The sequence below is a fragment of the Dipteris shenzhenensis genome, chromosome 17 (genome assembly GCF_047967505.1).
Source record: "Dipteris shenzhenensis isolate YYH24624 ecotype China chromosome 17, Dip_SZ_1.0, whole genome shotgun sequence".
NCBI classification, from domain to species: Eukaryota; Viridiplantae; Streptophyta; class Polypodiopsida; order Gleicheniales; family Dipteridaceae; genus Dipteris; species Dipteris shenzhenensis.
The window spans coordinates 8,049,620-8,121,708 of NC_141612.1; the positions used below are offsets into that span (position 1 = coordinate 8,049,620).

The 72,089-nt window shown below is 42.8% G+C and overlaps 2 protein-coding genes across 3 annotated transcripts; both read left to right on the forward strand.

Annotated features, from left to right (window-relative positions):
• Positions 1–16,672: 16,672 nt before the first annotated feature.
• On the forward strand, positions 16,673–50,951 carry LOC147891624 (NADH-ubiquinone oxidoreductase B8 subunit). 2 transcript variants are annotated; one of them, XM_087388823.1, is made up of 3 exons: positions 16,673–16,879; positions 17,259–17,365; positions 50,583–50,951. In XM_087388823.1, exons 1-3 carry the CDS (start codon positions 16,782–16,784, stop codon positions 50,693–50,695), a joined length of 318 nt encoding a protein of 105 aa, XP_087244949.1. In that variant the 5' UTR covers positions 16,673–16,781; the 3' UTR covers positions 50,696–50,951. The 2 variants fall into 2 exon arrangements, with proteins under 2 accessions (XP_087244949.1, XP_087244950.1); XM_087388824.1 differs by having other exon boundaries at positions 16,683–16,867.
• A 10,403-nt stretch (positions 50,952–61,354) lies between these two features.
• LOC147891625 (pentatricopeptide repeat-containing protein At2g13600-like) lies at positions 61,355–63,833 on the forward strand. The gene is made up of 3 exons (XM_087388009.1): positions 61,355–61,496; positions 61,732–62,525; positions 62,610–63,833. The coding sequence occupies exons 1-3, from the start codon at positions 61,355–61,357 to the stop codon at positions 63,831–63,833; spliced, it is 2,160 nt and encodes a 719-aa protein (XP_087244135.1).
• Positions 63,834–72,089: the final 8,256 nt, after the last annotated feature.

Genomic DNA, 72,089 nt, shown 5'->3' on the forward strand with positions numbered 1-72,089 from the left:
AGGTATACATAGAACAACCACCAGGTTTTGAGATCCCCGGTTCAAAAGGTAAAGTCTGCAAACTGAAGAAGGCATTTTACGGGCTGAAACAGGCCCCACGAGCATGGTACCAGTGAATTGATGCCTACTTTCTGCAAAACGGGTTCAAGAGGAGCCCATCTGATGCAAATTTGTATATCTTCAGAGACGGAGGCAGGTGTATGATCATGGTCCTTTATGTGGATGACCTTGTCATAATAGGGAACCATGAAGAGAAGATCTCGCAAACGAAGCATTTGCTAGGAAGAGAGTTTGAAATGATAGTAGACCTCGAACTGATGCATTTTTGTTTGGGGATTGAAGTTTGGTAGGAGCCGAAATAGATCTTCATTTCATAGTAGTTGAAGTATGCTGGAGAGATACTGAAGGCATTTGGCATGGCTGAGTGCAAAACAGTTGGTACCCCTATGGAGGTTGACATGAAGCTCTCAAACGAGGATTCATCACCACTGGTGGACGAAGCAAAGTACAGAAGACTTGTGGGCAGCTTGATCTACTTGTGCAACACACGGCTGGACATCAGCTTTGCGACTGGTGTACTAAGCAGGTTTTCCAATAAGCCCCGAGAGAACCATTGAAGGGCAAGGATGCAGGTACTGAAATACATCAAAGGCACACTTGATTATGGCATCACCTATACCAAGGGCAACATCTTGATCGGATTCTGTGACTCGGATTGGACAGGAGACGTGGACAGCAGGAGAAAGCATTGTCCATGGACATTGCTTTTTAGTCCAACCAAACATGCATGCACCCATTGTCTTGGTCTGGTTTAATAGCAGTGGGTGTGGAACATGCTCTGTTAAGTCTACCACAAAGGATTCTTTTGATATGTCACAAACAAATAGTAGACTTTGGCTTGAACTACTATGTTGTGAACACTTCAAGGGGTTGTCCAATATGTGCACTTCTATGTAGTCTAACTACTTACTACGAAGTTGTTTGAACTTGAGAACATGATGGTAGGATCTGGATTCCAAATAAGTCGATGATGGAGCCCATAAGCACTAATAATGCTCGACATTTGCACAACTAAGGCATCCCGTGCCATGCATGGCTGTGTTTAGTAAGCCTCTTTACTTGAGAGTTATAAGTACACGTGTAATTAATTTTTTGCATTTACTTATGGGTACACAAAAAAGTAAGACTTCAATGCATTCTTGCAAATCAAGAATCTCATTGATCTATTTGAAGACAATCAATTTAAAAAGGAGAGAAGACGAAGATTGGTAAAGGAGTTCTTGGGCCAACAATTCCCAAGTTGTACCCTTGACTTGAAAAGAATCCAGAAATGGAGTGGTAAGTAGTTCCAATTTTGACACGATAGACAACTTTGCTTCCACTCTCTTCTTATTGGTTTATACTTCAAGGTAGTATTCTGACCCACTCCTAGTTGAGGGGCAGAATACTGCCCTCACTAGGAGTGTGTTGGACCTACAGGACTATGGTCAGAGGTACACACACACATGCACGTCGCCTTAAATAGCGATGCCATACCTTGCTTTGGTTTAACAGTAGTGGATGTGTTGTATACTTATCCTTGGGAAGGATTTGGCATGTTTGGAATGGTGACTTTACATTGGTTAACACCCAGTGTAGGGCCTTCTTAATATGAATGGACACTTACTTATATGTACATGTGGATACTTTCTCTGTGTGTGTGTAGATATGTATTTTTATAGTTCAAAATGAGTTCAAAACTTATACACTCTTGATTTAAAGACAGTGAAAATTTTATATTGACACTATTGGTAATAGACACTTTGTTATGTGGACACTCTTTGAACTATGGGAAGGGTAGTACTTAATACCCCTATAACGTCCCTATACCATTAAAGCCTACACTTCTTTATATCAGTATAGACATGTACATGTATGTTTATGCATGAATTCTATATATGTGGATAAGAAGCACTTGTGGATACCCCTTGTCATGACATTAACACATTCCTCTACGTGCATAAATTTTTATAGATATGTATGTATGTATATAAATATATTTATGAATACATATGTATAGTTATACATACATGCATGCATGCATGCATGCATATATATATATATATATGCATGTGTGTGTGTGTGTGTGTGTGTGTGTGTGTGTGTGTGTGTGTGTGAGAGAGAGAGAGAGAGAGAGAGAGATTATTAATGCACATATTGAGAGATGCTGGGCAGTTTGATTAATGATAAGAGATGATTTTATGAGGGAATTTCCATCTGTTATGATTTCCAAAAACCACTTTGAGTTAGGAGTATTATTTGCACTCTTATTTATGTGTTCCTTAGAGCCTTTACGTACATAAGTATAATTATATATAAGTGTTTTTATTCAGACATTTACATGATGTAGTTATGCATATATGAAGCTCTATAATGTCATGACTAATGACAATGAGACAACTTGGCAAGGGGTGTTTCGCTTACTTGAGCCCCCAAAAAATTCAAGACAACACGAAGAAGAGAATATTTATGCTTCTTAGCATTTGCGGGCTATGCAATGTGGGGGTGCATGATTAAATGCGTAATGGCTACTTGATTTGATACTAGGACTACCATGCGTTACTAGGATATAGTGAATAGTCCGACGGGTAAAAAAGGAACACTATAGATATTCTGAATAGGGAATCCACAAGGTCATTTAATATGCCACCTTAGGGGGTGATGTGTGTACTAGTTGGACAGCAACTTCAACTGCTAATTTGAGATGATTTTCAAACCGATGAGATAACCCAATGTAAGTTCACGAGCCCCCAAAGATGTTGCAAAACCTAAGAAGCTCTGGATCCCTATTTTGCCAGCTCAAACCTTCACTCTTATTGCAAATGGCTTTGACACAATTTCTAAGTGGGTGAATGCGACAGGCAAGGAGCAACTATAAACTTTGAGGTAGAGGTCTTCACATTTCCCATGCCGCCCCGGCTGTTATGGAGCAAAACTAGGTAAGACCAAGATTAGAGTGGGGATATAATTTGTAGATCAACAAATCTTTGAAGAGGTAGTGCTCCTTTACCCAGGGCCATTCAAACCCTCAAACCATCTTGACTCTTTAGATCCTCATGGCCATTGATGTTTTTTGAGGCTAGAATGTTTGGTTGAGTACCCTTATGGGGCACATTGATGCCTTTCGCCCCTTCGTCTAGAACTTTTGAGCCATTTGCCACTATGCACCAAACCTTCCCTAGCTCACACAGTTCCCATAGCCTTGCTCCCCTCTTTGCATGGGCACCCAGGACCCCTCGAAGCATGTGTTAAATCCCTTGGTGTGGCTTAGGGTAGTGCACTAGGACATGGCTAACTCAAAATGTACTTCTCTTTACTAGCACTTAGGGAAGACAAACAATGTCACGTTGTGAATAGTTTTGAGCATCTTTTTCTTTACTTACATTGTAAATAAATCTAGTCATGCATCTTACTCTACATGAAGAGCATGCTATTATAGAGTTTTGTTGATAGGAGGACGTGTATGCACGATGCCCGTGTGATTCCAAGATAGTTTACTTACTCAGTTGGAATCTCTATGTGAGACAAAGAGATCCTTTTGCCTAAGCAACTTGTTGGCTAATCATCTTAGTGGGGTTTGCTGATGCCACACAAACTATCTCTATTGCAACACGCTTTGCCAAGTCTACCACCATAATGGATTCCTTTGCTATATTAGAGAGAAACAATTGACTTTGGCCCAAGCTGCTATGTTGTGAACGCTTCATGGGATTGTCCATGTGCACTTCTATGTAGTCTAAGTGCTTACTACCTATGAAGTCATTTGAACTTCAGAACACAATGGTAGCCTTCAGATTCCAAATAAGCCAATGATGGAGCCCAAAAGTGCTAATAATGTTTAGCATTGCTAAGGCCTCCCTCAAAAAGTGCATCATGCTTGGTTGTGTTTAACAGTGTATACATGCTTGGTTGTGTTTCACAATGTATCCTCATGTGGAAAGACTGTTCTGTGAATAGTCTATGTCAGTGGAGGGCTATTTGAGAGTAATTGCTCTATCGCCCTATTTCCCTACATAACTTCTTGTAGCTTTTGCTCAAAAATAGGCTCGTTGCTCATTATCTACCATGCAACATTGATATTTAGATACCGAGATGGTAGGAGCTAGTTGAGGAGAGAACTTTTACATGGAGTCACTCACACTTGCACACCAGGAGCCTGCAAGATCAACCCTTAGCCATGCATGCATAAAGAATGCATTCAAAGGCATTGCTCAAAACCTTGTATTTGAAGCTACAACATGGATGTTGTATCTCAACACACACCGCAATGGGTTTGAGGCATCTTTGAGTGCAATAGATAGGGATGACAAACAAACAATTTTCGGGTTTGGTGCCTTGTTGAGTCTCGCAAGTGAGTTGCACTTTAGGGCCTAGCATGCACAGGTGGCCCATTTTGTGTGATACATTTGTAGCCCATGATAGACATAGAACAAATGCTATGTTGTTTCCTTTAGACACATACAAAGGTAAAAAAGTCTCCCCCTAGCCAAACCTTTGCACTTGGTTTTAACCTTTTGTAAAAACTATTTTGCTCCTATGGTCATTGTCTATTATATAGTGTAAGTGCTGACAAATCAATTATTGAATTCTCACTAAAGTTGTAGACATGGTATTGGAGGATTCATTTCCCTAGAACCCCATCCCTTGCTACTAGAAAGAAGAATGAATTAGAGAAATTATTTGAACAAAAGTTTGGTTACAAAACCCTATACAAAAAAGTACTGCTTTAGCCTAGTTGAAATAACAAAAGTGAATGTGGGAACTTTTAGCAATAAGTTGCTCAATCAAAAGCATTGTACATGGGGAGTTCAATAGTAAGAGCTGTGTTACCTAAATTGGTTTTTATGATTTGTAGAGTAGACCCTGTTAAAAAAGGGTAAACAAGGTGTAGATAGTTTAATAATGAAGGGATTTCTTGTATGTTGTTATTAAAGCTTCTAATTCCAAGATTTGTTATTATTAGGGGACATGAATTTCTCTTTGGTACAATTGTAGTTTGTTTCCACATTTATAAACAATTCTCCCATGGTGTTACCACTTATTGATGAGTAGTTCAAGCACTTACACATTACAAAATTCTTGCTGATTTGATAATAAATAATAGTACTTGACTAGAGATTCATTATTTGGGCATCCCCTATTCATATTACTAAATTTTTATTAAAATAAGGTTATGGTATAGAATAATTTTAAAGCTCAAAGGGACTAGTTTGCATGGTTTATATTAATTGTTAAGAAATGATAAGGGCCAATTTTCTTGGTCATTTGAAGTGATAGAGGGATCTTGCACATGCCTTTGTCTCACTGGGGAGATGATTCCATGCTTCAAAAAAAATGATTAGACTCATCCTACTACACACAACCAATGTGTCTATTGCACCCAACCAATGCGCATTTTCTACCTTGACATGAATCCTTCTTGATTTAACCATGGTATTCCAAAGAAGAGGATGGTGCTCAAAATTTCCACAATGCTAAGGGCTCACTCAAATGAGTCCCCCAGATAGACAATGTCAAACCCTATCATATGCACTACTTAACAATATTAATGTGTTCTTGATGAATTGGTGTTTGAGATGATCCATTGATGAGACTACTGCCACTAGCATCTTGGTAGGGATTGTTTTTGAGAAGCCCTTTCTGAAGAGAAAAAGCTTCCAAGGCTCTAGTCCTAGAATGAGACACGCAATATTAGCTTTTCCAATAGGGATTTGCTCTATAACTTTGGATCTATGATGCCAATTCACCATGTGCCAAGCCACCTTAGTTCTAGTGTTCCTGGTGCCATCCAAAGTTGCCCATAAGAAGTTCACCAAGTTCACCAAGTGCCTAAGCTATCCCATGCAACCCCTGTGAAAATGCTAGCACAACAACTTGGTTGGCCACAATTGCTCCATTAAGATGTCAATGAGCACCTGACAACATAAGTACCTTGCTATTTGACCTCACAAGATTCAATAGAAGCCAAGATTGGCCACTAGTCTAGTATCTGTTGAATCTCTTCAGTTACCATGTGGAAGATGATTTGCACTAGATGCTTGATAGTACGCGCTAAGGGCACCTAAATCTTCCTCTAGATTCTCTATGGTTCCCTTGACAAAAAGGGCCTTATCATCCACAATCTTTGAGTCTAGTAGCTCCTCCTCCTATCCAATTGGGAGTTGCATCCCTATGAGACTAGCCACTTGAAAGCATAAAAAATATCCCAATACCTCTGCCGCAAAGAGGAAAAGAAATGGACCTAGAGTGGCCCTAACAAACTGAGTAGGAAAGAGAGCTTGTCCACCAATAAGCATCTAACTGGCACTCTTTTTATATAAGGCAAAGACCCCTTGAATACAATGCTTTAACAAGCTCATCCTCTACATGGTGCTCTCAAAAATAGGCCATGCCATCCTATCATATGCCTTCTCAAAATCCAAGAGGTCATTTGTAATATGTTGAGGCTCCTCCTATGCCCAATCCACTACCTCCCAAAAGGTGAAGATGTAGTCCAAGGGCCCCTAAAAAAGATCTCTCTGAGTTTCATGAAAAGTGACAACAAGATGGGGGTGGCTCAAGATCTTAGCTAAGGTCTTGGAAGCAATGTCTAGAAGGGTGATCGGGTGCCATTGTTAGATATTTAATTGGTCTTCGCCCATGAATAAGCACGTAGGGGAGCAATCTAAAGTCAAAACTATTTTGGGAAGGCCAACCACAAGGGAGCATGAATGTACTCCCAAAAGCACTTGAACACTGATAGAGTTAGGCCATTCTTGCCAAAGTACTTCTATGATGGGAGGTCCATGAGGGCCTCCAAGAGATCCTAATTTGTGAATGGGGATAAAACTATCTACAACCTACTCATGAGTGGGGTAGTAAACTAGATCAACTTTATCAAAATATATCCTCATGGATGAAGTGACGGTGCACGTCAATGTGCCTAGTACATGGATGGAAAATAAGATTTTGAGCTAGATTGCTATCATCTAAGTAAATGGAAACTGGTTGACTTGTTTCCTACTTCAGAGATAGACTTGGAGGCTTCCCAAACCTCTTGCAATTTAAGAGGGGGAAAGTTGGATAAGATGTATAAGTTAGGTAAGTTGTTATCCATACATATGTTTGGGGTTTTTGAAACATTTCTATTTTGTGTTGCAAATCCAAATCCTAGATTTTGTTTGTTATGCAAACTTGGATCCTAGATTTCTACATTTTCCTCATCTTATCTTGTCTTGGACTTCTCCATCCAAATCTTGGATTTTAATTTTCCTAAAATTTTATCTAGATCTCTTAGTTTTGCATGTCTAGATCCTTCTCCATATTTTTCTATTTTCTATTTCTTTTTTTTTGGGGCAAAAAAATAGAGTGACTTTATTACTTTATAACATTTTGTACATCATAAGAGTTCAAATATACTAGCAGTGCTAATTACATCAGCTGTTACATCTTGGAATCATAGTAACAAAAAGATAACATCCTCAAAAAGACTAAGAAGTGCTTCTCAAAGGTGGAAGGAGAAGTTGGAGGTTTCCTCTTTGGAGTTACTATAAAGGGAGTCTGAAGCAACAACACAATAATAGTAGTATCAGTAGAATGATTAGGTTTAGTAGCAACACTGTCGATGGACATAGCATCCAAGTCTTGCCGTGAGATAGGTAAAACCACAACATGACCCTAAGTTTGATGAGAAAATGCTATGTACGTATTCTATTTTTTGCTCTCACAAATGCTATGTACTTATTCATATTCCACCTATCCTCTGAGTGTGATTTAAGAGGGGGTGTTGAGAATATAAATCACACTCTTGTGAGTGTCATACTAGGGTAGCACAAGGGAAAAACCCTAACCCTCTAGTAGATATTGTATATTCGCAAGTCTCCCTCTCTCATTTTGTGTTCTGTTCACCTCCATGTATGCATGCTTCATCATGGTTAGTCTACTCCTTCCCTCCACTTATGCATAGATTAGTCTCCACCTCCACTTATGCATGCTTCATCTCAAGATTAGTTTACTCCTTCCCTCAACATTAACACGATTGTCCTTCTAAATTAGCACACATAGTAGCCTTCACAAGTACTGACTATATGTAAGAGGCACTTACTAACCTACTAATATTGGATCTAGAATATCACCCATCTCTTTGCATCTGCCTTGAATGCTTTCATCATAGTTTCTTGAATTGTCCATTCAACTTTGGAATATCTTTCAAATACTTAGCCAAGCTAATTTTTCTTCTAATAAAGTTTATGGATCTATAGTATCTTTGTACTTTATAGGTATTTTGATCTCTACAACTTTTTTTCTCCATTTTCATTATGTTCCTCATTTCTTAGCTAGGGCATCACTAACATCATGAAATAGATTTTTGCCATTAAAGAAGTTAATCATAGTGAAGTTCCCCTAAACTACAATCCATCATAACTGGCTTGGTGATGATTCAATCTCAACCCTTGTGAATTCTTGCTTAGTGAAGATGATCTATTCTATAACAATTTTAGCTTTCATGGTAGAAAGATATAGGCACACCTTTGAACTAGATAATTTCCTAAGTGGTATGTCCTTAACCAGGAAAGAAACCCAGATAATTTCCTAGATAAGTGGTATGTCCATTTAGGCACACCTTTGAACTAGGGAATTTCCTAAGTGGTATGTCCATAATCAAATAAGAAACCCAGTAGTACAACTAGAGAGATATAGTATCATATGTCAACCCTCTCCTGTAGGGGTCCATAGGGTATGTATGAGGTACCAATAATTCTTTAGTAATTTCATGATCTTGATTATGGATCCTTTGTGGGCTAGACCAATGAATAAAAGATCCTCCCCCTTCGTAGTGGCATATAGTCATCAAGGATAGTCATGAACATGTTCAAACCTAAAATTCATATCAATAAGTTGGGTGAGGAAGGGCCAAGATTAGAACGTTAATACCCATATTTATGCTCCTTCCTTTTGAAAAATGGAAATTTTTGTTGGCACTATATCTCTTTCCTCAACCTCTGGTAAGAAATACATCCTAGTAGGAATTGCATACTTTTAAAAATGATCAACTTAGTCACCCATTTTATGAACAAATTGATCAAAAAATTAGTTGAGATACTATCAATTGTCCACAAACTAGTGAAATTGTTTAATTCTAAGGCCAATGAGTAGGTAGAGAGTACTATCAATCATTTACAGGCCAATAAACAATTGAAATCCTATCAATTGTTCATAAACTAGTGGGCTTTCAGTCCTAAGGCCAATAAGTAGGTAGAACTTATTAAGGTGCTTGTATGAATTCTATGCAAGCTTCTTCTTCTTTGGTAATCGTGCACTAGCAATGGCCAAGTACAACCAAATTCAATCAACATGAGACCAAAATGTGTGTCAAGTACTAGCATAGCTTTGCTTGTAAACAAGAGCTTACTAGCATCAGTAAAGCAAAGGATATAGAAAAACACTTTCTAGAAATCATTTGTGCACAACATCTGAGGTAAAAGCAAAGGATATAGCAATAAGACATCATCTCTAGATTTTAGGCAAATATGTTTATTAGAGAGACCATCCTTGTCTGTGTAATCCTTACTAGATGCAATCCTTGCTAGGTGCCCACTTTACTAGGTGCATGAGAGAGAGATTGTGTTCTAAGGGAGAAAATCCTTGGTGGCTACAATCCTTGCTTGGTGCCATGAGCGAGAAAATCCTTGCTTGGTGCCAAGAGATAGCATTCTATAAGAGGGAGTGTAGTCATGCTCATGTAGAGATACTCTATAATAGAAAGTAGCCCACACTCTTTGGATGGTCTGTTTGACACTCTCAATCTTTTGTACCTGTGCAATAGTGTCCATGCTCATTCACCACTATCAAAGTGCAATAGCCTGTTCAAACTCTACAACTCTTGCAATCTACCCTCAATCCTTGGTATTCTTCCTCCCTATCTTGAAATAGCCTGTCTCATACCCACTCCTTCTCCCCTTCTCCCCTTCCTATCAATTCCAAACCCATTTCATCTTTTTAAGCAATTTTCTACCAATTGTTGCAATAAGTTTAAACCATAGAAATGTTCCCCTCCTTTCCCCCTCCCTCCACCCCCCTTTCCATGCACCCCCCATGGTCCCACTAAGGGGAACATCTACTATAACCTATGCTCTTTGAGTAGGATTAGAATGAGGGCAACCGCTCGAATAGACAAGCGTCGTATCACCTGAGTCGAAGCAAGTGCTCAGCTAAACCACATATGGTTAAAAAATGATTGTGTCAACCTCCAAGGCTTTGGCCTAGTGGTGTGGACATTGGGCTTCCAATCCCCAAGTCACGGCTCAAATCTTGGAGGCTTGGACGTGGTGTTATAGCATGTGGTTGGGGGTGTGGGCGTCGACCACAGTTGTGGAACCTGCTATATGTCAAATTCAATTATGTCCCACCTGGCGACCCCCCAATTGTGGGCATGTGGAACGTGTGGACTCTGCTGCATCTAACCCATAAAAAGTTTACTTCACGATCCTAGTGTTCCACATGTGTGAGGGGGGTGTGGGGTAGGTGTGTGAAAAATGAAAAACAAGGTGGGGAACCCACAGGGGCCTTGCACTGTCCGGCCCTAAATTTTCTTGATCGTTTTGTTTAGCCATAGCGTACCACGCTATATTGTATGTATGCATAAACAAGGGAGTGGTCTGTCCAGTAGGCATGGGAGATCCGAACAAGCATATTTTCTTTTGGCGAGTCCGCCCAAATGTAATACAATTGGGAGCCGTATATTGTTGTCGATTGATGTGATTGTAGTCGCATTCCCAAGCCATTCATTTTTTTTTCCAAGTTGGTTGAGGCTAGTGATGCTTTTTCCATGTCTATATTGAAGTCACCCAACACTATTGTGGAGGCTTTGGAGCTTCTTTTTCCTACTATCATTTTTTCCAAGCAAGCGAGGAACATGTTGCATTTTTGTGATGGGGGCTTGTAAATGTTGAATATGTCGAAGCTTCTATTTAGAATTGTTGTGCTGATGCTTGTTATCTCGACTCCTTGTTTTGCATATTTGTCAACCGCTTTTATTGGCAAGTGATCTTGTAGTAGGGTGCACTAGCCTGTGCGAGAGCATTTCTTAATGATGTTAAACCCCTGCGGCATAATCTTGTTTTCGGCATTTGGCCTTGTTTCTTGAAGGCAAATAATGCTGGATTCCATAAATTTGCTCATTCCTTTGATGTCCAAGATGTATTTTGATAGCGATCTTGTGTTTACCGATGTTATCAATATTTCTTTGTTTTGTTGTTGTTGACTTTGCAATGTTTCTATGGTGACCCATCCTGTGCTCCCATGTAGTCTACTTATTTCACAACGTCCACATTGTCGTAGGCATCATTGTTGTTTCGTCTGGTTCTTGCCCTAGTCTCTTTGGAAGGGAACAATATCCACACTACTTCCTTCCCATTAGCCACTGATGCTGACATGAAAACTCTGTCTGCCCCATTAACCAGACCGTCCTGTTGGTCGATGTTCCCCGAGCAAAGCTCCACTAGCATACCTTCTTTTATTTCTAAAATGTTGTGCAGGCCGGGTGTCTTTTGCAGGTCATCCAAGATGCTAGTTCATGCTAAATGGGAGAAGTGATCCTTCACACGAAAAACGTGTTGTCTTCCCATGCATAACTGTAACACCATGTCGTTGTGTTTTTTTGTTTGCAAGTTTGTGTAATACAAGTGTGGGAAAGTGTGATCAAGCGGGAAGGGCTGCAAGCATATGTTGTTGATGTACTCCAAATCTTTATGTGTGTGGGTACAGTCCCGAAATGAGTTGAGCATGTTAATGAATGTGTTGTCGCTCTGGTGCATGGTTGACTTTAGCTCAAAGCATGTAGGCTTTGTGTGCCAATATGTCTTTGTAAGGCACTCGAGCTCATTATGTGGTAGTTTAAAAACCCAAGAATCTTTTACGGGCTTTGCTAGATAGAAGTCTCCACATGTGATCACGTCCACATTGCCGAAGAAGTGAGTGTGGTTTCTTTTTAAAGTATGCATTCTTAAATCGATGAAATTTAATGTTCTTCTTCCCACTAACGATATCTCATCAAACACAATGAGTTGAAACTGTGAGTATAGGGTCGTCAGTGCATCTAACCTTTCTTTCGACAATGATGTCAAGTTATTAGTGTGTGTTGGAAGGTGCAATGCTGAGTGGATAGTGTTTTTCGGTGTATGCGAGCATGAGGACCTTTGGCAAGTTGCAATCCACATCTGGTAATTGCCTGTTATAATGTCTTAGCAATCCCTGCACTATTAGAAGTTGAAGGTATTTTTTCCCACTGCCGCCCCTCCTGTTAGGAATATATGTATCTTCTCTTCGAGATGTAGATGTATTCGGAGCGTAATGTCATCAAATAGCTCTCGTTGCTCCTTGTTGAGAGATCTAATTTTATGAAAGTACTTGTCGTTGTCCATTAGTATGTGCTCTTTCACTGCAATTGTAAATTGGTCGTTCTTTATAGCTTTAGATATTCTAGGCATATCCAATGATATGTTGTAATTATTTTCATTTTGCTACCCGATGTCATAAGGTGGGCTATCATTGTTGCTTCGGAAAGCTTTGTTATTCTCGTATAGGTTATGTAGGTCATCTTGGTGGTCGAGCTCATAGTTGTATTTTTTTTAATTCACTTCTATAACGGCTTCTCTTGCAAGGTATGCGTATATCCAAGTTTCGTGTTTTTTCAATTCCTCTTCCTCATCCCCTTTGAAGGGGTAATACAAAAGGATTTGCTCATGATAGAAATTGTCACGGTCTTTAAATTTGTTGAACCTTACGAACCTCAAAATTTTATTTTTTTTCCTTTTCTTGTAGGAGTTGTTGTAGTGGTTGTATTTGGCAGTGAACGTCGTGAGGCAAATGTCGTCCAGCCCTCTTTTGGCATTGTATTTGTCGATAATTATCTGACAAGAGATTTCAGTGGAGTCATTGGTTTGCATCTGCTCCTTTCGTTTCAGAATGAATGCTCTCTTGCTAGCTTCATTTGTGTTGATGAATTGGAATTCTCTGGTGGACCTGTGCAAGGGAAGAGATAAAGTGATAAACGCTGCAAGTTATGCACTCATTTGTTGTGCATGTAGGAAAGCATTCCCCATTTTTCTTAATATCTCTTGCGTGGGATTGTTTTCTTGTATGCATGTGGCCAATGTATCTCTCATCGACTGCGTGATCGTGCTATCCATTTTCGTGATGTAGGATGTGCAGTAAGATGCTGCAGCATATGGGTCCATGATGAACTGTATATCCATATTTGATTGCCACAAGAAGCTAATCTTCCTATTGAATGCATTTGTGAAGATGTCTTTTGGCTCATACTTCAAGAATAATGTCGTCTTTGTTATTGAAGCTCTCAATGAAAGGATGTATGATTCCACCCTTATATGGAAAGAGTCCAACCACTGCAAGAACGATGTGCTTCCTCTTGGGTCAATATTTTCTATTTGTTGGCAAATACGAAGGTAACTCCCTTTGTATTTGTCTCTCTCAATATGTTCCAGCAGATTGAGTATCATCCTTGCATGCAATGGAGGCTTTGGATAGTGGAACCTGCAAGACCTTCTGTGTCCCTTTGTACACATTCTTGTGTGCTTGTGTGTTTGTATCTCCTTCATGTTTTCATTTAACAAATTCTTATTGCATGTGATGTGTTCATCTACAAATGGTATAACCTCATTTTGATTGTCTGAATGATACTTCGGTGCCTCTTCAACCCACAAGATCCCATGCTCATGCTGGCTACCTCTGTTTTGGAATTTTGCGATGAAGAAGTAATCAACAACACCACCAAGTATAGAGTTGTCATTGCAAAGTAACCGTATCATATTCCGGTGTGTAGTATTTTGCACATAAAGTAGGATTCTCTCTAACCAACTGCATGGTGCCAGTTGTTTCATCGTTTAATTTTCTCCGAGCACCCCTTTGCTGTATGTTGTTTTCAGGGCATGGACCAAAGGCTCCCACATTCTCTCGGCACACGAAAAGGTGATAAAGAAGCATGGTTGCCCTAATTGATGCATCATTGCAAATGCCTCTTTTCATAGATTTTCCTTATGATCGGGGAAAGTGCGGAGGCTTCCAGAGTCCCTATATCCTATTCCTAAGTTCAGTACTTGCTCGATGTTCGTGTTTTTTTTGACGTCTCGTGCACATAGTAACCTGTTCTTAAGCATATCCTTTCTTAGGCGAACCCATATAGATTGCATCACTTGATGGATCAAAACTTTTATTGCTTTGAAAAAAAAATTTGCAATATTGTGACCAAATTTTAGTGGCTTGTGTGTTATTTCCCACTTTATTATATCCGAATATGTTAGTTTGCTATTGTGGATAGCTCTTGGAAACCCAAAGTAAAGAGAAGGAAAATTTAGCTCCTCGCTATGCTTGTCTTTGAAGATGCCTAATGGTTTCTGATTTTCTGAGGGTGCTACATAAATGGCTTGTCTCAAGATCTATAACTTGTTCTGCAGCAACCAAGTTATGTATCAACATGTCTGTTTGCACATCATCTTCCTCTATTGGGTCATCATGATTTTCGCATGTAATTGTGGCAAAATTATTTTGTGATGATGTTGCCACAAGGACCTCTTTGTACCAATTGTTGTTTATGGTAACGTTGTTTGATTTATACAACAGTGTTTCAATAAGTATTGTCAATGCTTTCATAAGAGCGTATGGCCGAACTTTGCCCATTGCAAAGGTTGTTTTGTATTCCATTTTTCTTTTGATTCCAACAACGACGGCATGATCCTCATCCAAGAAACATGGCAAGACCCGTTGTATCTTATTTGTGTCGGCAAGCACATTCACGATACCTCTAGTAATGCCCAACTGACCATTGAAACTAATTTCTCTAATTTGGGCGAAAGTAAGTCTTGGTGCAACTAAGCATTCCTCCACATCATTCAACATGCAGACAGCATGCAATGGTGCATTTATTGATATGTTGGAGGGGGTGAAGAATTTGGGGACAACATTTGCTTTTATTGCTTTCTTGCACTCGTGGCATACTTTGTAATGCTTTTTGATAAATTCTATGTTGATATTTTCTCTTTTTGCTTGTACCCATTCAAACGCTGCCTTGTTAAGATATATTATTTGTTTTTTGAAAAACAATCTCTCGCAAGAAAAGCAATCATACAATGGTGTGTCATTGATGTTTTTTATATATGTATGTACATAATGCGAGCAATACCCAAACATCTACAAGAACTTGTCTGAGGAAATATCATTGTCAATACAAATCCTTTCCCTTTGCTTCTTTCGAACAAGCGACATCAAAGAAGAAGATGATGGTTTAGTGGCTTGTAATTCCTGAGTCTTTTCACTATCCATTCCTTCTTTCGATCGTTTTATTTTCAAGACCTTGTGTCTGATAGTGGACATTGAAATGTTGTGGGAGGGGAAAACCTATTGCATATACTCTCTAATCTTTGTATATTTCGTGTGGCCTTCTTCAAGCACGAACTTCTTCAAGAATTCATCCATATTTTGAGACCATCGTCTTCTTCTAGGTACATGGTCGACAGATTTATATGGATAAATGGTCATAGTTGAGTTTTTCATTAGTATTTGCATGGTTGAGCTCGCATTAGGAGAGTTTTAGTATTCACCAATTTTTTCAATCTTGTTATTGTTCTCAAGAAATAACTCAACTTTAAATGCATATGTTGCTACCAATGCAAACAATGCAAATGAATCAAAAGGATTAAGCGTGAAGCCTTCATCTTCTATGCAATGTAGATAACTTTCAAAATCTTTAACTCCTGCATAGATACTCTCAAAAAGTGGATTGTGAAACCGGCTCTTCCACTCAATAAAGCTTAATGTTGTTGATGCTATGAAATCCTTCACTTTCTCACATATGGAAGCTTTTAAAGACTGAGGTGATATGTGAAAGTGAAGGAGAGATGATATGCACAATAAAGCACATGTATTGTCCGGGTAGTTCTGCATGAATTCTGCATCGATGGACTCATTTATTTGAATTCTCTTATTAACCTTTTCAAGGCATCCACCCTTGCACTCCCCAAAGCCAGCCCTATGCAACGAAGAAAGGCAGAAAACAACAAACTACGATCTCAACACAAAAAGCCATAGATCAGAAACACCTAGCGATCCCACTACAGACATAAGCAAAGCTCCTATCATCACAGCTACAGGCATACGCGCACAGACAAAGACCGCATCAGACCTTCTGAATCAGCCATCTCGGTGTCTAAATCCTCACAGCACAAAGCACACAAAGCATACACAACCATATTGCGAACAAGCAATCCACAAGCATGCATTTATACAAACATAGATGCAATCTATATGGTGTCAGCACAGATATAAATCTGCCTGACACGATCTCCCCCTCCATCTCTGCTCGATTCCGTGACGAAGTACAGGCCAAGAATGGCCTCACTTGTGCACAAATTGAGACCTATCTACAACGATTAGCTCGCTTCCATTGCCATGCTCGCACGCAGGGTGAAAATATCGCGAATTCCACTCCTTCAAAGCCACGCTCACAGAGAGCATTCAAAACCTGCACCACCAAATATCTAATCTACCCTAATCCCATGTTGTTTATAAAACTTCTAACCTAACAAAGCTGCTATTTTGACTCGGATGTAGCGTTAAAGGCGGAAGGCCAAAAGCCTCCACAAGCATGACAATGGACCCTTCGCAGGGCCAAAAAGAAGAAAAAGAAAGATAGTGTTTAACTATATGTGCGATGCGAAGCTCCTGCTTAAACTTATTGAGAAACGAAAATGTCGTGGAGAGCCAAGCTTTCTCCAGCCATTCGAGAGTTGCGCATCCATCTCTGCCAGACCTCCAGCTCCAGTGCTTCTACTCGGTCATCCACCATGTCCTCTCCTGCCTTTTGTTTTAATTTTTGTTCGTCTCTTACCAAACGATTTGGGGTATCACGAGAATTGTTGCTTCGTGGTCATCGAGAGAGACTTCGATCTTGCTTCCGGTTTGTTGTATCGCGGTATTTCTCGGATGTCGTGGTCGATCTGTTGTGGTTTCAAACCCGAATTCCTGATCGCCTCTTTCCACGATATATGGCTTTCTTGTATCGTTCTTGGGGCGTCAACTTGGCTTTCATTTTAATCATTTGTTTGATTATCGTTCCTTGTTATTGCTCTTTCGTGTTCGAAATATTGAGTCGTAGCAGCTATTCGAAATTGCCCATTCCTCGTTTTATGGTTTTCATTATCCCATGGGTTGGCATTGTAATGCAGCGAGTTTATACAACGCAATTATAAGGATTTGAAAATGTTGAACCCGCGTCTTCCAATTCTAATACGGGAATGCAGCGGTGTTCAGCCTCGACTGTGGGCACGCTATCGTAAGTGGATGTTTTGCTCTTCTCTAGCATTTGTGGGGCTTGGTACTGTTGTGTATCTGCTTCTTGATATATCGACACTTTTTCTAGTCCAACCTCCTCCTATAGATCTAATTTTCATTTTGAAAGTGTGATGTGGTCAGGGCGGCGTAGCATTGAATTATACTATAATACGACAAGCTTTGTGCATTTTCTGCTTTACAGATTCTATGACAGCTGTAGTTCAGGATTGGCATAAATGCTGGCAATAAAGAAGCTCAATTTGCTTTAGGGTCAAGGTTTCTTTAAGAAATGATAAGACCTGTACTACTAGGCTCACTCCTGAGCCTAGAGGTTGCTTTGGATCAAGAATGATCTATTTATATTGCTCGCTAGGATGGTGCTTTCACTTCATCAAAATGCCTTGACTTAAAAGCAGAGCAATGTCATGTATTTTATGAAGAAAAAAATAAAATTGAGTGCTTTGAAGACTTCAAAAGCGTTTCTAGAAGGCAATCATCGAAAACTTTATGTGTGATAAAGGGTGGTAATTACCCGTTGGGAGAATTTAGAAACTTTTTCAAGAAGCATGCTTTAAGACGACAGTTTCCTTCTCCTCTTACTCCTCAATATATGTTGGAAAACACACCTACACTTGCCTGTAAGAAAGCATAGCTAACACAACGTGTAGAGAGATAAATGTCCTTGCAATCACCTGAAAAAGCAAGACATTTAGTGCAGAAGATATGCCGTGGTACAACATTCAAGACTTGTGCAGATACAAGAAGTTATAGAGAGCAGTTTCAGATCAGAGAGAGAATACGTACTGTGCAGATGTACAGCTAAAATAGATCTCATCAATAGATATAGACATCTGTACGAAAGAAGCTCTGTACCAACACCTGCAGCAAACATACGCTGAGGCAGGCACCAACATGAGCTCTGTTCGCTGCACCCTCTGAAGTAGAACCCCCCCTTCAGTAGCTTGCTCTAGGGTGAGCTCTGCATGCTGCTTCCTCCTGCTCACACATGTACTTTCTACTGCATCTAGGTATGTACCAATAGAGCCCAGTACAGGTCGAGGACTGCAGGTAAACTGAACTTAGGACTGCCCCCTCAATGGGGCCTTTATAGGGCTAGGAAGCCCTCTGTCTGGCCGACCAGACTTCTACAGATTGGCCGACCACATTCTGTCTGCCAGCCGACCAGTGCAGGGCCGACTGGCCCACCTGCAGATGCCCTCCACAGACTGCTGACTGCAGTGTGTGCTGCAGCCTCTTCTGCCTGTAAACAGGACCTTCATCTGGTGCCTTGTGCCAACTGTATGCGAGCCTGTCTGCACACCTGCCAACCTGCAGCCAGGGCCTGTAAGGGCCCTGCCATGTAGGCACCCTGTTGCTGGCTCTGTACCAGCCCTTCTGGGCCCATGGCTGGGCATCTTTCAGCCCTAGTAGAGCCAGCCCTAAAGATGGGCATATTCACAGCCCTGATGGAGGAGCGTGCTACAACCAGGCATGTGGCTGGCCCAGGAAGATGTACAATTGCTGCCCACATGGCAGTCTTTCTAACGCCCCCTTGTGGCACAAATCTACACCCAATCCCCGTTAATCGCCTCATTTGAGGGCTCACATGTGGCAGGGCATTGACCCTTCATTTCCAACAATATAATCGGACAGCTGAAAGGAAAAATAGAACTGTGCTTGAGAAGGCAATGTATGTTGAAAGAAAATTAAGTGCCAAAAAGGTTTTGGGTAGAGACTATACAAGTAGAGCAGCAATAGGAGTCCTACAAAGGCAGTAAGAACTAGGACACCATAGGAAGCTTGGAAGAAGCTTTATGGCAAAACAATGAAGCATATGTTTGTTGGATATAGCGATCAGTTCAAAGATTATATGTTATACGGGGAAAAGAAGAAAATGTTGGTAAGCAAAGATGTGATATTTGCTTACAATAATAGTCCTTTTGGGCAGGTAAGCAATGATGTCCCACCTGATATTTGCTTACAATGAAGTGTATGTTTGTTGGATATAGCGATCAGTCCAAAGATTTTAGGTTATATGACGTGGAAAAGAAGAAAATGTTGGTAAGCAAAGATGTGATATTTGCTTACAATAATATTCCTTTTGGGCAGGTAAGCAATGATGTCCCACCTAATGTTTGCTTACAATGAAGTATATGTTTGTTGGATATAGCGATCAGTTCAAAGATTTTAGGTTATATGACGTGGAAAAGAAGAAAATGTTGGTAAGCAAAGATGTGATATTTGCTTACAATAATAGCCCTTTTGGGCATGATGTCCCACCTGATATTCTTAGGACCATAGAGACAAGGGATGAGCAGCAAAAAAATGGGCCATATGTGATGCCAAAAACACAGCCAGAAAGTAGTGATGAATGGGAAAAGGTACTTGAACAAGCAGCGGATGAGGATGCTATATCAAAAAAGCTTGAATAGCTTAGCTTGGATGACAATAAGGAGTCTGTTTTGGATAGACAGCAAGCACAGGTGGTATGTGAAACCACTTGAAGACTCTGCAAAGTCCACCAGAAAGCAGCTAAAAAGAACCAGGCCAGGCAAAAAAGGGGGTGTAGTGAATACAAAGCCCTTGTTATACGAGCTTGGATAAGATAAGACTGAGCATTCGTCTTTTAAAAAAGCAGAAAATTTAGAAAAATTGATGAATGCCATGCAAGCTAAATAAGATGCCATTGTACAGAATAAGCCTCAGAATAGAAGCTGGTCTTTGTAGGATACAACTCTTTTCCAATAGGTTACAGGTTGCATGACCCCGTCAAAAGAAAGATTGTGGTTTCCGGTTTCCACGAGTGAGGAGCCACAGATTCTTGGAGAGCCTGGTGATCATAAGGACCGAGCTATTGTTCCTGCCCCTGAGCCAGAGCAGGTACCAGAAGATGGTCCAGAAGTTGATAATGAGACCCCACAGTAAGAGGAGGCTCAGGGTTCTCATCCTGTTCATGAATGGTTGATAGAGACACTTTGAGATTCTGGAGTGATGGATATCTCTCTAGAATGGCTCACGGAGGAGGGACCACGTAGATTGCATCGAGGTAAAGACAAAGCCCTAGAGGATGCACCTCTGCAGGTTAATTATGCTTTGATGTCTTGGATCCTTTGAGACAAGGAGCCTTCCTCGGTCCAAGAAGCTCTCTCTAAGAAGACTTGGAGGACAGCCATGCAGGTGGAGCTTAAGGCCATTGAGAAGAACAGGACCTGGGAGCTGGTACCAAGGCCCTTGCGACGACCAGTGATAGGTGTCAAGTGGGTATACAGGAAAGTACATGTCGGATAGTGCTGTGGACAAACACAAAGCTAGACTTGTGGCTAATTGGTATGTTCTATGATCATGCTAAGTTTGGCTGTCCTAGTATCCCACATTTTGCATACCTCCCAATGTTTGAGAGTCCATTTCTCGCCACATTTAAAGCAGAGATCTGCCCTCTTTTTGCTATCCATGATGGCTCTAGTAGGCTGTTTAATGCCTGATTTTTCTGCCACAGCATTAGGCTTCCTTCCTAGCTTTGCATCAGGATGCCTATAAGGCCTTGCATATGGCATTTTGCTGCTCGATATTGTGGGGAACTTGGGAAATGGGGCTGCTAGAGCCTTCCATCATGCCACTCAAGCATCTTGGGTTTCTTCTCAGTCTCCAATGTAGTCACATGTGTGCTTCCCGTAGCCTGCTTGTACCTGTTAGCACACTTGCGCTCAAATACCTCCATGAGCTTTGCAGCTCACTCAATTGTTTGGGGCTCATGAGCCCTCACATTGGAGGCCAAGGAGGGATGCAAGCCCTGAATAAAATGCAGCAACTTGCCCCCTCTCAGATATGGCATGTACAAAAAGGGAAAGCCTCCAGAATCTCTGCAAATACTTCTGAACAGTGCCAATCTGTGATAGTGCATTAAAACCTGCCAAGTGCTGCTCTAGTAGTGTAAACCCCTGGCTGTGCAGTCCTGCCAAATCTATCTCGAAGCGGAAATGCATCTTGGAGTGGAGGTGGCATACTGAAAGACTGAGAGGAGGGTTGACCTCCATCCCAATGTTATGGTCGTGACTAACAAGTTTGATGTTACAAGAATCTGAAATTTAGAAGTTTGAAGTACTTTTGTCACCACAATGTAAATATCCTAAGTCAAAGTACAGTTGACCATTTATTTGATCATAATTAAAGAGTTTTATATGTGTTAATTACGGTCAAAGAGTTATTTTAATGGTCAAAGGATTGACTACGGTCAAAGATACTTGACTCTAGTCAAGTAAACTTGACTGCGGTCAGAGAGTGTTGACTTCGGTCAACAAGACTTGGCATGCGCCAAGAGGGTTAACCCCGGTTAACCAAGATGTGCCAACTCCGGTTGGAGAGACTTGGCTATAATTAAGGCGCCTTGACCCTTAGTCAAAGCTCTTTAATTATAATCAAGAGTGTTGACTCCGGTCAACCAGAGAAAATATATATATATTTATTTGTATATATATTTGTTTAGATGTGCACATGTGTTTAGTGGGGACGCCCACCGTGACTAGGATTAGTCCACAGTGTGTTATTTGCATGCAAAGCGCTAACAATTAATGGGTACCATGGTGGTGCGCTTTAATTAATTGTTGCAGGTACTAGGAAGGATTATTTTTCCTAAGCGAAATGGGAGCCTGACAAGCATCCAGGAAGCGGTTCGTGTGACCGAGAGCTTTGAAGACTTTAAAATGGCCCTTAGTGGCTTGTAATAGGTTTTAGTCTAGATTTTAGACAAGTGGCATGTTGCCAATTTGAATGGGGCTTGAAGCTCTTGTAAAAGAAGAATTCTTTTCATGTTTTACAGAGGGAGACTTACGAGACAGCTTGAAGCTGAACTTCTGTAATAGATTTTCTGAAATGAATAAAGACCTTCGGGGGGGTCCAGCCCGACAATTTGTCCTGGGCCCTAGTGTATGTTCAGAGAGAGAGAGTGAGGGAGAACCTTTGGAGAGTTAATTTCCGTCGTGGAAATAAAGTCAAAGCTGTTTCGTCAGTTTGGGTTGTATAAGCCATAGCTGTTGTATCACCCGTCGTCAATTACGGTTGTATTGGTATCAGAGCTGATTTGAATTGTCTTCTATGGCAATCACGATCAGAGAAAACAATTCCTGTGTGACGATCAAGTACGGGTTGTATGTAAAAAGAGAGTATTGCACAGGAAATTGTGACGCAGGTAGAGATTTGGGGGTGCGAATATGTGGTCAAGCCTCGAGAAGGTGTAGACACGCCCTCACTAGAGACTTACGCGTCTGATGAAGAGCTGGATGACGGAGATATCCACGCAGCAACACACCTCTCCGTGGAGTAAAGTCTTCACGTGACGCATACCTTTGCACGCATTTCCGGGTGGTCTCACGACGCTGAATGACCGAAAGGACCTGCAGAGACCTTTCAACGTTGTTTGGAATTTCTAGCAGCGTGGAGGTTTTGCGAAGTTAAATTCGGTATTAACGACCCCAAAGAAATATTCTCACGCGAGCAGTGACGGTTGCCCAGCGCGGGGTGTAGACTGGTGAACCGCAACAGAAGAGCTTCTGAGGTGTTCGTCATGAAATAGACGCGAGCAACAAAAATTCTTCCATGGCTGTTTTTGTATTGGTCTCCTGCTTGCAACGCTCCAGTGAGACAAAGGATGAATGTTTGGGCGACGGTCACCAAGGCGCGACGCGCGACGGCGAACAGACAATGACCAAGGGTTGGGCAGGCTGACGTGGCGCGGGACACGTGGTGCAGGACACGTGGCAGAGGTCTTGCAAGGTGCTGACGTGGCAGCCAGCCTGGCAGACCAGTGGTTAAGTCAACCCGGGTACAGTTAAACCCTGGTTGGTTGACCCGTGGTTAGTGAAACCCTGGTTAAGTTAACCGCAGTCAATTAACTCTGGTTAGTTGAACCAGTATATAGTTAGTTCAACTTTGGTCCAGTTAATCTGGCCTAACCAGACCAGTTTGGTTGGTGTAACCAGTCCAGTTAGTCTAGTTGCAGACTAACTAGACCAGAACCAGACAGTCGGTTAGAGTAACCAGTAGTTACTCATCTGGTTACTGTTTTCATTTAAAAAAAAAAAAAAAAAAAAGAGACAGTTGCAGAGACAGTTTTGGCTATCAATTTTCTCCTGCCTGTCAGACTTTTACTGTCAGAAAAGTAGCAGAAAACCAGAGAAAAGCAGAGAAAACAGAGCTTTGCAGAAAAAGGAGTATGCATGCCTTTGAGCAGTAAAAAGAGGGAAAAACAGATGCCTTTTGAAGCCATCTGCAGCAGTCAGAAAAGGGCAATATAGTTGATAATGCTTTGGCAACTGTGTGGGTATATGCCTTAAACTGGCAGCCAGTACTGGCATAGATTGTGAATGCAAAACACCTCTTGTTGAGGTACCTTTTCTGTTGGAAAAGCAAAGGTAGTGTGCATTAGTTACTTGCACAGTGTGAGAAAAATCTGCAGATCTCAGAATATGGATCAATCACCTATCCAGTGGGATTCTCAAGATAGGGATGTGCATCCAAGACAGAGGAATGTGCCACAAACTCAACAAGAATTTGAACAAATGGTACACACTCGTATACAAGAGCTGGAAAATCTTAAAAGGGATCCCAGGGCTCAGCATTTGTTTCCAGCAGAAGCTATGCCTAATCCAGTACATGACGTGCCAATGCCAGAGGCACACTCTCGTGTACAGTCTGAGAGAGAGAGATCTCATAGATCTCATAGGAGACGGTCCCATAGTAAAAAGAGATCGAGGCGTCATCACCGATCTCCTAGTCCATCACCGTCTACCTCGAGTTCGACTTCTGTGTCTTCTTCTTCCTTATCAGATAAACCATCCAGGAAAAGAAGGAAACACGAGAAGTCTGGGAAGAGAAAGTCTTCCAAAGCGACCAGGGAATTTAAAGAGGGAGGAAAATTTGTTAAGTTTATGACCTACAATGGACAGTATGGTCATACAGACAAAGCATTGCAGTTTATCAGACAGTTTGATGCTGCATTCGGTACTGAGAAATTTTCAGAATCCTCCAAGTTAAGAATGGTCAGCCTACACTTAACAGCAACGGCTAGTGCATGGTGGAGTGCACTGACCACAGATGGATCAGCCCCAAGAAAGTGGAAGGGCTTCAAGAAAGCCTTCTACCAGCAGTTCATGCCTAAACAGTTTAGAGACCATGTTCTTCAAGACTGGGACAGTTTGCACATGGATGCAGGAGATACTGTGGATGGGTACAACCAAAAGTTCTGGGATGCTTATTTGCAGGTTGCACCGTTCAAAAAGATCTCCAAAGGTACCCAGATGAGAAAGTACAGAGCAGGTCTCACTCCAAGAATTCAGGCAGTAGTGAATGCTTTGGGGGCAAAGAATATTCAAGATCTTATGCATTCAGCCTCAGTAGCGAGTCTTGTGCCGCTACAAGATCCATCTACAGTGCCATCCTTGCATGCAGGACGTGCTGATAAAAAGAAAACTGATTTTCAAAAATCAGAAAAGAAAGAGTCCCCTAAGGCTGAAAAGAAAGGGTTTCAGCCTCAGAAGCCGAGGGGTACTCAATTCTCGAAGACCTATAAGGGCAAATCTCTATTTACCCCTGAACAGATAGCGGAATTCCGTAGAGATGGGAAATGCTTCAGGTGCGGTAAAGAGGGGCATGTGGCTGCCCAGTGCCCAGAAAAGCCTTCAACATCGAAGGGAAAAGAGGCAGAGAAGCCACGAGGACCGCAAAAGCCAATGGCGGGGGGAATTCCTGATATACTGGGTCATGCTTTGAACCCAGAAGAACGAGAATTGCTGCTATCATGGGGCAAAGTTAGAGACCAACAAGCGCTAATTTTATTTGATCCAGGGGCTACTGATAATTTCATATCAGAGGATCTAGCCCTGAGGCTGGGAATAAAGACGGAAGAGCTAGGCAGGGCTTTGGATGCCGATCAAATGTTTTGTGGGAATCCTGTGCCAGTTACTCCCTTGATAGGGAAGCTCCGTCTTCATATTCAGAGTTATGTGGATCAGGAAGACTTCTTCGTTTCTCCACTGAAACATTATGATGTAGTTTTGGGGATGCCTTGGTTTCACCGCAAGGCAGTGAAGTTGACTCTTCCTGAAAGAGTGCTGGAATTTGTACATAGGGGGAAAAATCAGCGTGTAATTGCCAGGAATAAAGGGGACACTATCCCCATTGTATCTGATGTTTCATGCGGTAAAGCAATAAAGTCTGCAATTTCTGCGTACATGGTGTTTGTAAAAGAAAAAGAGAATGATATGCATGCTGAAATGAATGATGCAGACAAAAATAAGTTCCAGTTTCTTGTAAACTTTAAAGATTGCTTTTCTGATGTTTTGCCAGGGGAGTTACCCCCAGAGAGACCAGAAGATCATCAGATAGAGTTAATGCCTGGTAGTGAGCCACCAAACAGACCCCCTTATAGAGTCAGTGCGACTCAGAGAGAGGAGATTATGGCTCAGGTACAGGACTTGCTGTCCAAAGGGTTGATTCAGCCCAGCTCGTCTCCTTTTTGTTCCCCTGTACTGTTAGTACAGAAGAAAGATGGTTCATTCCGTATGTGCGTCGATTATCGCGCACTGAACAAAATGACCATCAAGAATAGATTCCCTATTCCGCGTATTGATGATGTCTTGGATCAGCTAAATGGAGCTTCAGTTTTCAGCAGGATAGACTTAAAGAGTGGCTACCACCAAGTGAGGATACAGCCTCAGGATGTGCACAAGACAGCATTCCGCACTACATTCGGGTTGTATGAATACTTAGTGATGCCTTTTGGGTTGACAAATGCTCCAGCCACATTCAATAGAATGATGGATCGCATCTTCCGGAAGTACAGGCATTTTACGGGTACTTTCTTTGATGATATCTTAGTTTTTTCTAAGACAGAGGAAGAGCACAGAGAACATCTTGCTATAGTGTTTCAAGAGCTGAGAAATCATCAGCTCTATGCAAACAGCAAGAAAAGTGAGTTCTTCTTGGAAGAAATCCACTATCTGGGGCATATAATATCCAAGAATGGGATACAAATGGATCCAGCGAAGATCCGTGCCATTCAGGAATGGCCAGAGCTGAAAACTGTGCATGAAGTTCGAAGTTTTTTAGGCTTGTGTTCTTACTACAGAAGGTTTATCAGACATTTTGCTGATATCGCAGCTCCATTACATGACCTCACTAAGAAAAATGCAGCCTTCACATGGGGATTATCACAGAAGAAAGCATTCAATACACTCAAGGAAAAGTTGACTACAGAGCCTATTTTGGTAGTTCCGGATCTGTATCAGTCTTTTGATGTGGATTGCGATGCTTGTGGAGAATGTGTTGGGGCTGCATTGCATCAGAATGGTCATGTAGTAGCCTATGAAAGCAGACGACTTCGGGATGCGGAAAGATATTTAGGAATCTATGAGAAAGAGTTATTGGCTGTAATTCATGCCATCCATACATGGAAACATTATCTTTTGGGTGTAGATTTTACTGTCAAAACAGATCACCAAAGTCTGAAATACTTTTTGACTCAGACCAAGCTTTCAGAGAAGCATATGAAATGGGCAAACATGCTGTCAATGTATCATTTTCAGATTGTCCATACCCCAGGAATTCGGAACAGAGTGGCAGATGCCTTGTCCCGAAGACCCCAGGTCAATAATGTAACTATTGCATATCATCAGGATCTGGAAGGCATGAGGGAACAATATGCTCATGATTCTGATTTTGGTGAAATTTTACAGCAGATGCAAGAAGGACAATCTACCAGTCACTATTCCCTGAAAGATGGGTATTTAATGAAAGATGATTGCCTATGCATCACCCAGGAGATGAGGAAAAAGATTTTGGGGGAATGCCATGCACCTCCCTATGCTGGACACAGAGGAATTACAGCAACAACTCTAGCACTAGAGAGGTATTTCTTTTGGCCAGGAATGCGGAAAGATATACATCAGTTTGTTAGTGAATGCCTTACGTGTCAGAAAATGAAGTATGATAGACAGAAGGCACCTGGCCTACTTATGCCTCTTCCCGTGCCTCAGGCACCATGGGAAAATATTACAATGGACTTTATTTTTGATTTGCCGAGATCAAAGTCAGGGAATGATGGGATTTGGACTATCATTGATAGATTCAGCAAGCAAGCTCATTTCATTCCGGTTCGCAAAACCATAAAGGCAGATCATATGGCTAAGCTGTTCATGGCACAGATCTTAAAACATCATGGTATGCCTAAGTCCATTGTTAGTGATCGAGATCCCAGAATGACCAGTCTATTCTGGAGAGCTTTATTTGATAACATGGGGACGAATCTGAATTTTTCTTCTTCTTTCCATCCCCAGACAGATGGTCAAAGTGAAGTAGCAAATTCTACCATTTTGGATATGCTAAAATGCTACGTGGGTGACCAGAGTTCAGACTGGGAAAAGTACCTACCCTTAGTAGAGTTTGCTTACAATAATACAGTACATAGCTCTACAGGGAAAGCCCCTTTTGAAGTCATATATGGGAAGGTGATTTTGCCACCTATATTGAGGACTAAAGATGAAATATTTGCAGCTGATCAGTTTGTAAGAGACCTCCAGACAGCTTACAGCCAAGTCCGGACAGCAATTGAAAGGTCTCAAGAGAAACATAAAAGGGCTGCAGATAAACATAGGAGACAGCTAGATCTCAAGGAAGGGGACTGGATACTTTTGAGGTTTGAAAAAGCTAGGCTCCGCAAGTTTAAAGGCAAACAGAAAGTGTATGCAAAGTTATCTCCCAGATATTATGGCCCTTTCAGGGTTACAGAGAGAATAAATGAGGTTGCATACAGATTAGCATTGCCAGAGCATTGGAGGATTCACAATGCATTCCATGTGAGTCTTCTAAAGAAATTTCAGGGACCAGAGCCTACAGAACCAGTATCAGAAGATCCACCAGAAGTGGATGAGCTGGAGGAAGTCCTTCAGCCAGAGCAAATTGTGTACCATACTGTACGTAAAGGCCCTCAGGGTAAGGAATTTTGCAGGTATCTTGTAAAATTCAAGAATTATACGGCATTAGATGCCAAGTGGATGGACGAAGACATGTTATCCGATCATCCACAGCTTTTGGATGTTTACAAGGAAGCTTTTCAGTTGAGGTCAACTGAATAGAAGCCGAGGGGATGTCACCACAATGTAAATATCCTAAGTCAAAGTACAGTTGACCATTTATTTGATCATAATTAAAGAGTTTTATATGTGTTAATTACGGTCAAAGAGTTATTTTAATGGTCAAAGGATTGACTACGGTCAAAGATACTTGACTCTAGTCAAGTAAACCTGACTGCGGTCAGAGAGTGTTGACTTCGGTCAACAAGACTTGGCATGCGCCAAGAGGGTTAACCCCGGTTAACCAAGATGTGCCAACTCCGGTTGGAGAGACTTGGCTATAATTAAGGCGCCTTGACCCTTAGTCAAAGCTCTTTAATTATAATCAAGAGTGTTGACTCCGGTCAACCAGAGAAAATATATATATATTTATTTGTATATATATTTGTTTAGATGTGCACATGTGTTTAGTGGGGGCGCCCACCGTGACTAGGATTAGTCCACAGTGTGTTATTTGCATGCAAAGCGCTAACAATTAATGGGTACCATGGTGGTGCGCTTTAATTAATTGTTGCAGGTACTAGGAAGGATTATTTTTCCTAAGCGAAATGGGAGCCTGACAAGCATCCAGGAAGCGGTTCGTGTGACCGAGAGCTTTGAAGACTCCAGAATGGCCCTTAGTGGCTTGTAATAGGTTTTAGTCTAGATTTTAGACAAGTGGCATGTTGCCAATTTGAATGGGGCTTGAAGCTCTTGTAAAAGAAGAATTCTTTTCATGTTTTACAGAGGGAGACTTACGAGACAGCTTGAAGCTGAACTTCTGTAATAGATTTTCTGAAATGAATAAAGACCTTCGGGGGGGTCCAGCCCGACAATTTGTCCTGGGCCCTAGTGTATGTTCACAGAGAGAGAGTGAGGGAGAACCTTTGGAGAGTTAATTTCCGTCGTGGAAATAAAGTCAAAGCTGTTTCGTCAGTTTGGGTTGTATAAGCCATAGCTGTTGTATCACCCGTCGTCAATTACGGTTGTAACTTTAAACTTAGCACACAAGTTGAAACTTGAAACTTGAAAGCATCCAATGTCCAGACTCCATAGATGATCATGATTCATGATCCACAAATTCCATGATCATGACTCATGAGTCATGCAAGACTCAAAATAAAAGCACCCATGGATGATAGAAAAAAAAGCAGCTGCCACTTGGCACCAAGGTCCAAAGTATACTTAGCACTGTATCTACTATCATAAAAAAAGAAATAACATAGTCTAAGATGCATCATGCTGCAGCTTCCATGCATGATGCATCTGAAGTGTCATGACTAGGAGTAGGCTAGCACTGTAGTCTGTATAGTCGTAGTCAAGGACCAAGGTACATCACTACTGATCATCTGCATCAGCCATGGACTCCTCGTCATCGTCATCCTCTGCCTCCTCAGTTGAGCCTGAGGCATCTGTGTCACCGTTTGAAGAAGAATCATTGTCATGTGCATGGATTGGTATCAGACGTGTACTGGGTACACAAGACTAGCTCAGGTAGCCTGGGGAGGCTTAGAGCTAGGCAGGCTTGATTCTCGGGTTGAGTGGCAAGGGTACAAACCAATTAGAGGTCTTTGCTTTTTTTGGCGCATGGGGCCCGAGTCTATATAAGGGGCCCATAGGTTTAGTTCTCAGAGAGCCGATGGGAGCAAATCTCGTTTCTAGGAGCTAGGTCTGATCCTGGATTGAGTGGCGGATGTGCGCCTGCATCATAGCGTAGCCCAAGGCCTAGCAGCAGATCCCAGGCTTCACAGCGCCACCTGGTGGTATGGGACACAAGGCTGGTTAGGATCTAGTTGGGAGTTCATGCCAGTAGCTCAGCTCGTGGCTCGGAGGGGGCATCTCCTGATTCGGGATCGCATCCCGTAGATGTCATGGTTGGGTGCCTCACAAAAGACAGCCAAAACACTCTCATTTGCTCTCCCTCTCTCAACAGATGCACTAGGGCCCAGGACAATCGTCGGACTAGATCCCCCCGAAGGTTTTTATTCATCAGAGAGAAATTGAGTACATGAGTTCAGCGTAGAAGCTGTTATTAAAAAAGAAAATCCAACGTGAATGAATTATTACATGAGCTCTTAGGCTCTCTTTCTTGGCAACAAGCCACTTGTCAATTTCTACTTTACTTTCCTAATTACATGCCACTAAGGGCAACTCTGGAGTCTTCGAAGCACTTGGTCACACGAACCGCCTCCTAGACTCTTATTAGGCTCCCGTAGCGCTTAGGAAAATAACTCTTCCTAGTACCTACAACAACTAAATAAAGCGCACCACCATGGCACCCATTAATTGTTAGGGCTTTGCATGCAAATAACACATTGTGGACTAATTCTAGTCACGGTGGGCATCCCCACTGAACACACGTGCACACATAATAAATATAAAAAAATATATTTATTCTCTCGTTGACCAAAGTCAACGCTCTTGATCATAATTAAGGGCTTTGACCAAAGGTCGAGGCGCCTTAATTATAGTCAAGTCTCTCCAACCGAAGTTGGCACAACTCTCCAACCGAAGTTGGTATATCTTGGTTAATCGTAGTTAACCCTCTTGGCACATGTCAAGTCTCGTTGACCGAAGTCGACACTCTCTGACCGTAGTCAGCTCTGTGGCTCTCTGGTTAATCGCATTTAACCCTCTTGGTAATAAACCAAGTCTCCCCGACCAAAGTCAGGTTTACTTCACCAGAGTCAAGTATCTTTGACCGTAGTCAATTCTTTGACCATTAAAAGAACTCTTTGACCATAATTAATACAAATGGAAAACTCTTTAATTATGATCAAATAAATGGTCAAGTGTACTTTGACTTAGGATATTTACATTGTGGTGACATCCACTCGGCTTCTATTCAGTTGACCTCAAATGAAAAGCTTCCTTGTAAACATCCAAAAGCTGTGGATGATTGGATAACATGTCTTCATCCATCCACTTGGCATCTAATGCCGTATAATTCTTGAATTTTACAAGATACCTGTAAAACTCCTTGCCCTGAGGGCCTTTGCGTACAATATGGTACACAATTTGCTCTGGCTGAAGGACCTCCTCCAGCTTATCCACTTCTAGTGGATCCTCTGATACTGGCTTTGTAGGCTTTGGCCCCTGGAATTTCTTTAGAAGACTCACATGGAATGCATTGTGAATCCTCCAATGCTTTGGCAATGCTAACCTGTATGCAACCTCATTTATTGTTTCTGTAACCCTGAAAGGGCCATAGTACCTGGGAGATAACTTTGCATAGACTTTTTGTTTGCCTTTAAACTTGTGGAGCCTAGCTTTCTCGAACTTTAAAAGTACCCAATCCCCTTCCTTGAGATCTAACTGTCTCCTATGCTTATCTGCAGCTCTTTTATGCTTCTCTTGAGACCTTTCGATTGCTGTTCGGACTTGGCTATAAGCTGTCTGTGGAGGTCTCTCACAAACTGATCAGCTGCAAATATTTCATCCTTGGTCCTCAGGATAGGTGGCAGAATCACCTTCCCATAAATGACCTCAAAGGGGGCTTTCCCTGTAGAGCTGTGTACTGTATTATTATAAGCAAACTCTACCAATGGTAGGTACTTTTCCCAGTCTGAACCTTGGTCACCCACGTAGCATTTCAGCATATCCAATGCTGTAGAATTTGCTACTTCACTTTGACCATCTGTTTGGGGATGGAAAGAAGAAGAAAAATTCAGATTCGTCCCCATGTTATCAAATAAAGCTCTCCAGAATAGACTGGTCATTCTGGGATCTCGATCACTGACAATGGACTTAGGCATACCATGGTACTTAAAGATCTGTGCCATGAAAAGCTTAGCCACATGATCTGCCTTTATGGTTTTGCGAGGAATGAAATGAGCTTGCTTGCTGAATCTATCAATGATGGTCCAAATCCCATCATTCCCTGACTTTGATCTTGGCAAATAAAAAATGAAGTCCATTGTAATACTTTCCCACGGTGCATGAGGCATTGGAAGAGGCATAAGTAGGCAAGGTGCCTTCCGTCTATCATACTTCACTTTCTGACACGTAAGGCATTCAGTAACAAACTGATGTATATCTTTCCGCATCCCTGGCCAAAAGAAATACCTCTCTAGTGCTAGAGTTGTTGCTGTAATTCCTCTATGTCCAGCATAGGGAGGTGCATGGCATTCCTCCAAAATCTTTTTCCTCATCTCCTGGGTGATGCATAGGCAGTCATCTTTCATTAGATACTCATCTTTCAAGGAATAGTGACTAGTGGACTGCCCCTCTTGCATTTGCTGTAAAATCTCACCAAAATCTGCATCATTTGCATATTGCTCCCTCATACCTTCCAGGTCTTGATGATAAGCAATAGTCACATTGTTGACCTGGGGTCTTTGGGACAAGGCATCTGCCACTCTGTTCCGAATTCCTGGGGTATGGACAATCTGAAAATGATACATTGACAGCATATTTGCCCATTTCATATGCTTCTCGGAAAGTTTTGTCTGAGTTAGAAAATATCTCAGACTTTGGTGATCTGTTTTAACAGTAAAATCTACACCCAAAAGATAGTGCTTCCATGTGTTCACAGCATGAACTACAGCCAATAATTCTTTTTCATAGATTCCCAAATATCTTTCAGCATCACGCAATCTTCGGCTCTCATATGCTACTACATGTCCATTCTGATGTAATGCAGCCCCAACACACTCTCCACAGGCATCACAATCAACATCAAAAGGTTGATAAAGATCCGGGACTACAAGAATAGGCTTTGTAGTCAACTTCTCCTTGAGTGTATTGAATGCTTTTTTCTATGATATTCCCCATGTAAAGGCTGTATTTTTCTTAGTAAGGTCATGTAGTGGAGCTGCTATATAGCAAAATGCCTGATGAATCTCTTGTAATAGGAGCAAAGTCCCAAAAAACTACGGACTTCATGCACAGTTTTCAACTCAAGCCATTCTTGGATGGCTCGGATCTTTGCAGGATCCATCTGTATCTCATTCTTGGATATTATATGCCCCAGATAATGGATCTCTTCCAAAAAGAATTCACTTTTCTTGCTATTAGCAAAAAGCTGATGATTTCGAAGTTCTTGAAATACCAAAGCAAGATGTTCTTTGTGCTCTTCTTCTGTCTTTGAAAAGACTAAGATATCATCAAAGAAAGTACCCGTGAAATGTCTGTACTTTCGAAAGATGCGATCCATCATTCTATTAAATGTAGCTGGAGCATTTGTCAACCCAAAAGGCATCACTAAGTATTCATACAACCCAAATGTAGTGCGAAAAGCTGTCTTATGCACATCTTGCGATTGTATCCTGACTTGATGATAGCCACTCTTCAAGTCTATCCTGCTGAAAGCTGTTGCTCCTTTGAGTTGGTCAAACACATCATCTATGCGTGGTAACAGAAATCTGTTTTTGATGGTCATCTTATTCAATGCACGATAATCAATGCACATTCAAAAAGAACCATCTTTCTTGTGTACTAGAAGTACTGTTGAGCAAAAAGAGACGAGCTGGGCTGAATCAACCCTTTGGATAGCAAGTCCTGTACCTGAACTATAATCTCCTCTCTCTGAGTCGCACTGACTCTATAAGGTGGTCTATTTGGTGGCTCACTACCACGCATTAACTCTATCTGATGATCCTCTGGTCTCTCTGGGGGTAACTCCCCTGGCAAAGCATCGGAAAAGCAATCTTTAAAGTTTACAAGAAACTGAAATTTATCTTTGTCTGCATCATTCATTTCAGCGTGCATATCATTCTCTTTTTCTTTTACAAAAACCATGTACGCGGAAACTGCAGACTTTATTGCTTTACCACATGTAACATCAGATACAATGGGGATAGTCTCCCCTATATTCCTGGCAACTAAACGCTGGTTTTTCCCCCTATGGATAAAACTCAGCACCCTCTCAGGGTATTCTATTGTTACTTCCTTTCGATGGAACCACAGTGTATCAAGTACAACATCATGCTGCTTGAGAGGAGAGATTAAGAAGTCCTCCTGATCTACATAGCTCTGCACATGGACACGAAGCTTTCCAATCAAAGGAGTAACTTGCACTGGATTCCCTTGGAACGTTTGATCAGCATCAAGAGCTTTGCCTAGCTCTTCAGTTTTTATCCCTAATCTTAGGGCTAAATCTTCAGATATGAAATTGTATGTAGACCCTGGATCAAATAGGATTAATGCTTGCTGGTCTCTTATCTTTCCCCATGATAGCAAAAGCTCTCTTTCCTTTGGGTCTGAAGTACTCTTCAAAACATCTGGGACTGCTCCCACCATTGGCCTCGGTGGTACTTGTGGCTTTTTTTGCTCCTTAGAACCCGAAGGCTTCTTAGGGCACTGGGCAGCGATATGCCCCTCTTTCCCACATCTAAAGCATTTCCCATCTCTGCGGAATTCAGCTATCTGTTCAGGAGTAAATGGGGATTTGCCTTTATATGACTTTGAAAACTGAGTACCCCTCGGCTTCTGAGGCTGAGACCCTTTCTTTTCAACCTTGGGATACTCTTTCTTTTCTGATTTTGAAAAATCAGTTTTCTTTCTTTCAGCACGTCCTGCATGCAAGGATAGTACTGTGGATGGATCTTGTAACGGCACAAGACTAGCTACTGAAGCTGAATGCATAAGGTCTTGAATGTTCTTTGCTCCCAAAGCATTCTCACTACTACTTGGATTCTTGGACTAAGACCTGCTATGTACTTTCTCATTTGAGTTCCTTTGGAGATCTTTTTGAAAGGTGCAACCTGCAAATAAGCATCCCAAAACTTTTGGTTGTACACATCCACTGTATCTCCTACATCCATATGCAAACTGTCCCAATCTTGAAGAACATGATCTCTAAACTGTTTAGGCATAAACTGTTGGTAGAAGGCTTTCTTGAAGTCCTTCCACTTCTTTGGGGCTGACCCATCTGTGGTCTGTGCACTCCACCATGCACTAGCTGTCGTTGTCAAGTGCAAACTGACCATTCTTAACTTGGAGGATTTTGAAAACTTTTCTGTACCGAATGCAGCATCAAACTGCCTGATGAACTGCAATGCTTTGTCTGTATGACCATACTGTCCATTATAGGTCATAAACTTGACAGATTTACCTCCCTCATTGAATTCCTTGGTCTCTCTGGAAGACTTACTCTTCCTAGACTTCTTGTGTTTCCTTCTTTTCCTTGATGGTTTATCTGATAAAGAAGAAGATACAGAAGTTGAGCTCGAGGTAGATGGTGAAGGATTGGGAGATCGGTGATGATGCCTTGATCTCTTTTTGCTATGAGACCGTCCCCTATGAGATCTCTCTCTCTCGGGCTGTACACGAGAGTGTGCCTCTGGCATTGGCACATCAGAAGCTGCATTAGGCATATTTTATGCTTGAAACAAATGCTGCTCTTGGATCCCTTCTGAGATTTTCCATCTCCTGCATACGAGTGCGTACCATCTACTCAAATTCTTGCTGAGTTTGTTGCACACTTCTCTGCCTTGGATGTGCATCCCTATCTTGTGAATCCCTCTGGATAGGTGATTGAGCCATTTTCCCTGAATTTGTCTGAGATCTGCAAGTTTGTCACACACACTGTGTATGCAACTGATGCACACTGCGTTTGCTTTTTAGAGAGAAAATTACCTCAACAAGAGGTGTCTTGCATTCACAATCTATGCCAGTACTGGGCTGTCAACTCAAGGCATATACCCACAAGGTTACCAAGGCATCAACAACTATATTGCCCTTTTTTTGGCTGCTGCAAAAAGCACTGAGTATGCATCTGATTTCCTTTTTTTCTAAGCATAAAGGCATGCATCCCTTTACTTGTGCAGATCTCTGACTTTTCTCTGATTTCTGCTTTTTCTGACAGTAAATACTTTCTCAGATAGGTGAAAACTGCTAGCAGAAACAGTCTCTACAACTGTCTTTTTTTTTTTGGACAGTAACCAGATGGAGTAACCGGCTGGTTACTCTAACCAGACTGACTGGTTCTGGTCTGGTTAGTCTGCAACTGGACTAACTAGACTGGTCACAGTCTGGTTACAGTCCAGACTGGTCTTGTTGGGTCAAGTTAGCTAGACCTCTGACCAGGGTTAACTAACCAAAGTTAGGTTAAATAAACCTCAAGTCTGCCACCTCAGCTGTCTAGCTGGCAGTCCAAGTCAGCTGCCATGTGTCCTGCCACGTCATCTGTTGGGCTGACTGCCACGTCATCTGACACGTGTCCTGCCACGTCAACATCTGAGCTGGCTGCCACATCAGCATCCACGTGTATCTGCCACGTTACCTGCCTGCTGCTTATCTGCCACGTCAGCAAAAGCCACGCATGCCTAAGGTTTCAGACCTTGGCTGGCTGGGCAGCGTTGCGCATCGCGCCTGCGCCTTCTAGAGTCCTCCGTCGCGGGGCTTCTGTCAGCGCTCAGCGTCACCGAAAAATGGGACGATGGCTAGACCCGCTGCTTTACACCTTTCTAGCAATTGCGAATCAAACGCCTGCAGCTTGACGCACAACATCAGAGGCTCCAAACGATGAACAAAGTCTTCTGCTCACGACGAGACCTCCGAATAAAATCCCATGGCTAGTGCTAGCGTCGATCGCTTGTGCTGCTGAAACCAGATTCGATCAGGATTTCAAGTCCTCGTCTAGCTTTTCTGCTTGCAGACGCTTAATCACCACACTTTGCCTTCGCCACGGGCTATGCGTCGTCGTGGTAATAGGCCTCGTCACTTTTGGCGACTCCCTCCTTTGCTCAGGTACACTTGCGCTTGCACGTCACGCTCACCTCAACGCTTTACATGGTCACGGTGGGTCTTTGCTTCTTTCCCTCCTTATCTCTTGGATCGTCACAGCCTGAGAAGGCTATGAGCCTTGGCTCTGATACCAATGCAATCTTCCCCACAAAAGACAGCCAAAACACTCTCATTTGCTCTCCCTCTCTCAACAGATGCACTAGGGCCCAGGACAATCGTCGGGCTGGACCCCTCCGAAGGTTTTTATTCATAAGAGAGAAATTGAGTACATGAGTTCAGCGTAGAAGCTGTCATAAAAATAAAAAAAATCCAACGTGAATGAATTATTACATGGGCTCTTAGGCTCTCTTTCTTGGCACCAAGCCACTTGTCAATTTCTACTTTACTTTCCTAATTACATGCCACTAAGGGCAACTCTGGAGTCTTCGAAGCACTTGGTCAGGCGAACTGCCTCCTTAGACTCTTATTAGGCTCTTGTAGCGCTTAGGAAAATAACTCTTCCTAGTACCTACAACAATTAATTAAAGCACACCACCATGGCGCCCATTAATTGTTAGCGCTTTGCATGCAAATAACACAGTGTGGACTAATTGTAGTCATGGTGGGCATCCCCACTGAACACGTGCACACATAACAAATATAAAAATATATATTTATTCTCTCGTTGATCGAAGTCAACGCTCTTGATCATGATTAAGGGCTTTGACTAAAGGTCGAGGCACCTTAATTATAGTCAAGTCTCTCCAACCGAAGTTGGCACAACTCTCCAACCGAAGTTGGCATATCTTGGTTAACCGTAGTTAACCCTCTTGGCGCATGCTAAGTCTCGTTGATCGAAGTTAACACTCTCTGACCGTAGTCAGCTTTGTGGTTCTCTGGTTAACCGCAGTTAATCCTCTTGGTAATAAACCAAGTCTCCCCAACCGAAGTCAGGTTTACTTGACCAGAGTCAAGTATCTTTGACCATTAAAAGAACTCTTTGATCATAATCAATACAAATGGAAAACTCTTTAATTATGATCAAATCAATGGTCAACTGTACTTTGACTTAGGATATTTACATTGTGATGACATGGGATCATGTCAGTTGGTATCAAAGCCAACTCCTGAGGTAGGAACTTCTGTTGCGAGAATTTTGGACGATTTTTTCTCCAGGTATGCCCTAATTTCGAAATTGATGTTCATTACTCTACCAGTGCTTGATTGGTTCATCGGTTAAGGGAAGTGGTTAAGATTAGGGAGAAGGTAGGAGAAGGCAAAGAGTGAGTGAATTCGACGTTGAATTAAGGCATTAGGTGAGAGAGAGAGCGAGGTGTAGCTTGGAGGGACAGAGAACGATTGCACGGGAGAGAGATTGTAGGAGAGAAGCGCTCGTAGGAGTGAAGCGATGGGCTGAGACGGAGCTTCAGTTGAACCCAGGTATGGCAGGTTGAGCAGTGACCATGAGGGCGCCAAGGGCTGGTCACAGCCAAGGAGGGAGTCAAGGGGTGCGCCATAGCTTGGAGCAGGCCGCAGGCAAGGCTGCGTCAATTCCGGGGAGGGGGGGGGGGGGCTTGATGCTAAAAAAAGCACTACCCCTCCAAGTTAAGAGGGGGGCGCTTTCTTAGAGGCTGAGCCCTCTAAAAGCATCGTTCCCACTCTAGACCTTATCGCAGCAGCAGCTCCTCCCCTACGGGCAGATTTGTGTGCAAGCCTCTACCCCTCCACATCCCCTTCCTGATTTGATGCTCTGGTTTCGCCTGTTGCAGAACTCCATATGGGCCAGCAAGGAGCTCGGCTCCTGGATTGACAGCCTCCGCCAGCCCCTTCTCCTTTGGTCCAGCCAGCCTCTTTTTCTCATCCCCCTCTGTTTCGACAGCTTTTCTCTCTGTTCCAACCTCCCAGTTTCGAGACCACCTGTTCCTTCTCTTCTCTCAACCTATTTTCTTCATCAGGTTCGATTCAGTTATGGCTGATTCTGTAGACCGCGAGCTTGTGATAGGAGACCAGGATATGAACTACCATGCGGAGGATGACCAAGGTCTCTACGATGATCTGATTACAAAGACAGCCTTCAGTGAATTCACCACTGCTCTTGATGAAAAGTTTGAGTAGGTTAACACAAATCAAACGGGGTTGACATAGCAACTCCAAGGGAACTCACACTTTAGACTAGCACTGTTCAGGCGCTCACGCATGTGGATGCCATGGCTTCAGTGTTAGGTCCGAACATCACTTCAGATCCTTTTCTTGGAGATTCGAAGTGTCGTACCAAGGAGGTTATTGACTCTTGGTTGCACAAGTGGAAAGTACACTTTCAGTTTCACCCTTACGCGGATGACAAGAAAATACAGCTTGCAGCAGGGTTTATGTCAGGAAAGGCTTTGTTGTGGTGGAAGAAACTCCGACCCAAGCTTGCAACATGGATAGAATTCGAAGGGGTCTTCAGGAAAGAGTTTCTGAAGAAGGAGGAAGATTACAATATCGTAGGCAAGCTCAAAGCCCTCGATATGTCCAAGCTGAATCTGACTTTTGAGGTTTATCTTCAGAGGTTTCGGGATTTGTAGACCAGGGCTACAAAGATGGATCGAGTGACCTTGTTAGGTTTCTTTGTGGATGGTTTGCCTGACTCGTACAAGTTACAGATCAATCTCTTTCTCCCTTTCTCTCTCTTTCTTATCTCACTCCCTCTCTCTCTTTCTCTCTTTTCTCTCTCTCCACTCTCTCTCTTTTTCTCTTACTCTCTTTCTCTCACTCTCTCTCTCTCTCTCTCTCTCTCTCTCTCTCTTTCCCTCCCCCTTTCTCGCTCTCTTTTTCTCTCTCTCCCACTCTCTTACTTCTCTGTCTCTCTTTTTCTCTCTCTTTTTTCTCTCTCACTCTTTCTCTCTTGTCTATGTCTACTCGAGGCTTGTGATGCTTTTTCCATGTCTATATTGAAGTCACCCAACACTATTGTGGAGGCTTTGGAGCTTCTTTTTCCTACTATCATTTTTCCCAAGCAAGCGAGGAACATGTTGCATTTTTGTGATGGGGGCTTGTAAATGTTGAATATGTGCAAGCTTCTATTTAGAATTGTTGTGCTGATGCTTGTTATCTTGACTCCTTGTTTTGCATATTTGTCAACCGCTTTTATTGGCAAGTGATCTTGTAGTAGGGTGTACTAGCCTGTGCGAGAGCATTTCTTAATGATGTTAAACCCCTGCGGCATAATCTTGTTTTCGGCATTTGGCCTGGTTTCTTGAAGGCAAATAATGTTTGCAAGAGGCCATGAATTATGCGCGCATCTATGATGATACCATGGCTAGCGCAAAGGGAACCACAGTTGCCGACACGGGTGGGAAGAACAAGAGGAAGTTCTTCCAGTCTACCACTGCTACCGGGGAGTCGAAGTCTATAGACAACGCCTCTAAGAAACATCGACTCAAGCGAAGAATGGTGGTGCTCGTTTCCTTCATACGTTGAAGCTAAAGAAAGAAGAACGTTGCTTCATATGTGAGGAGCGGGGCCACACTAGGAATGATTGTCCTAAGCGCAAGAACCAGAAGCAAGCGTCGGGACCGAAGCTCCATGCGGGTCTAGGTACCAAAGCTAAGGGAGCTAATCAAGTTTCGATGACATATATTTCTGTAAATGTCATTACCTGCCCACCTTCTTATAATTGCACTTTTAATAATTCGTTATTTGGTTCCCATGATCTTTTTGGAGTTTATGGAGAAGTTAGGGACCAAAGAGTTCACATTCTATTTGACCCGGGCAGCTCTCACAACTTTGTTAATTATAAACTTGTGCAGAAGATGGGGCTGTCCACGATACCTAGCGATCACACCTACGAGGTGCAGCTTTCAGTTGGGAAGCAGTTTTGGGATCGCAAGATTGAAGTGTTTTCTATCCGGATTCAAGACTACACAGCTGCTCTTACGTGCTATGCCATGCACTTGGAGCATGTGGACTTGTTAATCGGAATAGAGTGGTTTAAAACCCACGATATTCGGATTGGATGGAAGGAACATACCCTTTCTTTTTTGGATAAGGACACCCAATTTTGTATTTAGTGTGATAATATTCCCTCTTCTCAGGGACCTATTGTATCTGCGATGCAGCTTCGGAATATATTAAACACTTCTCATTATGATATGTATCGCTGTGTGTTTAATATGGCTTTGAAGTTTAAAATGTTTAAGTTTTAAAGCTCTCTCTCAAGTAAATGTGTCTTTCTTCATTTGTTATCTCTGTTAATGATTTAAGTGTGTTTGAACATCGTGATTTGAGAACGTTGTTGGCTGCTTTTATGGATGTATTCCGTGCTCAAGTGTCGGAAGGTTTACCTTTAGAACGGGTAGTAGACCATCGCATAGATTTAGTACTTGGGGCTCAACCTATTAATGTTCCACCGTATAGGATGAGCTAGTTTGAGGAGGATAAGTTAGCTTCACAGCTACAAGATTATCTGAATATGGGCTACATCCGCCCAAGTAAATCACCTTGGGGGAGCACCTGTTCTCTTAAGAAAGAAGAAAGATAATTCGTGGAGAATGTGTATAGATTATTAACGATTGAATAAAGTGACAATTAAGAATCGATACCCTCTTCCTCGTTCCGATGATTTGATAGACCGTTTGGCCAGAGCGAAGTATTTTACTAAGATTGATTTACATACAGGTTATCACCAAATCCGTATCTATGCTAGACACATAGATCGAACCGCATTCCGAACTCGGTATGGTTACTACGAGTTTCTCGTATTACCTTTTGGTTTGACGAATGCTCCTGTCACCTTCCAGCAAATGATGAACGATTTGTTCCGAGATTTTCTGGGCAAATTTATTGTCGTGTTCTTAGATGACATCTTGGTATATAGCCGAACGTCGAACGCTAGAGGATCACATTGGACACCTCCGGATTGTCTTAGTTATACTAAGACAGCATAAACTTTATGCTAAGATGAGTAAATGTGACTTCTTTATGAAGGAAATCATTTACTTAGGACACACGATTTCTTTTGAAGATATTAGCATTGATCTAGATCGTATCCAGAAGGTTTTAGAATGGCCTATCCCTCAGACTGTGAAACAACTTCGTTCTTTCCTAGGATTCAGGGTTTTTCTACGGAAGTCGGTGCGTGATTATTGACACATCACGGCACCCTTGACAAACATATTGAAAGGTCGTGGATGCATGTCTACCCAACCGATCTCTTGGAATGATGCATTGAACAAGGCTTTTGAAACCTTGAAGTTAACTATCAAGGAAGCACCCGTTCTTGCATTACCTGATCCTACCCGGCCTTATGTTTTAGAGGCCGATGCAAGTGATTTTGCGATTGGGGCAGCTTTATTCCAAGAGGGCAGACCTGTAGCTTTTGAGAGTAAGAAGCTAGACGACACCCAATATCGTTGGCTCACACTATAAAAAGAACTCTATGCAGTTGTGTATGCTTTGAAGGTTTGGAGACACTACTTGTATGGTTCGAAGTTTCTTGTATTGACCGATCATCAGTCAATCAAGTATGTATGTGATGGGTTTGAATTGCGGGGACGGAAGGCTAGATGGGCAGAATTAATGCAAGATTTTGATTTTGAAATACGTTATCGAAAAGGTTCGCTGAATAGTGTGGCGGGTGTCTTAAGTCAAGTCAAGTTTGTAAATGCTATGTCATTTACGGAAATATCCTCAGACCTATTTCAATCCTTGAGAGGGCTTTGCACAACTGATAGTCATTTCAGTTCTTATTGGCAGAAAGTCCACAATGGGAGCTCCATGGTTGACCAGGACTCAGGGATTGTGCCACCTACGGTACAGGCAACGGGAGGTCAGTGGATGATTAGGAACAGCTTGCTGTTCCGGAATGGAAAGATATGTGTGCCAGATGTTTCGGATCTTCGATCCAAGATTCTCTGGGAGTGTCATGATGCTCCTAATGCTGGACATCCAGGTATACATCGGTCTCTGTCTCTTGTGAAGCATACCTTTTATTGGCCTAAGATGTGTGCATTTATAGAAAACTATGTGGTAGGTTGTCAGGTTTGTTAGGTTACTAAGGCGGAACGCCTTAGAAGCGCGGATTTATTACAGCCATTGCAAATCCCAGGTAATAAGTGGAAAAGTATTTCCATGGATTTTATTACCGGTTCGCCTAAAACGCACAAGGGTCATGACTCCATTTGGGTCTTACCTCCTAGAACAACCATCTCAACTGTTCAGCTGGCTCATGAGTTTGTGGACCACTTGTTTAAGCTGTATGGTTTGCCCTTTGACATAATCAGCGATAGGGACTCCAAGTTTACAAGTAACTTTTGGACACTTGTTTTTGAGAAGTTGAAAACTACTCTAAGTATGAGTTCCTCAGATCATGCACAATCTGATGGCAGTACAGAGAAGGTCAACCAATTGGTTGAAGATATACTTCGGGCATATGTTTCTAAGAGATAGTTTTCATGGGAAGATTATCTACCTATGATAGAATTTGCTTATAACAATGCAAAGCATTCGAGTACTAGTTACAGTCCTTTTATGCTTATGTACGGGTTTCAACCTAAGTCACTAGTTATGGTTGGGTTAAAGGGAATCCAAAATGATGCTGCAAAGACATTCTTGCAAGACATGCAAGAAATGTTGCAGTTTGCCAAGGAGTCTATGAGAAGTGCCCAAGATCGGGACATATTTTATGCTAATAGACATCGTTTACCTAGAGAGTTCTCTGATGAAACGATGGTATATTTGCGTATTCCCAAGGAATCCAAGAGCCTAAGTATTGGTTTGGTTTCGAAGTTAACCCCCAGATACTGTGGTCCGTTCAAGGTTATTAAAAGAATTGGACCAGTTGCATATAGACTAGAATTGCCTCCTGATGTTAAAGTACGTCTAGTATTTCATGTCAACAGACTGAAAGAGTTATTGGGTGTGGATGATCAACTTGTTTCTCCTCAAGAAATAATAGAACTTACAGATTTAACTTTTATTCCACACGAGCCTGAGAGTATACTTCAATTTCGTGAAAGGCAGATTTGTAATCGAACTATCACAGAATACAAGATCAAGTGGAAGGATCATGTTGAGGAGGATGCAACATGGGAGACATTACAGAACCTCCATAGGACATTTTCGGGTTTTTTAGCGAACTCAGGAGTGAGTTCTTGGAGGAGGGGAAGTATGTCATGTGCACGGATTGGTATCCGACATGTACTGGGTACACAAGACTAGCTCGGGTAGCCTGGGGAGGCTTAGAGCTAGGCAGGCTTGATTCTTGGGTTGAGTGGCAAGGGTACGAACCAGTTAGAGGTCTTCACTATTTTTGGCGCATGGGGCCCGAGTCTATATAAGGGGTCCATAGGTTCAGTTCTCAGAGAGCCGATGGGAGCAAGCCTCGTTCCCAGGAGCTAGGTCTGATGTTGGATTGAGTCGCAGACGCACGCCTACATCATAGCATAGCCCAAGGCCCAGCAGTAGATCCCAGGCTTCACAGCACCACCTGGTGGTATGGGACACCAAGCTCGTTAGGCTCTGGTTGGGAGTTCGTGCCAGTAGCTCAGCTCGTGGCTCGGAGGGGACATGTCCTGATTTGGGATTGCATCCCGTAGATGTCATGGTTGGGTAGTGAGTAGCCTACTGAGTTTCCTCACGTTTGGTGTGTTCTTGTGTTTGCTTGCAGATCAGAGGTTTCAGGAGTGCTGGGGTCGTGTCAATCATCAACATCAGGATCAGGACCATTGGGTGTAGTTGAAGTACTAGCACCATCTCCAGAGGGTTGAGTCTACGATCGTGTGTGGTGTGCTGGTGTTGACAGCTCCTCATACAACATGGTGTATATGTCCAGCTCCTCCCGTGGGATATCTAGTATGGCCTTCATTTTCTTCACGTCCACCTTGTCTACATTCACTTGGCGAGGTTCAGGGCAGCCGGCGGCGAACTCAAGGAGACGGAGGTTGCAATGACAAAACACCAACCGCTCCAATTGAGCCGTGCTGAATTTGTTTCTCTTCTTTGTGTGAAAGAGGGCCCAAGTGCTCGAGTTCCTCTCACAAGGATCGGAACTGCAGTTCTGTGAGAGAACACATATAGCAAGGCGTTTCTGCCATAAGCCATTTAAGCAGAGATAAGTATTAGGAACTTGATAATTTAAACATATTTGTAATTTAAAACTTCAAATTGCTTAACTACTAAGCTCTAACTAGTGACGTTGTAACTTGTCTCTTACCAAAGTAGGAGTACAGTTGCCATATTTCTCCCACCAGGAGATAGGCTGCAACTGTGTCTCTCGGAGCCTAGCCGTAGGTCGACCAAAGGAGAGGCTGTCATTGCGGAACAATAGAAGTTCATCCTCCATTCTTCGTTGCATCCCCAAGTCACCACCCGTCCAATTTTGAAGATACTGTTGCATCCCCTCCAACTTGTCATTCTCATATTGCTCTTGACTGTGCAAGAGGGGATGCAATACATGTGCCACCGCATGGATTGGGCGGTGGAACCAATTCCACCACTTATTCCATATAGCACGGATGGACTCAACCCTAAATCATGCCACGAGAAATTAGAATGCATTATGCATGTAACATTCATAGACTATAGTACATACATAATACATATCTGAAAATTCCAGGCTCCATGAGAGCAAATCGCAAGTTAGTAACTGCAATAATTATACATATTGCAAAAGTAAAAAGTCTTACTTATCAGGCGATAGGGAAGTGTTTCTGTTGAGGGCCTCTCCAATCTTGTCCATAAACTCGTACAAGAGCCCTAATGTGCTTCCCTCCATGTCCGTGATGCGAAGCACCGTGTAGATAGGATTAATCGATTTGATTAATGCCTTTGCCTGATTCCACCAAGACTCATCCATGATCATGCGGACAAATTTGATAGACTTTGCTTAGCCTCTATCATCCCAATCTCCCCACTCCCGAGACACAACCGTGCGCAACAAGCCCTGGCGCACTTGCACAAGCCTCTCCACCACTATGAACATGTAAGCAAACCTTGTGGCTAGAGGTTTCAGTAGCTCAAGGTCACTGAGAGAACATAGAGAACGTTCCCCCACAGGATCCTCTCTACCAGCGGAACCTCCACTTCGAGAGGGTCTCTTCATGACAAACTTCACGATAATGTGGGCTGTGGAGAAGATGACATCAATCCAAGGTATCTTCCCTAGGTCCTCGATCAAGAGATCAAGGCAATGTGAGGCACAGGGTGTCCACACAATCTTTGGGAACTCATCTTCTAACATGGCACCCATTGGCACACAATTGCTGCCATCATCTGTCACCATCTACACCACATTCTCAGCACCTATCTCCATAATGGCTGCCCGTATATGCTCCCAAATATACAATCTTGTAATCACTGTACTTGTAGTGGAAGCATCTATGGCTCTCAAGAACATGGTTTCCACACGTTCCCTCTCTCTTCTTAGCTCTCTTGTCCGCAAGGCCTCATATGTAGGCCCTTCCCATTCATACCCAATGCGGCTCACAGCTCTCATGGCCTTCCTCCATCGTGTAGTCTTCGCCACATGAAAGGGTATTGCACACTGTATGAAGAGCTTAGTGAGCTCACTAGTGGCCTCCTTCACTGCTTGCTTTTGCAAGCGTGCTTGAATGCTAGACCTTTGCAATGATCCTCTTTTTCCTGCACTAGCATCCACACTAATTGATCCATGTGGCAAGGGTGTTCTTGTAGCACTAGGACCCGCGCTCGATGTAGTTGATGCCCCTCTACTTCTCTTTGCAGAATCCAATGTGCTAGCATCATCCAATGGCTCAGTGTCAACAGCCTCTTCTTCATCTTGCAGCCCTTGCCCTCCACTTTTTGCAGCCAAGGTTGCCATGCGCAGACGCTTCCATTCTGTTAGGCCACCTTTCACTGGAGCAGGCACAAACTCACAAGGTCCTACATCCTTGTTGGGAACACCTGCTAGATGGTCTTTCACCCGTGTGACAGACTCCGTTTTGCTTATGCGGCAATAGTTGCATCTCCACTTCTTGGAGCCACTGCCTCCTTTATAACTATCCAGGAGGGAGACACGGACCTAATAAGCATTTCTCGGCATTGAGGAGGATGGATAGGTCACAAGTGAGAAAGGATGGAGAGGTAGGAGGAGGATGGAGAGCTCAAAGGTAAAAGAGGATGGAGAGGTGGAAGGAGCCTTGAGGATCAGAGGTAGTAGTGGAGGAGGATGGAGAGGTTATAGGTAAGAGAGGATGGAGAGGAGGAGGATGGAGGGATTGAGAGCACGCTGCCAAGCTGCAGCTTGCAGGATGGAGAAGATGGAGAGAAGGATGAAGAGGATGGAAAGAGAAGGATGGAGGTCCGAGGGAATCGGGATGGAGAGTCCGAGAGCGAAGGATGGAGGGATGGAGAGAGCTTAGAGAAGGAGGAGAGAGTAGCAAGGATGGATAGAAGGAGTGCAATGGGCGGGAGGCGGTGAAAAAAGGAGCCCGGCGGCGGAATCGCGATTTTGGGGATTTAGGTCAAAAGTAGGTTTTACTAAATGGCATTTCTGAAGAAATGCCGTTTTCGTTTCGCCGTTTCCGTTTCCTGCCAAGAAACGGCCGTTTTTGGCAACTATGCGTGCTGCACTGAAGGAAGAAGTGGGTACTAATGAAGGGAAGCAGATTCAATGAGATAGATAGTGAGTAAAATCTGCTGTAATAAGCACTTGATACTGTGTGTGTAGACACTGGAAATGTCGATGGAGAGGCTTAAGAGAAAGGTCGATGAAGAAGCTTCGAAACGATGTCCAAATGGGGCTGAAAACAGTCTTGAAAGAGCTTGTAAAGGCCTGAAATTTTTGTTTGTTTGTTTTGTTTTTTGGGGTCACCTAAGACAGTCAGAACTGTTAGGACAGCTAACCTATGACCACTAGGACAGTTAGGACAATTGAGTCAATCCTAGTTAGTCAAGCCTAATCTAACTTAGGTTAATTGCACCTAACCTAATCCAAGCTAGGTTAACCCGACAAACCTAAACTTTAGGTTTAGCAAGTTGACATTGCTTGACAGTCGCGTGGCCATAAGGAGTGGCGGCGCGGTGGGAGGGAACCTTAGCATGTACGTTGCCCCCAGCTTGTAGTTGCTGAGGAACCTCAGACTGTGCATCTCTTAGGCAACGCCAAAGATGATTCAAGCGCTGTTCATCGATGTATACATTGTGGTGGCGCTTGAAGAGCGGTGGAGGTAGAGCTGTATGGGGGCGGCTTTGAGAGTGGCGCTCTGGCATTAAAGATTGTGAGCAAAATTGAGGCTAGGGAGTGTTTCCACGTGTTTGTTTGGTGCTGATGTGGCCAGTGGGAGTGCCAGAAAGCAGCTCGGTGCAAGTGATTCTTCACTCAATGCAGAGGATGATGTTCATAATGGCGAAGTCTTAGACTAACAACATCCAACAAATCTGGAGAGAGAGAGAGAGAGAGAGAGAGAGAGAGAGAGAGAGAGAGCAAAGATTGCAGAGGGATTTACTGGGGGCATTGTAATTGGGTTATAACGAGAGGCCACGCCTTCTCCAGCTTACAAGATCCATGGTAAGAGTGTTTTCTGGATTGAGGTACACGATGTGACTTCCCCTTCTTGGCAGCGTCCCGTGTCTTCTCTAGAGGACAGTGTTTGGGAGACGGTGTCTAAGCATAACTCAGCTTGGTGATGGGAGGTCACCAAGCCCCTGCGGCGGCTAGTCTCATTGCCATCTGGCAGGATATAATCTACACCCTTGCGTCATTTGTGTGCGTGGGACGTGATGATCTAGGGCAACCGCGTCTTTTGTGTATTCATAGAGCAAGGTATTCATTGGATGAGCTGGGCTCTCTGAAAATAGGCTAGTTTTTCCAACAACCAGTTTTTCTCTTTATTTCCAACGATCAGCGCCTCACGGATTGTTGATATGTATGGTTGGTTTTTTCTAGTATGAATAGAAAATTCTTTTCTCTGGAAAAAAGAATAAATGATGCTCATGTAAAATGAAATATACTATAATCTGTACAAGCAATTGTGGTTTGAATGAAGAGAATTTTGGACTACTTTTTAATTAGCCTTCTCCTTTAGTGCTAGCCTTTGTCAATACTCTGAACAAGTAGTTGTGGTTTGAATGAAGAGAATGTGGACTACTTTTTAATTAGCCTTCTCCTTAGTGCTAGCCTTTGTCAATGCTGAGTTTGCCTGTCAAAAATAGGGGTGCTAATAAAAACTCAGTATGAAGACCTTCGTATAAATGGATGCTAGAGTGTGTGTATGTGTGTATGCTTGATCTTCATGGTAGAGGTTATGGTTTTCAACCTTGTGATTGTTTGGCATGAGATTGAAATTGCACTCTTTGTGGTGTTTTCAGAGAATGAGTTTGGGTATGTTCCTAGATTCATCTAGATAGACATCCAGTCCTCTTCCACCGTTGATGTGGAAAATAACATTTAAGAAAGGTCGGTCTTCTAGAGGATAGTTTCCTGTCACCTCTTGTTGCCAAGCCAGCAGGTGACCAGGTCCCTCCCCTTTGTCAGGAAGTTTCATTGTGCCTTGATGCTCTTTGCCTGGCATATATTTTTGGGTGGAGATTGGTGCCAATATCCATAATATTGTCTTTAGTAGGCTTCCTCTATAGGGTCCACACTACTCCCACCTTTCTAATACCTTGACACCCTTCTGTGATGAGGAGGTGGGTCACCATGAGTACTTTTGTAATTCTGAAGGAACATCTGGCCCTTCTCCTTTTACCATGCTCATTGTTTCTAAGAAAAGTCATGATTTTTTATGGTAATTTCCCTTGTGTTTTCACTGAGATTCTTGTTGTTCCAATTTGATCTTTCATGGGATTTCCACTGATGGATAGTTCTGTTTCGATTGCTATCACTACCTGAACACTTACACATCTCTCATGAGGTGAGACCACTAGAACACCTTGATAATCCTTGAGACCATCCATCTGACATGTCTGACAAGGTAAGGCTATGCATCCCGTCACAATCATAAACATTGTAGGCCTAGAAAACATGTAGAAGTGCGATAGAAAATTCCTAAAAAAGATTTCTCAAAGAAAATACAGGACACATCTTAGTGGACATTAAAGTAATAAGGATAATTATGCATCTCAGAATAGATGCTAGTGGTCTATTTCGGCATTGTGAAAATTTTCACAATGTGATTTTGAAGATTGGAGATTTTTGAAGATCAAAATATACTTTTGATCTGTAAGCCCAATTGCGGCCAGATTTTTTGAAGTTCTATAATTGATGCTAATTGAGATTAATGAGTTGTACTTTGGTTCTTTCTGAATATGATGTCACATTTGATGCTACAGTTTTAGTGCATTTAATCTTTGAACATGTCTGAAAAGGTTCAATCTTTTGTTTACAAATTTCCTGAATTGCATTCCGTATCCTGCATTTTAACCGGTTCAATCTTTTGTTTACAAATTTTATTGTGTCATATTTCAAAATCTATAAGTTAATCTTTCCCTCTTGTGGGTATGTGTCAGAATTTGGAGTCGAAAAAAGTGTTGCCCTCGAATGGCTATCAGAACCTCAGATTACGGCCAGACTGGAGGAGCTTGTTAATGCAGGTTATGAGGCATCGGCTGGTAAATCATAAGACAGCATAGCCAATGTTTGGAAAGGTCTTGTTTTCTTGCAATGGAGTTGTATTTCAATGATTAAATGGGTAAGTGAAAATGTGAGTAGCCAGGAATCCATGGATTTTTGGACAACTCAGATTGGTGCTTGTGTCACACTATCACCAAGTTGGATATTTTTGTTTAAATCAAGTGCAAAAGTGCTATTGGTTTACTACGCCGTGATGTAACTTTGCTCAGCACTTTTTTGAAAACTTTCTTGAGAGACAATGGAAATGGTTATCTTCATTAGTATAAACAGATCTAGATAGATTGCAAGGGATTAGGTTATGTATTCATTGAATGTGTCCACCATAAATCGGATGTGTCCATAAATCTTCGGAAGGTAGATGGTGAATTCTTGAGTCTCGATGGAATGGCTTTGCATGCACATGCTTCCCACTTGGTTATAAGTGCTGTCTTTTCTCGTCCTCCTTGGCGATGGATATTTGATTTTATCCATCGTAGCTGTCCATGAATGAGTGCAATTTGTACATGGCTACTTGGTTCAAAATGCTATTCGTGAAGGGGGCCAGGCAGGCGTGCGCACACGCACGCATTTTGTGAACTAACTAGTCTCAATAACCATGGCGAGCTAGCTAGTCTCTTGTAGTATTGGACAATCTTGGCATAGGAGTATATTTCTTAGTTTCCTAGTAATACTTATTAACAAGATTTTTCATTAAAGAGAGCATTTCTTAGTTTCCTAATAGTATCTGTTAAACAAGATTTTCATTCAAGAGACTCTAGGATGCATAGTGTACGCCTTAACCTTTTGTTTTGTTTCTCTGCTTATTCAATGTCATTATCTTTCTCTAAGTGCGTTTCTCCAAGTGAATCTTGACCAAGAAGGGGAGCTACTATTGGCCCATCAATGAGTAAAGAAATGCATAGAGTCATTTCAATTCAATGTTAAAAATGATTGATTTGGACTATCTTTATGATTTTTTCAGATTGCCAAACCTTCATGGTATTACTTTATTGGGGGCTTATGAGAATGACCCATGTGCCGTACTCTCCATTAGAAGTGTGGCCTATCAGATAAAGGCTCAATGTTAAAGCAAATGTGCGATTCAACGCATGCAGATACACACAAATTTCATAAAATGTAATTGTAGTGCATCATTGCATAAATGGTTGGTCCAAAAATCCCCTTCTTTTGAACTCAATTCATTAATTCTAGAACTTAAATTCATTAACTCCAAAACTCTAGAAATCCACATATGCTAAAATTGCTACAAACGATGTGCATGTGTTCTAGAAATCAATGCAAGTTCAAATGTGAACATTTGTACTTAAATGGATCTTAATAAGTTCAAATGCTAAACGCTACTAACATAAGTTTGAATGTGTAAGCTTTTCTATGGCTTGAGTACTTAGCTTTTGAATTTAAATTCCAACTCAAGTCGTTTGGAAGCTTGAGCCTAGCAAGTTAAGGAAGGGGCCCCTAAAACATCATAGCCTATAGGGCCTACCTAGCCTCACCTAAAGTAAAAGCCCCAACAAAAGGATTATAATGTGAGTCATGCCCATTGGGACTCCAATCAAATTGCATTATCCAAGCCTATAAATGACTCTAAACTTAGAAATCCCTCGAATCATTTTTTGTTAGCGATTAAATGCCTTAAGCCTTTTTTTACATGCATCCTATACCATAGTGCACTCATGCAATTGTCTAAGCTACAAGACCATCCAAAGAGAAGCGAGTCAAAGAGAATGATGGAAAAACCAAGGGTTTAAGAGAGAATGAGTATCCATGATCTCAAATTGGACCTTAGTCCACAAATCCCAACATTCCTGCGCCTTTTTACATTCTAGCAATTCAAGCATTGATATGCAATTGCATGCATCATGAAAATTTTTGGGGAAAAATCAAGTATTATCATGGCCAATCCTCTTTGTGAACATTTGCTCACAAGCAAGGCAACTACTCCATAATGAACCTTCTATAAATTATTGTACAAATGACAAAAAAATCCAACGTGGTATAAAGAACCTTTACCTTCCTAGAACTACATAGATAATCCCAAAAACAAAAAATCAAGTATTAAATGACCTTACGACAAGGACATTGCAATGAGAGCATTTTTTCCCTGCATTTCAGATAAGCATTAGGGAGTCAAACCCTTGGCCAAAGGTGTTTATAGAGTACCAAGACAACAAGTTGCCCAAGAGATAGCTAACTATACACATATACAAGGGTTAGGGTTAGGGTTTGTCCCATTAACCCTATCCAGATGGTGTTATTTACACCATTTTAAACACCCCCTCTGCAATTGCACTGGATAAGCAAAGTATGCTTTGCATAACAAATTTTTTAAATTTATTGAATGTTACATGATGGCAACAAAAATAACAATAAGAAAGAATGCAAAATATTTCAATAGAAATGTATGTACAAAGTTGTACAACTTAATCTTCACTTCCCCCTCTTAAGTTGCAATGGGTGAAGACCAAGTTGATGTCAAAAGTGTGTGGATTTTTGTTACAGGAAAGTGGCCTTGTAAGATGTGTGCAACCTATTCTTGTGACAAACAATGAACTAGGTCAATCTCTTCACTAGGAACTAGGTCAAAATGACACAAGAATAGTCGTAAACATCTTCACCAAGAAACTTTTCCTTGAGGAGTCAATCTCTTCACTAAGAACTTTCTCATGAATGAATTGATAATGCACTTCGATGTCTTATGCTTTGGCATGAAATAAAAGGTTCTTTGCTAGTTGCATGCTGCTCATATTGTTAGAACAGAGTGTTGCAGCGTCTGTAGAAAATATCTTAATCTTTGAAAGAAGCCATTTGAACCAATTTGCTTCACAAGCAACATTGGTGGATCCTTTATATACTCTACTTCAGTGGAAGACAAGGCTAGTGTTGGTTACTTCTTAGTTTGCCATGACAAAGATGCGGATCCACTGGTAGATCTTATGTCATTTACACGCCTCGCCCAATTTGCAAGGGTATATCCATGTAGGTGTAATCGTAGTCCATAATCCCATGTACGCTGGAGGTGTCTGAGTACTCTCTTTGCTACATTGAGGTGAGTCTTCTTGGGATTCTGGTGCATGAATTGACTGAGCACACCAACTGTATGAGAGATGTCCAGCTTGGTGATAGTCAGGTAGATCAAGTTGCTAATGAATTGTCTATACTAAAGAGGATCCAAAGCTGCCGAACTATCAAGTGCTAACAATTTGATGCTTCCATAGGTGTAGGGAGTGACTTGTGGTCATGCAGATGAAATTGCTTATGTAGCCTTTGCATGTACTTGCCCTGAGAAAGCGTAATGCCAATATCTCTCGATATTTTTCTCTCAAGGAAATCATGGAGTTCTCCCATATCCTTTATGTCAAACTCCAAGGTGAGTTGACACTTAGCTTCTGAGATGAGATGTTTGTTGGAGCAATTGATGATCGTCATTAACATAAAGCACTACTAGAAGGATGCCTCTTGATATAAAGACATGGATTTGAATTTGATAGCTGAAAACTAGATGCTAGGAAATGATGGTGTATCCATGCACGAGGCACTAATTCCAAACCATAAAGTGACTTTTGCAACTTGCAGACTTTGTGTTCCATCACATTGACAGCATACACTAGAGGCTATGCCATGTAGATTTCCTCATCCAAAAGACCATCGATGAAGGCATTCTTTTGGTGGATGGGCCAATCAAAGTGTGAAGAAAGAGTTATGGATATCCTGACTATGGTCATCTTTGCAACTAGTGCAAAGGTCTCTTCATAATTTGTGTCATACTCTTGGGCATATCCCTTGGCTACAAAATTGGCTTTGTATTTGTGAGCCTTACCATCGAAATAAGCTTGAATTTGTAGACCAATTTTCATCCTATGTGCTGCTTCTTTGCAGGGAAATATATCGAAGTCCAAGTTTGCTTTTTTAGAAGAGCATTGTACTCTTCATCCATTGCATGTTTCTGCTCAGGGAGACTGGCATTCATTCTTGGAAGGAAGTCAACTCTTCAAATTCCATCACTATGGCCATGGGTGCAAAGTTGCTTTTATAGCTCCACCTCTTGGGTGCCTTTCTGGCATCATGAATTGATCTTCTAAGGTTGGAGGTGAAACTCTTGGTGATGTCGATGATGACTATGGTAGTGGCTATGCCCACTTTATAAAAGACCTTCTCCTTGCCGTTACTTTGAGTGGTCATTATAAACCGTGCATTGTTTGATGGTATAGGCAAAGACATTTGTTGCATGATTGGAATTGATGGCTAAGTCGGTGTAGATGCCATAGTCAAATTATCAAAATATGATGAAGCCTCATCAATGATAATATCCTTGGGTATAATCAGTTTCTGTTTGACTGGATCATAGAGTTTGTATTCCTTTGATTCTTTTGCATACCTTGTGAAGATGTAGTTGATTACAAGTTTTTTGCATAGTGCACCAGGAACATGAGCATAAGCAAGAGAGCCAAATCATCTAAAGTGATTAGCAGAGGGCTTAATTCTAGTGAATGCCTCTTCCAATGCCAGGTTCTATAAAAGAGCTATGGGGCTCCTATTCATCAAGTATAGAACTGTGTCACATACTTTGGTGCAATGCTATCTTGAAACCTTCTTCTTGTCTAGAATACAACTGGAGGACTTTGCAATAACTCTTGGGTACTCCATTCTCTTGAGGAGTATATCTGCATGTGAGCTAATGTTTAATACCACAAAAGGCATTGAACTCTGTGGACTTGTATTCCCTTCCATTGTCACAAGAGGACCTTAATGTAGTTGCCCGTCTGCTTTTTTCCAAGGCTTTGAAGTCTTTCAAGATGTTGGGTGTGTCAGATTTCTATTTCAGGATCCAAGTCTTCAAGATCTTGAGTGTGAAATCTTTCACAATGAAGTTTATGATGTTGAATGCCCAATTAGATTGTTGCTTTGTGAACTCTAGAAGCTAATCATGGTGAGAAGAGTTGTCAAACTCATAGGCAGAGGCTCAGGTCTCTTCTCTATTTCGGTGAAATCTCTTTAGCTAGAAGATGTTGACCATTTCAAACTTCCAGTTCCCATAATAGTTATGCTTGAGATTGCTATTATGGTCTAGAAAAATGAAATCGTCATGAGATTGCACAAAGTGCTAGTGATAGCCAAAGGATTTACAAGACGATATAAAAAAGGTGCAGTAACCAATGCTAAGATAGTTAGCTGGTGACTTTGTAATGGTGGCATGTGAGTGCAACTGTGTGCAAATGTGTTGAAGTCACTAATCCCAACTACCAGCTAACTCACCAATTGTGAAGCTACCCACTGCCAATATACTGACGTGGTATCAGTTTGTGTAAGTGTGAGTACTAGTTTCACACTTAACCAAAGAATTGCTCTTGCCCCGAGTGTCATTGTAATGGTGGCATGTGAGTGCAACTGTGTGCAAATGTATTGAAGCCACTAATCCCAACTGCCAGCTAACTCGCCAATTGTGAAGCTACCCACTGCCAATGTACTGACGTGGTATCAGTTTGTGTAAGTGTGAGTACTAGTTTCACACTTAACTAAAGAATTGCTCTTGCCCTGAGTGTCATTAGGTGCATACATTAACATGATGCCACACTTCCAATTGGCTTGCATAATCTCCATGCAACAGCATTTCCATTCTCCTCTTTCCACTACCCTTGAAATTTTAGTTTATCCTTAAGCGATATAGCTATCCCTCTTGATCCTCTAGTCAATTTGACCACAAATGTAACCCATTTGACATCTTGAAGAAACACCAAATTAGGGCATTCTCTCATCATGAGAGAAGTCCACCCTTTTTGTTATCCCTACCACAACTGCCACACATATTCCACAAAATGAGGGGGAACGTCTCATCCTTGTTGTAGTCTTTACTCCAGATCTGACTCATTTATCCCTCTCCTTGATGCTTGAGCAATCTGTACCCATCATGCAAAAAGCCAAATCTATTTCCTTCCCAAGGGCTTGACTGCATCTTTTGCCTCAGTTCTTGTCCTTTGCATTTGGCAAAGCTTCATCCTCCGCCATATCATAAGAAGCCACGACAAACTTTGCATTTTTGTCTCTTTCATTAATCATACCCATGAGAGTTTTCTACACACAACCACATCAGCCGGTGCCTCCTACATGGCAATTTGGTTTGATTAACCATTTCGCCCAAGGGCGCATCCTTAGAGTCCCTTCACTCATCATTGTCACCAAGATCCCCACACGAATCCTCCCACCAACCCCTACAACAATATGCACATGCAACTGCTCGCATCCAAATGAGGTCTTTGAAATTCACTCCGCCCATTCGCAGGCAAGTTCCCTCACCACTCCTTTGATGTCTCATCAAAGACTCTTGCTTGCACACAAAGCATGTGTTGGGGAAACGCCCAAACCGAAAGCCCAAGTATTTAGAGCCTTCGCACATCCAAGCAATCTCCTTTCTTGCATATTGCTGGTGGCTCCACGATATAAACCCATATTAGAAACCAATGCCCACCCCAGTAGGCCGAAGCCATATTGAATGCAATAGTCCAAAAAGGTAGAAAATTACCCTTGTCAATATTTAGGCCCTGTTCACACCAAGTGGCAGTCAAGAAATGAATGGTCATAACCTAATGAGATGGAGGCGGGTGAAATGAGATGTTCACAGGCACTCTCCTCAGCTGGAAAGATTACTTGAGCAAGGGGTGGAGAATGAGTTGTCTCTCCAACTCAACTGGGTCGCACTCTGCAGTAGGGTTGAGTTGGAGAGACAGCTTTCGGTGAAGGTTTGAGAATTCCTGTCCGGCTTGGCACCCCCGCCCATCTCCACAGAGCGCTCTGACGAGCCAATCACATTATGAGGAACTAGATTTGCGGCACGCTCTCCTTGTGAACTAGTGGTGTCAACAAATATCTGACATACGTAATTCCTGAGAGGGTGCCTCTTGAAGTAGCAAGTGCTTAGCCCGAATAGCGAGATCCTAACATTAGTCGGAGTTGATGCAAGGCCAACTCTTCTCTTCGAGGTGATCCTCATATCTGTAATCAATATGCTAATCTTGGAGCACTCCATTTTCAATAATCCATGGCTTGCTTTTGGGCCTGCTCGTCTTCATCTCAGGATAGCTCTTGTAGGTTCCTGGCTATACGAGAGTAAGCAAGGTAATCTTAGAGTAAAAAAGCAATAGCTTTTGCCCTTGAAAAAAGTGATTCAAACCATTAGATTTTCCAAGATCAACGTGGGCAGCCTTTCCGTCGTCAAGCATGTGTGCATTGCCTTCTAGTGTAGTGGTGAAAGAGAATTTTTAAAGCCAGTTGGGCTATTAAAAGTGAATTTTGTACAATGATTTCCATTGAAACAAACAACTTAATGTCGACATGAGAGGCGACACGGGGTCTGTTAGGACCCGATCCTCAGCACAGAGCCATCGTTGAGTTCATAGGAGTCCTGTGTACTGAAGGAAGCAATGACATCTCTATAATCAGAATCTTGGGGACAGGGTCCTCCCACCGTATTAGCGGAAATCTATCGAAAGGCTAAGAGCCACCATTGTTTTAATAGAAGATTCATATGACGAGACACAAGCATATGCAAAGCTGAGCAGTTCTGCAGAGGGTCGAGTCTTCGTTGCACCTTTTGATCATCTCAGAGTTAATAGCAAGGCAGTGAACAATTGGGACAGAGATTATCCGACAATTTTTTGGACCCTTACATGCTGTAATTGTTCCAGTCGGGGGAGCTACTCTCGTCTCTCCCCTCCCCTTTTTGTTATCCGCCGAAGCTCTTCTTTCCCATGAGCATAAAAGCACACAACAAAGTCTAAGATAGAAGTTGCGTTCTTAATGATCGCTAAAATGATGTTCCACGACAGACAATTGAATACTCCATCAAGACTGTCCGCACACACAAAACACCTTATCAAGCGACTTTATATGGTGTCTCTATCAACTTTGTCGTATAAGCCCGTAAGAAGACGATCGTGAAGAATGATGATATGTTCGCATGCTTACGTAAATGTGTTACTTGCATTGATCAAGACTTGATGAAGGAATGGGACAGAATGTTGTAATGGAGGACTATGATATGCTATGGACCGCGTTAAAAGCATTTGGGCTTCATGATCAATACGGCAAAAGCTGGCAGAACCCAACTTCATCTTGGACCTTTGCCGATAGAACCCATCTTAAGTATTGGACGACGGATAATGGTTCAACAATCCATCGACATCTACTCACACAAACCCTCCACTAAATACCGTAGTTCTTCTTTCCTAACAAAGAACTACAAGCTCCCACATATATACCTGACTGCACAGACACTCAGGATAATCTTTACCGTGGTGCCTTTGGCGTTTCTGAAGGATCCCACCCCGCAGCTGACCTGGACCTGCACATGGGACCGGACCCAAGGGAGATGACCCGACGGAGCTCTTCATTTACCTTTACCCGTTCGTTTTGATTGCCTGCCAGCCACCCGTTACATTTAATGCACCCTGGGGAAGATTCAAATTTGTAGCGGGCTCATGGACGTGTGGGTTTGCGTTGCGTCTCCAAAAGCGAATTGGGTTCAAGAACATGGGGCACAACTTGCCGAACAAAACCCAGCCGATTCTTTTCTCCACCCCGATTCACAAGACAGTCTCCTGTGTTGATCCACAGCGAGAAGCCTGTTCGTGAGCCAGTGATCGACCTCTAGTATATTGATGAAATATGGGCGCCGTCACAACGAATGCTTCGCAAGGATCTCTATGAGCTCGCTTCTGGGCAAATTACGTAGAAAAGAATGCACTGTTGCGGCTTGCCGGCAACTTTGTCAGGCAAAAAATTTGTTAGTGGACTTTCGAGGCAAGCAATGAGTAAGTAGCCTTGGCTAGCGTAACTTTGGAGGAGTATGGCCTTGTCTGCCACATGCCTATGCAGCTATCAAAGAGCTCAAGGTCTCCATTCTTGTTGGTCTTGTCCATCACGACAATAACTTATAGCGTAACCCTTGTGAACGAGACAATCACCCATTTTCATTCTTCAAGAGAGAAAAGGAACTTGGAACTGTAGAGCTAGTTGTTGCAAGTTATATTTGTAATCCAGCATAGAAGACAGGGATGATGGGTAATGCAACCTACAATTTCCATTTTGGACAATAGATGCCATGCATATGTCGACTAAGTGCCTTTCGTGGGCAATAGACATCCGTTGTCAATGAGCAGAGTATATTAGCTGCAATAGGTGATGGCGCTTGTAGCTCAAGAATTGCGGGTTCATCCCTTCCTTTTTTGGCTGGTTCTTTCACCGTATATCCTAAATGAGCACTTGCGGATCAAGAATCGGTGGATTGAGGAAGCTGAATCGATGCAAACTCGTTTTTCAAAGTTATGTAGTTTCGATGATTTTGAGACCTGGTCATATCGGGGTACCTAAATGAGCACTTGCGGATCAACAATCAGCGGATTGAGGAAGCTGAATCGATGCCAACTCCAACTTATCTCGGTGTGTCAATAGACTTTCTGAATCGATTTCGCCGTGGGAGCGAACGAAAAAAAAATGAACAACAAAGATTTCTGGTGGATGGTTGAGAGTGTAGAGCTACTGTGGTAGGTGTGTCAGGGAATTCGAAATCGTTGGCAGAGAGATGGCAGGGTAATTCACGGGCAGTGGTGAAGGCCGGGTAATTTCGTGGAAGGCTGTTAAGAGTGGAAGGGTCCCATCATCAAGTCTACCCCATCTATGCTACCAAGTCAGCAACCTTGGAGAAACAACAAACAATGCACGATGAGAATTATCCTCAGGCCTGCACAGATAATTTTGTGGATGATCGGTGAAGGCCATGCTCATGGTGTGATCGACCATGTCGAAAATGCGATCCAGAACGATCTTCACCAAACGTTTTGCCCAGTGAAAGGCGCCCCACTAGCGAACTAGCTTGTCGCAACGAGATTCAGCCACTGAGTAGCTGCAGCAGATCACAAACGGGTTCGCGGTAAAGTTTGGAGCCGGGGGCTTTGGATCAGTAGCTATTCTTGCATGGGAAGCTCACTAGGAATGACGTGCTTGGGTGTGATGTTGTCCACTAGCAAGATGCAAAACGCACACACATCCTGGTGATTTTTGAAACAATTGGTAATTTTTGAAAAGCGAGAAGAGCCAATTCCTATGCCTTTGGTCAATGACTGGTGATTTTTGAAAAGCGAGAAGAGCCAATTCCTATGCTTTTGGTCAAATTTGGAAGGCATGTTTTAGGCCTTAGATCAAACTAAAATCAAGGGCCCAAAATTATACATGTGGCTCAACCAGGGCTCAAGAAAACCAAAATTCTCCCTAGGCTGCCTGCCGTAAAAAGATGAATGCGCTGGAAAACTTTGAGCCGGTGACATTGGGGGCAGGCTGTTGGTGCTGAGCCGAGGGCAGCTTGTGTGTCTAGAGGGGCGAGGGATGGTGAGAACCGAGCCTGATGAGAGAAATCCGTGCTATAGAGCAAAGGTGTGTGATGGTGAATCTTTCAAATCAAAAGAAGGGAAAGCGAAAGGGATTGGGCAAAGCTGAGGATTTCCAAAGCCTGGGTGTGATGAGAGAAATCCGTGCTGTCGAGCAAAGGTGTGTGATGGTGAATCTTTCAAATCAAAAGAAGGGAAAGCCAAAGGGATTGGGCAAAGCTGAGGATTTCCAAAGGCAGTGAACACAATTCACGGCGAGGGACGCCAACACCATGGATGCCCAACAACACCAGCTATCCACAGCTCAAGGTAGAGCCGCTATAGCTGCACCCAATCTAGCTTTCAAGCGCTTGTGGCCTCCACAACTCCAAAAGCAGTTGAATCAAATCAAGTCTTCCTATTCTCAGAGTACAGGTCTGGCATCTATACACTCTGGTTTACCGATCCTCTCTTTTTCCTTTCCCTCACCTTCTTCTGCCTGCTCCTTGTCGTGGGTGATTCATGATCGTAGCCTTCACAATAGTCGCTTTCCTGTTTGGTTCCTCCCTCGGCAAGTTGTGACCGTTTTGGTGCCAACGTTCCAGCTATGACTTAACGTCAATGGCATTATTCCTCTGTGTCGTTTCTTCCTGCTTATCCTCGCAATCAGGCATGCCTCATCATGAGCTTGAGCCGCTATCCTTGCATAGCAGTGGAGCACTTTGCACGCCTACCAGCTCCAATGGCTCGCATCGGCATGTGCCTCGGGTTTGGGTTACGAAAATAGATTTTGGTAACCACCAAGGCAAGGTCCCTGGATCGTCACCTGTCCCTTATTTGAGGTGGATGACCTCCAAGCTGCATGGTGGGCGGATGTGCAATTGGGCCCAGCTTGAAGAAGAGGTCAGAATCGGTAAGGCCTGTTATGCACTTTCTTTAGATTGGCACTATTCTCCAGAATGCGAGAATGAACAGGCGATTCTCGGTGAGCTGGGTCCAATGACGGATGCTGCTACCTATGCCTCGCTTCTAAGGCGTTGCACCAGTGCCAAGGCCCTGTCTGAGGGTGAATGTGTTCATGAACACATGACCAGGCACGGATATGCAGGAAAGAGATTTCTGAGCAACCTTCTCATCCAAATGTACAGCAAGTGTGGTAGCCTGGAGCATGCACGCGCTGTCTTCGATAAAATGGTTCATCGGAATTTGTACTCTTGGACTATTATGATAGCTGCCTGTTCCAAGAACGGGCATGCTAAGGATGCTCTACAACTGTTTGGTCAAATGCACTCAGAATCCTTTGAGCCAGACAAGGTCACCTTCATCTGTGTTTTGCGTGCCTGTGCCAGTGTGGCAGCCCTGGAAGAGGGCAGACAGATCCATGCCACCGTTGCTGGCAATGGATGGGAGTGGGAAACTGTTGTAGGGACAACCCTTGTCAATATGTATGGCAAATGTGGGAACGTAGATGATGCCAGGGCTGTGTTTGCAGAGATGCCATTGCAGAATGTGGTCTCCTGGAGTGCTATGATGGCAGCTTGTGCCCAGAATGGGCACGGCAAGGAGGCCCTAGAACTGTTTGTTCAAATGCAGGCAGCAGGTGTAATGCCAAACAAAATCACCTTCATTTCTATTTTGGATGCGTGTTCAAGTGCAATGGTCCTAGAAGAGGGGCTAGAGATACACGCCACTGTTGCTAGCAATGGATGGGAGGAGGATATTATTGTGGCAAATGCCCTCATCAATATGTATGGCAAGTGTGGGAGCCTGGATGATGCCAGAGCTGAGTTTTTAGGTATGCCACTGCGGGATGTGGTCTCCTGGAGTGCCATGATCGTAGCTTGTGCGAAGAATGGGCAGGGCAAGGAAGCCTTACAACTTTATGGTCAAATGCATTCCAAAGGTGTGAAGCCAAATGATATCACTTACATCAGCATTTTAGATGCGTGTGCCAGTGTGGCAGCCCTAGATGAGGGTCGAGATTTCCATGCTACTTTTGCTGGCAATGGAAGAGGGTTGGATGTTGCCGTGTGGAATGCCCTTATTAATATGTATGGTAAGTGTGGGAGCTTGGATGATGCCAGGGCTGTGTTTGCAGAGATGCCAGTACGGAATGTGGTCTCCTGGAGCACCATGATGGCAGTTTGTGCCCAGAATGGACACGGCAAGGAAATCCTACGATTGTTTGGTCAAATGCAGGCTGAACGTGTAAAGCCAAATGAGGTCACCTTCCTCTGTGTTCTCAATGCATGCAGCCATACAGGTTTAGTTGCTGATGGCAGGCAATACTTTGCCTCTATGAGTACACACCATAGCATAGATCCCTCCATGGAGCATTATGTGTGCATGATTGATCTCCTGGGGCGAGGAGGACTACTAGAAGAGGCAGAAGACATGATCATCAGCATGCCATTTGAACAAGTTGCTCCAGCTTGGTTGAGCTTGCTTTCAGCATGCAGAATTCACAGTGATGTGAAGCGGGCTGTTCATGCTGCGAACGTTGTTATTGATTTAGATCCGAAGAATGCATCACCGTATGTGCAGCTAGCAAAGATCCATGCAAATGCAGGTAAGTCAGATGATGTAGCGAAGGTGGGAAGGGCAATGATTGACAATGGTGCCCAGAGAGTGCTAGGCCGGAGTTGTATTGAGGTGAATAATGTGGTGCATGAATTTGTTGTTGGAGACACATCACATCCCCAACAGGACGATATCCATGCAGAATTGCAAAGGCTGAATATGCGCATGAAAGAGGCAGGATATTGTGCCTGACCTTAATGCAGTGCTTTGTGATGTGGATGAAGAAGAGAAAGAAGACAGCCTTTGCTACCATAGTGAGAAGTTAGCTATTGCATTTGGTCTAATTTCTACTTCTCCAAGAACGCTTATTCGTATCACCAAGAACCTTCATGTGTGCTTTGAGTGTCATTCTGCCATAAAATTCTGAGCTTGTTCAACGAAAAATTATTGTGAGAGATGTTACTTGTATCCATCATATTGAGCATGGAGTATGTTCATGTTGGGATTATTGTTGAAATTGTTGTTGGGCAGATCTCTCGATGTTGTCCACTCAGTGAATGTGTTTTTTCTCTTTTGCTTTGTTTCTGCGGCTCTCTCGTTGGATGAGTTCTGCTCAGTTTCCTTTGATGACCTATTGATTAGCGGGGGGAGGTTGTGCTGGATTGTGTTCAGCTTCTCGTCGATTGTGCTGTGGGAAGCTCTGTCTTTCAAATAGGTGACACTTGAAGTCTGGTCTGCTGGTTGCATGTTGGGTCTGTCATGGAGATCGATTAGCCCACCTGTATTTTTGATGGCTGGCTTGGTTTGAACGAGGGACTCATGGATATCAGAGTTCTATTGTTTGAAGAACTATCAGTCGGAGTCTTAGTGGGGGGAGCTTTTGCTCGATTGTGTTGAGCTTCCGGTCGGTTGTGTTGTGGGGAGCTCTCTGTTCTGATAGGTGACACTCGGAAGTCTGGTCTGCTTGTTGCATGTTGGGTCTGTGGTGAAGATCGATTACCAGGCCTCTATTTTCAGTGGCTCATTTCGATTGAATGAGGGAGTAGCTTGGACAGGAGCAAGGAATTTTCTTGGAGTGTGGTGCTTTGTTCGGCTTTCCTGTGTGCTGTTTGTCGTGGATATCAGAGCTCTATTGTTCGAAGAGCTATCACTCGAAGTCTGAGTGGGGGAGCTTCTGCTCGATTGTGCTGAGCTTCTGGTCGATTCTGTTGTGGGCAGCTCTATTTTTCGAACAGGTATCAGTCGAATCCTGGTCTGCTGGTTGCATGTTGGGTTTGTGGTGGAAATCGATCGGGGGACCTGTGTTTTCGATTGCAGGCTTACAGGTATCACTCGAAGCCTGGTCTGTTGGTTGCATGTTGGGTCTGTGGTCGAAATCGATTGGGGGGAGTGTTTTTTATGGCTGGCTTTGATTTAACAAGGGAGTAGCTTGGAGGGAACCAAATATTACAGGAGTTTGTACTGCAACGGGGAGTTCGGCTTTCCTATCTTGGTTGCATCTTGGCTCTGTGGTCGACACCGATTACGGGAGCTTTGTTCTTCGATAGCTAGAGTTGCTTTGATTGAATGAGGGGAGTAGCTTCGTACAGGTTCTTTTCGATGGTTGCCTTCAATTGAACGGAAGACCTCCTCATTCGAATCCTTCCAGGTGTTGTTGCCTCTTTTCACGGTTTGAGACATTGAGTGCGTATTGTTAGAAAATACCCAACAGAGGGTACACACAGCGGAAGACTTATAGTAATGCTCAGGAGCTCACACAGTGTGGGTGTGGGGTGTGTGGAATCACAAACTTTTTTTTTTAATGTGCATAAAATATGCAGACTCATCAATAGACAATGAACCAGCCAGATAGAGAAACCACCAAAATATATATTTCCGTCCAAATTTATGGACACGATACAAGAGAGATAGATCCAGAGTCCCACCGATGGTGTGGTTCTCTGATCTTACCACAAGGTCCTTCTCCTATCTGCCGGCTATCTCTAGACTCGAGTCTGCGTGCTCCACCTCAAGCGTCTGTAGACTTTCCGTCTAGTGTGTTCTTCTCCACCTTACTGCCTGTGAATCAGCCTAAGTGGGCAGCCCCTGCCAAGCTTTGTCTGCAGCACACAGGTCCCTGTTCCACTGCTCCAACCTGCTTGTGAATGGCTGCTCCAGAAGATGATGATCTCAGCACCTTGCTGCCCTAGAAGACAGCCAAGGTCCCAGCCCTTAGGGAAATCAGTCTGCAGCACTCCTTCAACTCTCCTTTACCTCCAAGATGAGGCCAAAGGGAATGCCTTCAGGCTGCTCCTGTCTGCTCCACTTTCTGCTGGATGTTGGATGTTGGATAAATAATGGGGCATGAAGCCCCTCCTTTTATAGGCCTAGGGGCCTGTCAAAAACCCAACCAGTCTGTCCCAATCTGGGCCGACTGGACAGACCAGGTTGGCTGGCCCAACCGACCTGGTTGGCTCAGCCCAACCAGCCCTTTAAGGGCTCACAAAACTAGGGCCCTTTGGCCCACACTTCTAGGGCTTTTGGCCCTCCAATCAAGGCAGGGGCCCAGCCTATATAAGGCATGCCACTGCCCACTGGCAGCCCCATTTGCTGCTCTACCAGGCCCCATGTCAGCGCCTGTTTGTCCTGCTGGTTCTGACCTCTGCCAGGCTCTTCTCCAGCACCGTACAATTCCGTACATTGCTGATGTCATCGCGCCTTTCATAGGGTCCTGCTGCAGTCCATTGAGTGCCTTATGCCAGGCCTGATCTCCCCGCCATCTTCCTGCACATGAGCTGCTCCTGATGCAGCCTTTCATCCTTGGGATACCCCACCAACCATGAATGCTCCAGATCTGTCCCAGATCCACACATCTAGGTAATCTCTCTTTGGGCACATCTTGCCCTAGGTCTCCCTCCCCCACGCTCTCCTCATTTGGGGGCTTACAGATGGGGAGGTGACCTTTCCAACACGTATTGCTTCTACACTGTGGGTGTTTTTCTACGTTGGGTCTTTTGTGTGGCGGCTCTCATGGATATCGGAGCTCTATTGCTCAAAGACGTCTGTTGGTTGCATGTTGGCTATGTGGTAAAGATAGATTTGCAGACCTGTGTTTCGATAGCTGGCTTCGATTGGACGAGGGCAATGCATGATGAGTTGAAGGCTGGTCTTCTGATTGCATGTTGGGTCTGTGGTGGAGATAGATTAGTGTACCTGTGTTTTCGATAGCTGGGTTCAATTGAACGAGGGCAGTGTGATGTATCGATAGATATAAGTTGGAGTAGCTTCCTCTTGTTTCCTGGGAATGTAGGATTCGTCACTGGTTCTTTTGGTAAAGGACGTCTTGATTGCTTCTTACTATCGCTATTGGTGTCCTCGTAAGCCTCTTCCGTGTTGTTAGCTCTTGTCTGGTGCTGTATCTGCTGATCATTTTGTTGTATGCTTGATTTTCCTGCTGGAGCAAGGTCTTAGATTGGAGCTTCTATGCTTAGCTTTCTTTGAGGTTGTGATTTTTTTCCAGGGATTTTTGATTGCTGTGGATATCATTCTGCAATCTGCTGCTTATGACTGTTTGCCGTCTAACCGGAATGCTTGGTGCATCAACCAGTATTGGCAATTTGGCAGGCTGTTTGACTGCTTCATGGATTCTATGTAGCTTCTCTATTGGAACAGTTATATCGGTTGGTGATAGGCTCTGGTGTTCATTGCTTTCATGGGATCGTTTGGATTTTTCTTAAAATATGTGTAGCTTTGGTCGGAAGTTTCTTCCATTGTTTTCACTAGTTTACTATGTTCTTCGACTTTGAATATCAGCCTGTGTGAGTAGTTCTTATTACTTGCTGAAGACGTCTCTTCATCTTCATAACATTTGTGTATATTGCCTGGGAACTCCGTTGCATGACTGCAAGGGCTTTGGCCTTTAACTCTGAACTTTGAATTCTATTTTCTGATATCCGACATTCGAATCTTTCATTTAGATTTGGAGAAGCTGCTTGCCAAAGGGCCATCCAATTCTCTTGAACCAAGATCCAATCAATATATGTCCTTAGCACATTTAAGTACTTGCGAAAGCTTGGCAACAAAATGATAGCACACACGAATTAAGCTCCAACAAGCTACTTACACTGTGCTATTGCTACCACTAACAAGCTCCTCAAGAGAATTTATCTTCATCAATACCTTTGTCTTGTTGAGTACACAACGCACGTACTAGGAAATGAGATTTGTCAAGGAAAGGTAAAGAAGCCACGGATCATACAATTCATACACTTCAACCAACATAAGGACTTGACATTCCTCAACCATGAGAATTGCTTGCTATACTTTCCATTCAAAGACTACAAAAGGGGAAGCACGTTGTCTAATGCATACAAAGAAAGTATAATTATCATCAATCAAAACAAAAATAAATGCAATCCCTATGAATAGAGATGATAGATCCAGGTAGCATAGCTTAATGCTTACAGATACGAAGGGTCACCACTTGTCGGGTGTACCTCTTCAATCCACGCTTAGAAGTATGAGAGCCGGAATGTGACGTTCCAAGATAGAGTGTGGAGAGAGCTTTTTGATCTACTGTTGTATGATAGCTTTACCACAATATTGCATGCATGTATCGAATGAACAAGCTAGAGAATATGTTTTAAGAACAAAAGAATAAAAAGAGAGATCCGAGAGGATCGAGAGGATAACACATGAAGCACTTCTATTAATTCACTATGAGTGCAGCCCGCCGACCAGGCTTGTAGCTCTTTACAAACTGGAAACAGAAGGCCATAGGTGAGAGAAGTGAGAGGAATGAGGGGAGGAGAGAGAGAGAGAGAAAGTGAGGGGAGGGTAGGAGAAGACTCTTCATAATCTCCCACTACGATAAGAGAGATAAAATGTCACCACGTCGTCAACCATGCAAAACATCATGTGCATGCAAATTTGAACCAATCACTAAGCTTTACAAAAGGGCCCTTTTCTACCTTAGCTCCTCACAGGTCTCCCCATGAGAATGATTTCCTAACAAACCCTCCCTTAGTCGAAATGGGAGAACTAATGAAAAACTCAAACACACGAAAATATCAAAACTGTAGCTACGTGCTCACAAAGAGCATGACAACTAATATAAAGCACCTATAAGCTTGCTCACAAAAGAGCTCAAACATCAACTGCTCACAAAGAGCTCTAACCAAATACACTCACAAAGAGCAATTCACAACTCACAAAGAGCTTGAATGTTTAGTGCTCACAAAGAGCTCATCACTGATTGCTCACAAAGAACATGACTTCAAAGAGCAAAATCCTGATCATGAAGACGATCCACTTCAACCAACATCGCCATCTCCTTCTTGTTTTCTTCTTTCCACTGCTAGTGCCTTGTGCTTCATCTCGTTGTTTTGTGTAGTGTCTCTTTTTCCTACAGTAATTGCATCTTCTAGTTTCTCTCGCATTCTTCTTCTTCTTGTCAGTTGCAGCATACGCTCTGTTGTCAAACAACAAACTAATATTGCACTTTTCTTTACTCATCAACATCCCTACACAGTCGAGAAAATTCAAGTCATCATCGAAGTATACAAACTATTTCTCCATATTGTTCTGTGGGTAGACTCCTCAATAAGATTGCCTTCTTGTCTTTGTCCTCGTCGACCCGTGCTCCAAGATCACTAAGGTGTTTGCAGAGTGTTTGCATGCAATTTAGAAATTCTCCTAATGTCTCTGATTCTTCCATCTGAAGGTCAAATAAATACTGCTTTAGATTAGACTTTGAATGCTTCATACCAACACCAAAAAGGGTCTCCAGAGTCTACCAGTTCTCAGCTGCAGTTGCTTTCACATCAAGATGATGAAAGTAATCAGGTCCCAGAGCTCTTTCCACGAAGTCTATTTCTTTCTCGTCTTTCTGCTCCCAGAGGGGTATCTTGTCAGCATCATGAGAACGTTCTTTCGGCTTCTTTTTTGTGCCATCCACTACACGCCACAATCCTTTTTGCATGAAAAGCAAACGTGTGGCCAATTGCCATGATGCAGAATTTTTGCCATTGAAGGTTACCAAAATGGCTCCATGTTTGTCGTTCTTGGAGGTATCCATCATCAGAGCCTCTGTGGATTAAGTAGAACTCAAAAGCACGCCTCTGCTAGCACGATTCTGAGACATGCATGCACCACAGGGACACTTATCTAAAAGGAAGTCGACAATCGTGCTCTAATACCAATGATAGATTTACCACAATATTGCATGCAATGTATTTAATCGAATGAACAAGCTAGAGAATATGTTTTAAAAACATAAGAATAAAGAGAGAGATCCGAGAGGATAACACATGAAGCACTTCTATTAATCCACCATGAGTGCAACTCTTTACAAACTTGAAAGAGACGGCCACAAAGGCTATTACAAACTTGAAAGAGACGGCCACAAAGGCTATTACAAACTTGAAAGAGAAGGCCACAAAGGCTCTGTCACAAAGACTCTCTCTATTATCAACGAGAAAAAAAAAAAAACAACCTGGTACTCCACGAATATATTCACCAAAGTGAACCGCCTCTGCTCGTGATCGCTCATGAACCGAAAAACTTTGACAGTGTGGAGAGGTCAAGGGTCGTGTGCCCTCCTTGGAACTATGGAGATTGACCCTCATCATCGCCTGGAGACTACGAGAATGACGATGACTCTTCATAACCTCCCAGTACATAGGAGTTTTATATGAAATGTCGCCACATCGTCAACCATGCAAAACATTACCTGCATGCAGATTTGAACCATTCACCAAGCTTTATAAAAAGACTCTTTTCTACCTTAGCTCCTCACAGGTCTCCCCATGAGAATGATTTCCTAAGCATTCTGCATTCTGAAATGAATATTACTCCTTTTGTATCTGTTGATCTGTTTTGAGCAATTCAGATTGTGTTGTGAGTTACTGATTCTAATAATGTATTCTCTGCATTATCCATAATGACATCCTACATTCCATATACAAGTTGTGCATTGCACTTTGATTTTCCGTTATTCTGGAATACTTTTGCGGGTTCTAAAACGCTGGCGATCCTGCTGTTTGTGTACCTTTCCAACTCCGAGACCGTAGTTGCCAAAGAAAGAAAGGTTTTAGGTGGATGATGAAGGTTCTATGGCGGAATTATTTCTATTATGGAATTGATGAAGATTTGATACCGGAGAAAGGAGAAGCACCCACGAAGGGAAGATCAAAATACGTGTGGAATGGAAAGTAACGGACGACGGTCTGCATGTCAAATTCCATGGATCAGTCACTCATTAGGACCCATTGCTTCCCATACGTGGTTGCATCACCAGCAGCGGTTGCAAGAACCGGATATAGAACTGCATAATGTTGAAACTATAGTAAGAGGAGAAGAACGCTTTAGGGCGGGCGAAAATGTCCCAACGGCGTCTTAGGATGACGCCGGTACAGCTTCGCCGAACGAAAAGTTGCAATGAAATCTGGTTTTCATAATTGAAACTGCGGCATTGGCTCAGTGTGGCAAACCAACCCTCGCTTATCGTATGACCCACTTCAAGTTGGAGGGACTGGACAAAAGAATCCGGCCACAGAATTTGAAGATGACGAAATTTGTACGCCAGTAGTCAGCACTGAACTGAACCCATTTAAGGACTTCACTTCGAATGTTGCAAATTTATTCAATCCGGATAAGCAAAAAGATCAACATTTTTAAATCCAAGACCAGTAATCCCAGCAAGTCTAGAAAACCCCGTTGCTCCATAGAATATGGAAGCTTATATAAACCCACCAATACCAGTTAATCCAACCATCTAGCCACAATTGCCAGTAGGGCCAGCAGTGTTACAAGCGCTAGTAGTGCCACAAGTTCCAGTAGTGCCACAAGTTCTAATAGTACCACCAGTACCACCGATTCTGCCAACTAACCCAATGAATCCGAGCGCAGTAAGTTTGAAGTGCAAGTTTGCCGAGTTCAGGGATTGAAAGAAGGACAACCCAGATAGCCACATAGTACAATTTGAGACCCAATGGCGGGTGACTCGTTCGACACAATGTTTGGGGATCCATAAAAATTACAACTGTTTGTGGTAGGGCAATGAGTTGGTTCAGCCCGTGTAATGGCCCAAGGGGTGAATATGGGAACATAACTGGATGACGATGAGGAGCAGAACTTCTTGGATGCTAATCCATCAGTGGTCCCACTGTTCAAATAGACGTGGAAGCGGTCGTCCAATAGAGCAGCAGGGTGAAACAACCCATCATGAAAGTGTGCATAGTTATAGCGGAAGATCCGACACCCGATGAGGGATTTGAATTAGAAGAGGACTAGCCTACCATACCGGATGCCAAACCGGTTGAGGGGGAGATTGCACTATACTAGAAATATGGAAAGGAGATAATCTTGAAAGCTGAATTGGCATATGAAGATCAAATACGAAGAACATCAAGGGTGAAAGAAGATGACTTGGAAGAGTTCAACTAGGGAACAAAGGTAGAATCAAAACCGATTAAGGTGAGTGTATTTGCTACTAGAGCATTCAGATAGGAATTGGTGAAGTTCCTGCAT

Coding starts and splice junctions, on each gene's coding strand:
- LOC147891624 (XM_087388823.1), top strand. CDS start 16,782: ATGTCGTGGAGAGCCAAGCTTTCTCCAGCCATTCGAGAGTTGCGCATC. Junction 16,880..17,258: donor TCTACTCGGTCATCCACCAT/GTCCTCTCCTGC, acceptor ATTGTAATGCAG/CGAGTTTATACAACGCAATT. Junction 17,366..50,582: donor TCGACTGTGGGCACGCTATC/GTAAGTGGATGT, acceptor GGTATGTGTCAG/AATTTGGAGTCGAAAAAAGT.
- LOC147891625 (XM_087388009.1), top strand. CDS start 61,355: ATGGATGCCCAACAACACCAGCTATCCACAGCTCAAGGTAGAGCCGCT. Junction 61,497..61,731: donor TTCCTATTCTCAGAGTACAG/GTCTGGCATCTA, acceptor CCTCGCAATCAG/GCATGCCTCATCATGAGCTT. Junction 62,526..62,609: donor TGTATGGCAAATGTGGGAAC/GTAGATGATGCC, acceptor GCTTGTGCCCAG/AATGGGCACGGCAAGGAGGC.